Below are 72,089 nucleotides of genomic sequence, written 5' to 3' on the forward strand. Positions count from 1 at the left end.
GTGAGATCAGCAGGGAAGATTTCTTCCATGTTCTATATGTAGCAAAATTGTAAATGTGTTATTTAGAAAGAAACTTACAATTTCAATGGGCACAGCATGCAGAGGAGATCTTCCCTGCTGATTGGGTATTAAACAGAATGTGTCATAATAGATCCATTGCTTATCCAATGATACAAAAAATGGCTCATTTTATTGTTGCCAAGCTGACAGCTTTTGAACTAGCGTGGATGTTCTAGCTGGTGTCAATTGAGCTGCACAGCAATTCCAGAATCTCTCGCAGCACCCCTTTCAATGGATTTTTCTTTTCCAGTTTCCTCACTCCCCTCCTGAAGATGCTGGCACATGCTGGGTTACATTTCCGGCACTTCGCCCAAGGGGGCATTCTTCATGGTGAATGTCAGCCGACTGTTTTATCACAGAGCCATTCAGCACAGAGGGAGGCCATTCGGCCCATCGTGCACTGGAATCTAGGACACTGAATCAGGCCTCATTCAATCACGATCTCAACTTCACCCAGGGTGTATATTACAGTTGCGTTGTGATTGGAAGCTGAAACTCTGCTGATTTGCTTTCTTTTTTATTTGGGGGTGAAATGACTCTTTACCTGGCAACAGCTAACTCAACACAAGACTAGGACATAACCTGAGAGCTTCATGCTTCATTCAGCATAGTATTATATCTGGCTGCAGTCACATATGGGAACCACTGGAGAAGTTATCCCTTCAGGGTATTAATGTATGTTATGTGAAACCTGACTGCTTGGGCTAGAAATTGTTTGATTCAGGAACGCAACAACAGATTAATCTTACCAAACACACGTTGGAATCCATTAATTACCAGCAGGCAATCTATTAAAGAAATGGTTTATTTTATTAACTATTTTGATTGAATTTTTAAGATCACAATGACAGGGCTGGCAAATTGAATTTTATTTCTTTCTGCCTGCAACTCCCTGCCAACAATCAGACACGTTCCCACAGCAGCAGGATTTCCATTTTCTGTACCAGGCCCTTTGTATGGTTTCCCTCGAGTGAGATTTCCCATGGAGGCTGCTGTTTCCCCATGAGTACTGGTGCTCACGTAGAGCCCTGCTTGGGAAATTGAAGTGCTGAAGGTCCGGATTTTTCCAGCAATTTAGATTAACTCTGGGAGCACCGTAGGAAACAGCTTCATGGAATAAAACTGAGTGCTGAACTGCATTTGGAACAAGACTGAAATTCCCAAATGCACAGGAGGCACAATCCCACTTAGCTCCAGTACAATGGAAACCTCTGAACCAGAATGAAATGATATTCCTTACATATTGCTCAACCTTGTTAAATACACACACATGGTCAAGTGGGGACTAAACACAGCACACAGACTAGAAAATCTTAATGTCGATGAGCTCTCCTTGGACTCCTCGATTGTGAGATCCAAAGGAAAGATGTGCAGTGGACACTATGGGCAGCGAATTGTATATATATTATCGATAAAGGCGTTGAGCACATACTGTGCACAGCTGATTGGGCATTGAGTTGAATATCTCAGAATAAATCTACTCCTACTCTAATGTCACTCAAATGATTGCTTTTCTGTTGTTAAGCTGATGTTGTGCCTAATGACAACACATAGATCACGATGATCTGTAGGAGTGTCGCCACTACTGCCTTTATGTCCTATTATTCAATCACCTTGTTCCATTTTCAGTCACCTTGTCCCATTCCTCGCACCACGAGAATGTGAGCAGAGGTGGTGAAGTGTGTTCTGCAACCCTGCTAATTTTAGTAGTGTCAATTCTTTCACAAGTTCCATCAATTTTGGGCTTATTTTTAAAGGGTTTACTGTTCCAGAGCAGCATATTCAGCTGCCAGCTGGTATTGTAATGAAACACTGAAGACAATGTGCTAAACCTCTGTGTTCCCCTCTGTTCTCAGATTACTTCCGATTGGATTAACAAACATAGGCTAAACAAGCATGACCCTCAATGAATCAGCAAAACTAGCAGAACCCGAGGCAAGGAGTGAAAGTAAATGCTACAAATTGTACAGGAGAAAGCTACATGTAAATGCTGGAACCAATATTTGAACCTTTAAAAACAAAAATACAATTAAAAAGAGTAATCCCAAGAGTGTAGGAGGTCTTGTGGCACAATGAGCAATGTCCTACTTCTGAGCCAGAAGCTCTGGGTTCAAGTTCCACCCCAGGACTTGATGGCCAAGGGAATGTGTGTTTGTAACTGTAAATCCTTCCGATGCACCTATGGCAGGTGATAAGATTGGGAGAGTGTTCTGGTCAGCCATAATGCAAAAGGCAATGGCAAAACACTGGAGTACTTTGCCAAGCATAGTCATGGTCCAACACAGAAGTCCATGGTCACTAACACCCTTTCAGGACATGGTACCTGAAGAGAGAGAGAGAATCCGCGGGGAAAAGTTAAACTTTACAATGAGCAAAGTTGCAGATATAAACACAAATATATGAAATTATTTCAGTGACAAAACAATAAGAGTGAAATGAGTATCCTAAAAAGGATACATCAATGAGGATGAAGATAAAATAGTTAACAAACCCAATGATTATTTCCTCTAAACATCAAGAATAATGCAAGTGAAATACCATGGCTAATCAGCCTTAATCCAAATAAATGAGATGGATCTAACAGACAAACTGAAAGGGCTGAAAATCATATTAAACCACAGGGATGAATGGTGATTATCCCCCAGTATTAGGAGAGACAAGAGATGAGATTTGTGAAATGCTAAATGCCTTTTATGAGGGAGTCACTGAATATTGAAGAGGTTCGCTGGATTAGAAACATGGTAGCATTTTGAAAAAAGTTGATAAAACAGATGTGGACTACTGTAGATCCATCAGTCTTACAACAATGTCCAAGATCCAGACCAATATTGGCTTAAAGAGTAGAATGGATTACTAAGAGTAAACTTGATTACCTGTTTAACATTAGCCAAATAAGCAGGAGCCAATTTGATTTAGGAGGAGCAGATTCTTCCTGACCCAACTTGATTATAGTTTTGAAGAAATGACTTGCCTTAAATGGATAGTAAAGAGCCCGACAATGTCATGGACATAAAACTTTGAAAATCCATATGATGAAGAGCACGTGACTTAGACATAGTCTAAGTTCCTCCGGTCCCATGCTGGACGATGGGCAGCAAGACCCCGGTCCCATGCTGGACAATGGGCAGCAAGACCCCGGTCCCATGCTGGACGATGGGCAGCAAGACCCCGGTCCCATGCTGGACGATGGGCAGCAAGACCCCGGTCCCATGCGGACGATGGGCAGCAAGACCCCGGCCCCATGCGGACGATGGGCAGCAAGACCCCGGCCCCATGCGGACGATGGGCAGCAAGACCTGGTCCCATGCCGGACGATGGGCAGCAAGACCCCGGTCCCATGCTGGACGATGGGCAGCAAGACCCCGGTCCCATCTGGGATGATGGGCAGCAAGACCCTGGTCCCATGCCGGACAATGGGCAGCAAGACTCCGGCCCCATGCAGGATGATGGGCAGCAAGACCCCGGTCCCATCTGGGATGATGGACAGCAAGACTCCGGCCCCATGCTGGACGATGGGCAGAAAGACTCTGGTCCCATGCTGGACGATAGGCAGCAAGACCCTGGTCCCATGCTGGATGATGGGCAGCAAGACCCCGGTCCCATGCAGGTCAATGGGCAGCAAGACCCCGGTCCCATGCTGGACGATGGGCAGCAAGACCCCGGTCCCATGCTGGACGATGGGCAGCAAGACTCCGGTCCCATGCTGGACGATGGACAGCAAGACTCCGGCCCCATGTGGGACGATGGGCAGCAAGACTCCAGTCCCATGCTGGACGATGGGCAGCAAGACTCCGGCCCCATGCTGGACGATGGGCAGCAAGACTCTGGTCCCATGTGGGACGAAGGGCAGTAAGACTCCACCACCGGCCCCATGCGGACGATGGGCAGCAAGACCCCGGTCCCATGCTGGACGATGGGCAGCAAGACCCCGGTCCTATGCTGGACGATGGGCAGTAAGACTCCACCACCAGCCCCAGTCCATCACAATCTCTTTCACTCCAGCTCAGGTGCTGTCCTGCCCCACGGCAGCTCATCTGCTGTTGAAACACTCATCCATGCTGAATCACTACAATTGCCTATTCCAATGAAGTCCTCGCTGGGCTCCATCCTCCACAAATTTGAGGTTGCCCAAAACTTTGTATCATAGCTTGCAGCAAGGCTCATTCACCCATCATCTCTTTGTTTGCAAACCTACATTGGTCCTTGATTGAACAATGCCTCAATTTTAAAATTCTCATCTTTGTTTTCAGATCCCTCCAGGGCCTCAACCTTTCTTATCTCTAGCCCTCTGTCCCTCCAAGATATCCAAGCGCCTCCAGTTCTAGCCTCCTGCACATCCCTAATATCAGTGCCTTCTGCTGTTGAGGCCCTAAGCTCTAGAATTCTCTTACTGCATCTTTCTGTCCTTCTGCCCCTCTTTCCAATTTTAAGACGGTACTTAAAACCAACCTCTGTGACCAAGATTTCGCTTATCTGTCCTAATATTTTGTTATATGGCCATATAACAATTCTGTCACAATTGACAGAATTGTGTCAAATTCTGTTTGATAATCTTCCTGTGAATCATCTTGAGGCATTTTACTATGTTAAAGGCATTACATAAATACAAGTTGCTGCTGTAGATCAATTTGACAGGACAAATTATACATAGCCATCAGCAACTTTAATGAATTAATTCAACTAGTTACACACAAGGCAATAAGTCCAAAAGATGGACAATATCCAAACTATCTGAGTCTGGGTTTATTTGCTGCTGGTCCAACCTCTTTATATAATCTCAACTCCGTGTGATATCCACATGGATATGACATGACCCACCTTCAGCCAATCAGTGGCACCGTAGCCAATTTTGCCCAGGCTTCCATTTTGTTTCTACCTGGTATTTTTTAGCAGATTTTCAACAGACACTTAATTAGTTGACTTTGGTCTCCAGTAACTAAAATAAGGCCAATAAACTTGTAATTGGTGGTGACATGATACCATTACATCTGAGACCAAGTAATTCTGCACTTCTGTAATCTTAGCCAAATGACTTCGAAGATCCTTTTCCATATTGACACCTCTCCTTCTAAGACTGTCTTTTTCCAAAAAAAAATCCTACTTATCGTTAATTAGGAAGAGAAGATAAACTCATCTTTCAGCAGAACGTTGGAGGATGAATTTCTGGGGGGGTTGGCTGGCTCTACTGAGACTTTGCAGGGTTGTAATTGCCTTTTGTTTTTTATGGAACTCTTCCAGGAGTCAAGGCCCACTGCGCAGCCGGTATTTTCATAATGGTCAATTGACGTTTTCTTCAGGGAAGAATTTTTTTCCATATAATTGGAACAAAAAGTACTCCCCTTAGACTTTCCTTCCCCTTTAAGACAGATCAGCTGTCCCCATGAAGGATTTAATGGTCCTATATTTGTTCAAAGTGCAAACTGCTGCAAGTTGTCAATTCAGAATGTGCTTTTCTATAACTTCTTACATCTGACCAGATGGCCATTCAGATACTGCAGTATCTGAGGTAACGTCAACCAATTTCAGAAATGTAAAAAAGGTAGCTAAATATAACTTCCTTGTTTGCACATACAAATGTGTGTTGATGTACATCTGTATCTCTACATAGTATATATAAGTGCATAGTCATGATAAAAATGTATGAAAGTACTCATAGTTTTTCTGCTTATGTGTACACAAGTTGAAAAGCTAAGTAAAATCGCATCAATAACATCACTGGCCATGTATTCTTCTTCCTTACCACAGCTTGAAAAGCAATATTAAACCTTGGTCACTCACTCACTATGGTAATGCAGAGTGATTAGAAGCTATTACTCTAGGGAACCTCTTAGTGAGCAATGGCTTCTGAGATGCTCCATGTTTGGGCAGTATCTCCACATGGGCACACTGGGCAGTCCATCGTATTCTGGTTATGTATCGGGTGGCTGCAGTGTCCATGAAATTCTGATGTGATTTGCAGTGACCCATATTCGATATGGCATGATGAAGCCAGTTGTTGACCTTCAGGGTCCATGACCCCACTGGTTTTGCGCATCCTCTGTCACTTGTCTTTTGGTGGGAGTTCTGAGATTTTGAGAGATAGGGCTGCAACCAGAATGGGTTCCTGGACTTAAGGGGGCACCTCATGGGAGCTTCTAGGGATCTTCATTAATAGACAGAGTCAAGTTTGCTACAGCATGGTTATATTCCCTGATTCTTTTCTTCTGAGAGGTATTGGTAAGATATATTTGAAGACAATGAGCCAGAATGTTGGTGCTGGTTTCAGTGCTCTTGTGATGATACAATTGCAAGTCCACAAGATTTCTCTATGCTTTTCCTGCCCATGTAGGCGTACAATATTCAACTACTAACAAAACAAGGGTAAAGGCTGGACCCAGCTGATTTCTGGATTTGGTGATCCACCTCTTTCTTTTAACTGTGGTTTTTGTCAGGTGTTGATAGTATGGGAGACTATAATCCAGAACCACTCTGGGCAAAACTCAGATGCCCTTAAGCCTGGCTTCAGTGGCAGAGAAAGGAGAGATCAGGCATGCTGGTTGCTCAGATCAAACACTCAAGGTTTTTCTGAGGAATCAGATGAAGCTGCCACAGGTTCTAACAATATCAGGCCTCTGACTGTAAGAATAAAGGTGTAATATTGACCCTCCTTTATAGCCACACAATTGAGTACTTTTTGATTACTCATGTTATATCATGATTGGGCAAGTTTGCACAGTTAGTACATTGTCCTTTCCCCCTGGGATCTAGATTCAAATCATGTACAACCTAGTGGGATAAAAGAACCTGCATTTTCTTTGACTGTCTATAGAGGTTGTATGTGAAATAACTTTTTTTATTATTCGTTCATGGGATGTGGATGTTGCTGGCTAGACTAGCATTTATTGCCCATCCCTAGTTGCTCTTGAGAAGGTGGTGGTGAGCTGCCTTCTTGAAATGCTGCAGCCCATGTGCTTTAGGTACATGTTAGGGAGAAAGTTCCAGGATTTTGATCCAGGGACAGTGAAGGAACAACGATATATTTCCAAGTCAGGATGGTGTGGAGCTTGAAGGGGAACTTGCAGGTGGTGGTGTTCCAAGGCATCTGCTGTCCTTGTCTTTCTAGGTGGTAGAGGTCACGGGTTTGGAAGGTGCTGTCGAAGGAGCCTTGGTGAGTTGCAAAACTGAAAAATGCGAAGTGAACTCTGTTGCTCATGAGTGTGAGCTGATCATACTTAGCACAGATTGGCACAAAAAAATGGTAGCTACATTTAGAGAAGGAACAAGGCAAACTGATGCAAAAAGTTAATGGTGGACTTTGTTGCAAGACTCAAGTCCAGAGTTGGAGAAGAAGGAACTTTTAAAGGAAGACTTGCATTTATATAGGACCTTACACAATGTTCCAAAGCAGGTTACAGTCAATGAAGTAATTTTGAAGAGCAGTTACTGTTGGTAATTTAGAAATGGGGCAGCCAATTTGCACACAGCAAGCTCCCACAGACTGCAATGTGCTAATGATCACATAATCTGTTTTTTTGTCTCGCTAACTGAGGTGTAACTATTGGCCAGGACACCCAGGAGAACGCCCCTGCTCTTCTTCAAAATAGTGCCATGAGATCTTTAACATCTACCTGATGTTCTACCCAGAAAGTCCAGGCAATGAAGGATAGAACTGCAGCCCAATCTTTACACACTCTATAAGCTTTTAAGTTGAAATATATATAGTACAAACATCAGGCACTTGTGTGCCTGTAACAAGGGACCACACCCCTCACCCCCCAAACCCCTCAATTCCACTATGGAAGCCTGCAAGCAAACCTGACAGAGTTTGCTTTTTGAGTTTCCCACTCTCCTGCTCACCACTAGTTGAATACCAGAGGCAGGAGGTTGAGGCTTTTAAGTGGTCATTTTGCTCACTTAAGGGTCTCAATTAACATCCATTCCCTCCCCAGACTTAACCGGGTGGAGGCGGAAGGCCCATTGAGCACCCTCCTGCCCGATTAAATGTCCACCCCATCTCCAAACTGGTGCCAATTCCACCCGATGTCTACTCCAGAAACCCTGCTGCAACATGCCGGGATTTCAGAAAACAATTAAGAGCTAATTTTACTGATCCTAAAATAGAAAGTGCTAGAAATGCTCAGAAGGTCGGGCAGCATCTGTGGAGAGGGGGAGAGAAAAACAGCATTAACTTTTTAAATTTTCAACATCTGCAGTATTTTGTTTTTGCAGTGACCCTGCCTGAAAACTCTTTAATGAATTAACAATATCCCTCTACAGAGTAGATTGAGGAACAGGACCTTTACAATTGAACTTGGAGCTTTGCTAAAACACAAGTTTATCAGAAAAAGTTTCTTATTAAATGTTTTAATTTCCTTTCACAGACGACATTAGTCACCCCAACCAGACATGGTGAAACCTGGATGTAATCTCTCTGAGAAGACAGAGAAAGAGCATGGTGCAGATGATGGCTTTGATAACATCCCCCTGATAACCCCACTGGATGTTAATCAGCTTCAGCAGCCTATCCCTGAGAAGGTACATCGAAATATATAGCAACTGTGCTTGGATTTGATAAAGGGAGACCCCAGCATGACACGTGGGCTTCAATCACTCTCTAAAACAGCAAAGGCAGCTGGCACTGTGGCTGTTCAGTGCCGTTGAAATAGATAACCGGTAGAAAATGTTCGTGTTGAAATCAGGATTTAAAGTAACTTGACTGTACCAACTCATACTGGTGTCATACAGCAAGTTGATTTTATTGACATTAAAACAAAAGAAGAAATTAGGAACTGGCTCTGTGCCTTAAGAGGTTGGGATGTGGGTTCAAACCTCTGGTTCATCACACAATGAGTTGCTGTTAGGGTGGGAACTTTTCCCACAGGGAGCAAAGTGGAAATTGGAAAGGAAGTGTACTCAGGCATTCCTGGGAACATTCAGGTAGCTGCTCAGGAGCAGTGCTCTTGAAGCAAGCCATTTGCCCTGTCTCTTGTTTAGAGACTAGAATGTGACCAAAACAGGTCAGAAAAAGGCACTTAAAATGGCAAAGGCAGCACTCAGCATGTGTATAAAGATATATAAAGCTGACAGTGGCCTTTAAATGAGGAATCAATTACACCGTGGGACACTAACGTACAAATGCATAACGCATTGATGTGAATTCCTTTGCTATTTCAATGGAGAGGCAAACTCATTTGTCTTAAACAAGTTAATATCCCTGCTGAAGTTGTGGAAGTTATAATATCAGGTGAATGCATTAAGCCTCCCTACAGTGGAACCCACCTTGTAATTTCAGGGGTATGGATACATCAGAACAGAACGAGTTAAAGCAGAATGAAATTAGGACTTTGTATAAAGTAACATGCTTGTTTTTGCTTATACTGATATCATTCTAGTTGATGACTAAAGACATTATGGTGATTTATGTTAATTGTGGAATGTAAATAATTTAGAATACAGAAAAACATACTAATTAAAGACATCATAATGAATCTGACATATATTCCTTCCAGTAGATAATGCACATTAACAAATGTCAGATTATCAATCGACCTGTATCTTTTCTACAACACAAATGCAGCTGGTGTCCAAACAGACAGCGTCAGTCATTTCAGCTGCAGTATTTACATCCCAGCAGTGGGATTTTCTTCTAGTTCAAAGGACGGTGTGGCAAGGAGCGATGTTTGAGCTCCCAGTCTGTGTGGGCTCAGTCATTTTGTCCCCAATTTTTACTTACGCCAGTGAAAACATTTGAATTCAATAGATACGGAGTGAAGCATCGGGAGACAGTGAGTCAAGGAGCTACCTCAGGCAGAGCACTCGTGGAACGGATGGAGATGGAGATACTGTAAAAAATAGTTTTACCTGAATCTTTCTCTCTCCTCCGCTGACGGCACTGACTGATTCTACAGGACAATTCTGTGGATCTAAACGGCCGTTTGCTACTTTACTGAAGTGCCCATTCTCATATATTGCCCAGTCAGTGAGTAACAGCAGGCTATTTAACCAGGGCAGCTTCATCAAAACTAAACCCAATTCCCTACCTTGTACCCTATCCAAAATTAATGGCAATGCACGGCAGAAACCATGCCTGATTCCAGCCACCCCCCACCCCGCCAAGCCTCATCCAGTCCAGGGGCACTGAAGCCAATTGCAATGTCCTGTTGTTATCTGGGCTGAAGTAAAATCACAGACCAAAGATTAAACCTGAAGTCTTCCTGATCTATATGGCTCAGTAATACATCACTTAATCCAGTTAAGCTATCAGGGAGCTGTGAAAATTTTTAATGTGAGTTTCAGGAATGGAAATATAAATTATGTATGGTGGCAACATTTGTTTTCAAAGAATTCACGGCTTAAAATAGACCTTTCAATGCTGCCGTTCCAGTCACAAGACGTCCTAGGCAGCATCTTTAGCAGTTGCTAAACCTAGAGGTGAGAGGGAGCGGAATAAAATAGACACAGCTGAAGATGAACTGTTTCTGGTTAAAGACCTGCACTGTCCTGACGACACTCAGCTTCCTTGCACTATTACATTCACTAATTAAAGTGACACCACTTGTATAGAACTTGGTTATAAAAAGACAATCACATATGCTGATCAGAATCAGTTTTAACAGACGAATTGTCCAATTCGCCGTCTGCTGCCCACTGAGAATTTAGTCACAGTGCCTCAGTTTTCTCCTAACCAGTTTCCCGATGATATCATCAAAACTCACTATTTCAACAGAACTTTGAAAGAAAGCAATTTAACCAAAAACTAGGCAAAATGCTGCTAAAATGCTATATAATTTTTTGTAAATATTTACATTTTAAAAGGATCCTGGTACCAGTGGGTCGAACTTGGTCTGTAATAAAAATGGGCAATGCTGGAAAAACTCAGCAGGTCTGACGGCAGCTGTGGAGAGAGAAACAGAGTTAATGTTTCAAGTCCGTATGACTCTTCTTCAGAGCCCTGATTCGAAAAGAGTTCATCATTTTAGGCACCCACCAGGCCTTAGATTTGAATCTGTTAATGAGGGGCACATTGAAGAAGCTCATTTTGAAATTAATTATTCATGAGTGAGGCATAAATGCTCTCCTGACTATTAAAACATTACAATCGCCCCCCACCCCATGCCAGTAATCCATTCTCCACCCCACTCCCCCACCCTGCTTCACAGGGCATATCTGAAGGCTGCTGCCCTATTGATAATGTGGCCTAGCCAGCAATGCCAACATCCCATAAATTAATTTTTAAAAATATAGGCAGGCCAAAGTTGTCCTTTTCTCAGCTGTGAGCTGTCTGTGGAGGCACAACTGACACTGGAAACCTGCCTCAAAGATGCAACTGAACCTGAAAAGCAATTTCTATGGATCCTCAGGCATCTTAGTTTTGGGTGCATGCTACCCATGCTATATGCTACATGCTGCAGCAAGGCAATTAGAAACAAACCCAGAATGCCAATAATCTCATTACTAATGATCCCATTGCCAGTGACCCCATTGCCAATAACCCATTGCCAATAACCCATTGTCAATGACACCATTGTCAATGACACCATTGTCAATGACCCTATTACTAATGACACCATTGCCAGTGACCCCATTGCCAATAACACATTGCCAATAACCCATTGCCAATGACACCATTGCCAATGACGCCATTGCCAATGACACCATTACTAATGACTCCATTGTCAATGACACCATTGCTAATAACCCTATTACTAATGACACCATTGCCAATGACACCATGGCTAATGGCACCATTGTTAATGACCCTATTACAATGACCCCAGTGCCAATAAAACCATTGCCAATGACACCATTGCCAATAACCCTATTGCTAATGACCCTGTTGCTAATAACCCCATTGCCAATGACCCTATTGTCAGGCATTAAGCTAGGTTTGGGTTGGACACTCACACTAAAGTAAGAGTGTGTTGAGAGCAAAGGGTCATACAAGTGGTGGAAAAATCATAATCATCTATCATCATTGAGTTTGACTGATGTTATAATCAATGGATTTAGCTCCACAATCTCTATTGCAGAAGCCATAATTCAGTTTAGCACATCAATGGCCTCTTACACCCAATATATACTTTTGGCACTTGACTCTTTATGTAGTTCCAAACTGATTATAATCTGCTATTTCCATTGAAGCTTGGATCAGGTGATGCAGGACCTTTCCAGCTATATCCCGGATGAACATGGTCCTGTTGTTGTAATCTGTTTACTGTTTCTTTATGCCAGTGCATTCGAGCCAGTTGATAGCATTGTAGAGACATGCCTGTAAAGTCACTGATGCTGTGGTCCAGTGGAGAGCAGTGCTAGAAAGTAGCTTAGATTGGAGAACCGATACTTCAGTATTGTAGTCTTATGTCCAATTCTCAGTCCCTTTGAGAACAACCCCTTCCAGCGAGTGTGGGACTTTGTCTTCACTGATGACAGAAAGTGTATTACGTGGGGAAGCTTAGAGTGCTGAGCAGAACTCAGGTGTAAGAGTAGAAACTGCACAGTGCAGCCTCTCAACCTTGCATTTTGAGTTTAATCTGAAGGTCATTGGATATAAGACAGATGTTGCATGGTGAGGCTCCAGGGAAGCCAGAACTGTGGAGACAAGTGACTAGTGTCATTGGCATATGCCTTATTTATGCAGTATTTACACAGATTTAATTTCCTGTTTTGTTTCCTTGTTAAAATAATCTTACCAGTTGACTTTGCAGCGTCTATCCCGGGACAGCAGTTGTACCACAGTTGAAGGGGGATTGCAGATCCTGGGCTCAGTCCCTACTCAGTTGCCATGATGGGGGAGGCGGTGGTATAGTGGGATTGTCACTGGACCAGTGATCCAGAGACCCAGGGTAATGGTCCTGGGTTTGAATCCCACCATGACAAAGATTTGAATTCAATAAAAATCTGGAATTAAAAGTCTAATGATGACCACAAAGCCTTTGCCGATTGTCATAAAAACCCATCTGGTTCACGAATGCCCTTTAGGGAAGGAAATCTGCTATGCTTACCTGGTCTGGCCTACCCTGTGGGTCAGACCCACAGCAATGTGGCTGATTCTTAAAATGCCCTATGAAAAGGCCCAGCAAGCCACTCAGTTGTATCAAAATGCTAAAAAGCCTACAAGGAATGAAAGTGGACGGACCACCTGGCATCGACCTAGGCACCAGAAACGACAACGACAAACTCAGCCCTGTCGACCCTGCAAAGTCCTCCTTACTAACATCTGGGGCCTTGTGCCAAAATTAGGAGAGCTATCTCACAGACTAGTCAAGCCACAGCCTGACATAGTCATCCTCACGGAATTATATCTTACAGGTAATGTCCCAGACACCACCATCACCATCCCTGGGTATGTCCTGTCCCACCGGCAGGACAGACCCAGCAGAGGTGGTGGAACAGTGGTATACAGTCGGGATGAAGTTGCCCTGGGAATCCTCAACATCGACTCCAGACCCCATGAAGTCTCATAGCACCAGATCAAACATGGACAAAGAAACCTCCTGCTGATTACCATATACCCCCCTCCCTCAGCTGACGAATCAATGCTCCCCCATGTTGAACACCGCTCCACAAAATCACAGAATTGTTATGGTGCAGAAGGAGGCCACTCGGCCCATCATGTCTGCATCAGCGCTCCAAATGAGCATTATTACTCAGTGCCATTCTCATGTCTTTTCCCCATAACCCTACACATTGTTTCTATTTAAGTAATCATCTAATACCCTCTTGAATGCCTCAATTGAACCTGCCTCTACCACACTTCCAGGCAGTGCATTCCAGACCCAAACCACTCATTGTGTGAAAAAGTTTTTTCTCATATTGCATTTGCTCCTTTTGCAAATCACTTTAAATCTGTGCCTCCTTGTTCTCGATCCTTTTATGAGCTGGAACAGTTTCTCCCTATCTATTCTGTCCAGCCCCCTCATGATTTTGAACACCTCTATCAAATCTCCTCTTAGCCTTCACCTCTCCAAGGAGAACAGTTCAAACTCTCCTATCTATCCTCATAGCTGAGGATTCTCATGCTTGGAACTATTTTTGTAAACCTGTTCTGCACTCTCCAATGTGTTCACATCCTTCCTAAAGTGTGGCGCCCAGAATTGTACACAATACTCCAGCTGAGGTCTAGCTAGTGTCCTATACAAGTTCAGCATAATATCCTCGCTCTTGTACTCTATGCCCTAATAATAAAGCTTAGGATATTGTAAGCTTTATTAACTGCTCTCTCCATCTGTCCTGTCACCTACACGTACACACCCAGGTCCCTCTGCTTCTGCACACCCTTTAGAGTTGTACCCCTTATTTTATATTGTCTCTCCATGTTCATCCTACCAAAAGGTATCAATTCACACCTCTCTGCATTGAACTTCAATCGCCACCTATCTGCCTACTCCACCAACTTGTTTATGTCCTTATGAAGTTCTAAACTGTCCTCCTCACAGTTTAAAATGCTTCCAAATTTATTACCATCCGCAAACTTTGAAATTGTCCCCTGCACACCAAGATCTAAATCATTACCAATACCAACCCCTGGGGAACTCCACTACAAACCTTCCTCCAACCCGAAAAATATCCATTGGCCATTACTCGCTGTTTCCTATCACTCAGCCAATTTTGTATTCATGTTGATACTGCCCCTTTTATTCCATGAGCTATAACATTACTCAGAAGTCTGTCGTGTGGCACTGTATCAAATGCCTTTTGGAAATCCATGTACACCGCATTACCCTCATTAACTCTTTCTGCTAACTCTTCAAAAGCCTCCAGCAAGTTAACTAAACATGATTTTCCCTTAAGATATCCATGCTGGCTCTTCCTAATCAACCCACATTATTCCATGTGACTATTAATTCTATCCCGAATATTTGTTTCTAGAACTTCCCTACCACCAAAGTTAAACTGACTGGCCTGTAATTGTTGGGCTTATCCCTACAATCTTTTTTGAACAAGGGTGTAATGTTTACAATTCTCCAGTCCTTTGGCACCACCCTTGAGTCTTCGGGAAGACTGAAAGATTATGGCCAGTGCCCCTGCAATTTCCACTCTCACTTCCTTCAATATCTTTGGATGCATCTCATCCGGCCCCGGTGCCTTGTCAGCCATTAGTACCGACAGTTTATCCAATACCTCTTCTTTGGCAATTTTGAACCCGTCTAGTGACAGAGTTTCCTCCTCTGTCACCACGGCCTGAGTAGCATCTGCTTCCTTGGTAAAGACAGATGCAAAGTATTCATTTAACCCCTCAGCCATACCCCCTGCCTCCATGTGTAAACCCCCTTTTTGGTCCCTAATCGACCCCACTCCTTTTACCACCGTTTTTCTATTTATGTGCTTATAGAAGACTTTGGGATTTCTCTTTATGTTGGCTGCCAGTCTTTCCTCATAATCCTTCTTCACTTCTCTTATTTGCTCCTTCACCTCCCCTCTGAACCTTCTGTGTTCAGCTTGGTTCTCTATTTTATTTTCTACCTGACACCTCTCATAAGTGCACTTTTTCTTCCTTATCTTAATTTCTATCACTTTTTTCATCCAGGGAACTCTGGATTTGTTTGCTCTACCTTTCCCTTTTGAGGGGATATACCTTGACTGTGCCCAAAACGTTTCTAATTTGATGGTAGCCCATTGTTCAGCTACTGTTTTTCCCGCCAACCTTTGGTTCCAGTCTATCCAGCCCAGCTCCGTTCCTGCCCTATTGAAGTCGGCTCTCCCCCAGTTAATTATTCTAACTCTGGATTTTCCATTGTCCTTTCCTACCGTCATCCTAAACCTTATAAAATGATCACTGTTTGCTAACTGTTCCCCCACTGACACTTGATCTACTTGGCCCACCTCATTTCCAAGAACTAGGTCTAGCAGTGCCTCCTTTCTTGTTGGACTGGACACATACTGCTGTAGAAAATTCTCCTGAACACACTGTAGGAATGCTTGTCCCCTCTCTGCCCCTTACACTACCACTGTCCCAGTCCATATTCGGGTAACTAAAGTCCCCCATAATAACTACACTATAATGTTTGCATCTCTCTGTAATTTCTCTGCAGATTTGTTCCTCTACATCCTTCCCACTGGTTAGTGGCCTATTGATTACACCGAGCAATGTAATCGCACCCTTTCTGTTCCTTAGCTCTAGCCAAATAGATTCTGTCCTTGAACCCTCTGAGACATCCCGTTTCTCCAGCACTGCAATGCTCTCCTTAACCATTACAGTCACCCCCTCCTCCTTTTCTTCCTTTCCTATCTTTTCTGAACACCTTGTACCCAAGAATATTTAACACCCAGTCCTGCCCTTCCTTGAGCCAGGTCTCTGTTATCACCACATCATAATTCTGCATGGCAATCTGTGCCTGTAACTCACCAATTTTATTTACTATGCTCAGTGCATTCATATACATGCAGTATAACCCTGATTTAGACTTTATTAATTTTTCCCTTACTCCGACTCCGCCTATTAACTTATTATTCTCTATTCCAGTGCTTTCTGTCCCTCCCTGTATTTTGTGCACCTTGGTATTACTCTCCAATATTCTCTCCTGGTTCCGACACCCCTGCCGAATTAGTATAAAACCCCCCCAACAACACTAGCAAGGAACTCAGTCCCAGCTCTGTTCAGGTGCAACCCAACCAGCTTGTCCAGGTGCCAACTCCCCCAGAGCCAGTCCTAGTGGCCCAGGAATCTAAAACCCTCCCTCCTGCTCCATCTTTCCTGCCACATATTCATCTGCCTTGTCCTCCTATTCCTGTACTCACTGACACATGGCACTGGGAGTCATCCAGAGATTACTGCTTTTGAGGTCCTGCTTGCTAGTTTTCTTTCTGGCTCCCTAACCTTTATCTGAAGGACCCCCTCCCTACCTAAATCATTGGTACCAACATGGACCACAACCTCTGCTGTTCACCTCCTCCCCCCGCCCCACAGAAGAATGTCCTGCAGCTGCTTGGTGACATCCTTGACCCTGGCACCAGGGAGGCAACATACCATCCTGGAGTCATGTTTACGGCTGCAGAAATGCCTGTCTGTTACCCTAAATAACCAATCCCCTATCACTATTGCTCTTCCTCTTTTCTTCCTCCTCTTCTGTACAGATGAGTTGCTCGTGGTGCCACAAACTTGGCTCTGACTGAGGAACCAACACCCTCACCAGTATCCAAAATGGGAAACCGATTACTGAGCAGGACCCTAGGGGACTCCTGCTCTACCTGGCTGGTTCTCCTGGCCTGACGGTCACCCACCCATTCGCTTTCTGCCTCCATGCTCCTAACCTGCAGTGTGACCACTTCCTGAACATACTATCTACTTGGAAGAAGCACTGAGGTTGGCAAGGGCACAGCATGTACTCTGGGTGTGGGACTTCAATGTCTATCACCAAGAGTGGCTCGGTAGCACCAGTACAGACCAAGCTGGCTGAGTCTGAAAGGACACAGCTGCTAGACTGGGGCTGCGGCAGGTGGTGAGGGAGCCAACAAGGGGGGGTTGCATACTTAACCTCATCCTCACCAACCTGCCTGCTGCAGGTGCATCTGACATTATCTACAGGAGTGACCACCACACAGTCCTTCACATTGAGGATACCCTCCATCGTGTTGTGTGGCACTACCACAGTGCTAAATGGGATAGATTTCGAATAGATCTAGCAACTCAAGACTGGGAAACCATGAGGTGCTGTGGGCCATCAGCAGCAGCGGAATTGTACTCGAACACAATCTGTAACCTCATGGCCTGGCATATACCCCACTCTACCATTACCATCAAGCCAGGGGATCAGCCCTGGTTCAATGAAGAGTGCAGGAGGGCATGCCAGGAGCAGCACCAGGCATGCCTAAAAATGAGGTGTCAAGCTGGTGAAGCTATAACACAGGACTATTTGTGTGCCAAACAGCATAAGTAGCATGTGATAGACAAGGCTAAATGATTCCACAACCAAAGGATCAGATCTAAGCTCTGCAGTCCTGCCACATCCAGTCGTGAATGGTGCTGGGCAATTAAACAACTCACTGCAGGAGGAGGCTCCACAAATATCCCCATCTTCAATGATAGAGGAGCCCAGCACATCAGTGCAAAAGATAAGGCTGAAGCATTCGCAACAATCTTCAGCCAGAAGTGCCGAGTGGATGATCCATCTCGGCCTCCTCCGGAGGTCCCCAGCATCACAGATGCCAGTTTTGAATCAATTTGATTCAATCCACGTGATATCAAGAAACAGCTGAAGGCACTGGATACAGCAAAGGCTATGGGTCCTGACAATATTCCGGCAATAGTACTGAAGACTTGTGCTCCAGAACTTGCCACGCCCCTAGCCAAGCTGTTCCAGTACAGCTACAACACTGGCATCTATCCGGCCATGTAGAAAATTGCCCAGGCAGGTCCTGCACTCAAAAAGCAGGACAAATCCAACCCGACCAATTACCGCCCCATCAGTCTGCTCTCCATCATCAATAAAGTGATGGAAGGGGTCATCAACAGTGCTATCAAGTGGCACTTGCTTAGCAATAACCTGCTCACTGACACTCAGTTTGGGTTCCGCCAGGGCCACTCAGCTCCTGACCTCATTACAGCCTTGATTCAAACATGGGCAAAAGAGCTGAACTCCCGAGGTGAGGTGAGAGTGACTGCCCTTGACATCAAGGCAGCATTTGACTGAATGTGGCATCAAGGAGCCCCAGCAAAACAGGGGTCAATGGGAATCAGGGGGAAAACTCTCCGCTAGCACAAAGGAAATTGGTTTTAGTTATCATAGGTCAATCATCTCAGTTCCGGGACATCACTGCGGGAGTTCCTAGGAGTGTCCTGGCCCAACCATCTTCAGCTGCTTCATCAGTGGCCTACCTTCCATTGTAAGGTCAGAAGTGGGGATGTTCGTTGATGATTGCACAATGTTCAGCACCATTCACAACTCCTCAGATACTGAAGCAGTCCATGTCCAAATGTAGCAAAACCTGGACAATATCCAGGCTTGGGTTGACAAGTGGCAAGTAACATTCACACCACACAAGTGCCAGGCAATGACCATCTCCAACAAGAGAGAACATAACCATCGCCCCTTGATATTCAATAGCATTACCATCACTGAATCCTTCACTATCAACATTGCCCAGAAACTGAACTGGACTAGCCATCTAAATACTGTGGCTACAAGAGCAGATCAGAGGCTAGGAATCCTGTGACTCACCTCCTGACTCCCCAAAGCCTGTCCATCATCTGCAAGGCACAAGTCAGGAGTGTGATGTGATACTCCCCACTTGCCTGGATGAGTGCGGCTCCCACAACACTCAAGAAGCTTGACACCATCTAAGACAAAGCAGCCCGCTTGATTGGCATCTGATCCACAAACTTTCACTCCCTCTACCACTGAAGCACAGTAGCAGCAGTGTGTACCATCTACAAGATGCACTGCAGGAATTCACCAAGGCTCCTTAGACCGCACCTTCCATACTCACGACTGCTACCATCTAGATGGACAAGGACAGCAGACACAAGGGAACACCACCAGCTGGAAGTTGCCCTCCAATCCACTCACCATCTTAACTTTGCCATTCCTTCACTGTCGTTGGGTGAAAATCCTGGAACTCCCTTCCTAACAGCACTGTGGGTGTACCTGCACAACATGGACTGCAGTGGTTCAAGAAGGCAGCTCACCACCATCTTCTCATGGGCAATTATGCATGGGCAATAAATGCTGGTCTAGCCAGTGATGCCCACATCCCATGAATGAATGAAAAAAGTATGTGGTCCACTGTACGTTGCTTGCCAGGATTCTTGTAGTAGATGCACATGTTGCTGTTACAACAATTTGATGAATGAAGCTATTAAAATATGTTAGTCTTGCAGTTGTAAGTTGCAGCTTGAATATGTGCCTTGCTGGGGTGCAGATAATGGTATAGGAGCAGATGGCTTGTGTGAGACAAGGGATGGACTAGAACTACGTGTGGTCGAATGGAAGTGTCTGGCCTAAAAACTCTCCAAAGCACGCTGGTCACAGAAGGTAATTGCTGCTCTGCATCAAAAAAAATCTTGTCGTAAGCTTTCCTTGTCTAAGATTTGTTTTCCTTTGGAAATTACTTTAGATAATAGCTGATGATATCTGCCTTCCATACTGTCCTGTCCTCCATGAAATGGTGAAATAACTTGCAAGTTAATGAAGTTAGCAGATGAACGTGCCCTTTCAATGAAACTGGGATATGGCAGAGTTTGATTGCTTTGCAGCTGAATCATAGAATAATAGAGTAGCACAGTAGAGAAGGAGACCATTCAGCCCATCAAGTCTGTGCCGACTCTTTCAAAGTTAGTTAGAATAGCTGGAAGAGAGGGGACATTATTTAATAAGAACAGGAGCACAAAGTGCAAAACACCAAGGGGGAGAACAAAGCAGAATCTAAATTTGGTGAAGTACTTATTTCACTTTGATATTTTACCAGCAACATTTTTAACACTGTCCAGAGCCAGGCTGTTAACTTCCACCCAATTCCCCACAGGTGGTGGTGAAAACCAGGACAGAATATCAACTGCAACAGAAGAAAAAGAAAAAGCTGCACATCCCTGGAATTAAGAAACTCAACATTAACCTTTACGATGAAGTCTCAGAGAAAGTCAAGGTAACCCAGTTAAATCACTCAGCTAGGCACAAACAGAGCTTGCTCACACTTCCAATAAAGTTCATTTCTCATCATCAAACATCCAAGTGAAATGACAACAATTGCATATTGAATCTATATTGTCAGTTCCTCACTCTCAATATGATTTGATTCCTTTAGCTCACCGGATTGATTCTCATTACAATGGCATTCCTGGCCTGCCTGTTAATGCTGGTCATGTACAAGGCATTCTGGTATGATCAGTTAAGCTGCCCAGAGGGTTTTGTATTTAAGGTAAGCTGACAGTCGATGTTCCCTTTATTATTTCCAGATTTTACACAGCAGGTTATGGACAATGAAAGAAATATCATTTGGAAATGCTGCGTGGGAAAGATGTGCTCATTAGTAAAGATCGTCAGATCTTTCACACTCAAAATAGCTCAAAATAACAAAATCTCACAGGCACCCTTTTTAAAGTTTGTGTGATGCGCATTAAAACTCAGTTGCTTCATGTGTATTGAATTCTGTTAGTTGGCAACTATGCAGTTGGGGACATATTCACCGTTCATGAGAAGTAGGAAATACCCTGTTCCCCTTGCGTGGAAATAATGCATCTCCTGCTTGTTGATCCAGAAAGAAATATTAACATATTACTAGGATATGGAGAGCGCAGGGAACCTATGAAGAAAAATGTTTCTTTGACCTGTACATGTTCGATAGTGTTCTACTGAACAGTGCAACACTCTGTACAATATCATAGTCTATTGACGTACTTTACAATACCATGGTGTATTGGTACAGTGTACAACATGCTAAATGATGCCATAGTGTATCAATGCTCTGAACGGTACATTGTTCAATAGCATTGTGTACTAACATATACTGCACAATTTCATAGTGTACAGTACAACACTGCAGTGTATGGACACTGTACAATACTATAGTGTACAAAAACACAGCACAACACACTATGATGCCATTGTGTCCTATAACGCTGTTCAACACGCTGACAAGCTGTACATTGTACAATACTAGAGTGTACTGACATTACAGCACAATAAAGCAGCACACTATGACACACGTGTACAGCCACATTATTCAGCACACTACAATGTATAGTGTACAACAAACTGCAATGTTATAGTGCACAGAAACACTATATAACACATTGTGCCACTTACTGACACTGCAAAGCTCATTGTCTGGCAGTGTCTCAACATACTGTACAATAGACTGTACATTGTACAATGTCCTAATAGACTAGATGACGCTCTGATTCTTTGTGACTGGAAACATGGTTTCCATTGTGATTAACTTAAACCACATCTGGTTTTCATTTACATTGACTTATATTGTATTGGTATCTATGATTTTCTTTATGAATACACATGATAACTTGCATGCTCCAGGATTAACCTCCTCCCTTTGAATCACTACTTTTTTCTTGCTTGTGGCTATGTCAGTTGGCTATGGATCAAGACCACTAACTCCTTTTTTATAATAGTAATTGGGTGGATTGTTCATGATGATCTCAGTTTTCTTGAGCCCTGGTGATCCTTCAATGCATTCAGTATTTTCACCTAATGGATGAATCTGTACCTGCTATGACTCAACTCCCTTAGTTCCTGTGTGATTATCTCAATTCATTTGACATTAGTTCATTTCAGTATTAGTCGATAATTCCCCCATTGTCCATTGCACAATATTAGAGTGTACTTACATTACAAATAAAGCAACATGCTATGATGCTATGACACACTGAGTACAGCCACATTATTCAACACACTGTACAATGTATAGTGTACAACAAACTGCAATGTTATAATGCACTGAAACATTACACAACACATTGTGCCATTTACTGACACTGAAAAACCCATTGTCTGACAGTGTACCAGCAAACTGTACTGGTGTGTGTATAAGCAGAGTATTATGCAGGCCAGTGCCCAGCATCCTGGTAGCAGTCATGATGCCCTCATTCTGCGGCAGTTAGCTGTGCCAACTGCATTTGAATCACCATGGCAAACCAGAGGTGACTACTAGATGACAAGGGCTATCCACTGACCACATGGCTGATGGCTCTGGTGCACATGTGCACAGCATGCCTAGAATGAAGGCCATGCCAGCACACAAAATGTGATAGAGCAGACTATTGGCAAGATGAAACGGTGCTTCTGCTGCCTGGACCGCTCCGAAGGAGCCCTGCAGAAGTCAGCTGAGCGGCTGTCAAGATCCACAGTGGTCTGCTGTATGCTGTACAACCTCACCATTATGAGGGGCCAGCCCTTGCCAGCAGCTGATGAGCTGGAACATGAGGTGGAGGAGAAGGAACAGGAAGGGAGAAAGTAACCCAGACAGCACCTTGCTGCCAGTGCTGTCTGTGAAGATCTCACCTGGGTGCGATACCAGTAACCGCAACCCCAAATCCCCCTTAGCCACCAATCCCACACCTTTCCTTCTCTCTGTTACTGATGAGCAGATTCTCCACTTGGCCACGATGCAGAAATAAAAGTCAGCACAAGCTAAACATTCCAAACCAATGTTATAAATGAAATCATGCCATAGTGTATACAAAAGTGTATACAAAAACCTTTCTACATTCCCCTAGTGCCTCTCTTCCATGTGCCTTTGCCTGCCCTAATGCTCCTACACAGTGCTAGCCAAGTGGCTGCAGCATGGCTGGTGGATGGTTGCTGACTTTCAGTGGGGGGGGATACTGCAGACAGCCAAGGAGGATGACTTTGAGCAGGTCTGGGGCTAGAAAGCAAAGCTCTAGACTGGACCATCCCAGCTGATAGGTACTGACTGGGAACATGAATATTGTCTTCCTGTGAGAAGACAACAGGCTTGTACTCCATGCTGTTCCCTTGGGGTGGGAGCTCTGGTGGGGGACAGATAGTTGGAATCCTATAAATACTGTAGCCCACAGGCACGATGGCAGCAATTTGACCTCACATGGTGGAAGTCTGAGCTCCCACTGCAGCAGCCAGTCATTGAACGGCTTCTGCTTGTGTTGCAAAGGAAGCTATGACATTGACCATCATGGTTATACCCACAAGTGTGCAAAAGGAGTTGGCCACCACTTCCATACTGGGTAGGATAGGCTCCAAGCTCCATGTAAAGTCCTGTGCCAAGTTGGTGCTGGCCTCGTCCATGCTCCTTGACATTGACTGCAGGATTTCTGACAGGCTTCACACTACACCAAACATTGCAGTGTGCATCTCCGTCAGTGTACTGCTGTGGGCTGCCCCATTAAACTGCTCTTCTCATTCCTCTACAGCAAGTCTTGAGTGTGATTTTTGCTTGCTGGTGAGCTGGCAACTGTGCTATTCTTTCCCTCTACCCTCAGTGCAGCCCACTTGTGCCCTTGTTTCACAGTTCCTGCCTCGCCACTATCCTCTAAATTACACACAGTGTCACCGGTCTGCGCTGGTGGCTGTGAATATGTCTCTCCACCATCACCCTCTTCTTGCTTTTGCTCCAGTGCCTGGCCAGGCTCCACATCTTGGGTATCTGAAAGGAGAAAGGCACAAGGGGGTGGTTGTGTGGGGAGGGCAGGGTAAAGTAAGAGGTTCATGTTTACACCATCTGCAGCTTCTAACTCAGAAGAGAGTTATGGGGAGGTGGGATGTGAGATGGAGAATTAATTAAGACAGTTCCAATATCTTCAATGCTTTCAGCCCTGCTTCCAGGCACAACTTCAGCAACGCCTGTCCCAATAATGGCCAGCACTGTCTGCTCCATAGGAATTGGGGCATGAAGCATGGCTGTTCCCCCTTCCCCACAGCCCCCTCCACCCCACCCCACTCTCCCCCACTCTCCAGGTTAGCTCCTGCTGCCTTCAGCTGTGCATCACCTTGTCCTGCAAGGGAGAGGGATTGTGCCAGTGAGAGATGTACAATCTGTTTAGCTAATGTGGCTGCCATGGTCAAATAGCTGACAGCGTGTGCAAGCTGAGAGATGTGAGGGTTTCTAAGTGGGTGTGGGTGTGGTGGAGCATCTGAAAATGTCAGTCCTGATTGTTAGAGATTATTAATAGGCTAGTGATGGGGGTATGGTGAATGGAGCAGTGACTGAGGCTCTGGTACAGCTGGTCTGAAATGGCGTTTGAAGATACATTCACTGACCTTGAGCGATCATGTGAGGTCATTGAACTTCTTGCGCACTGCACCCAGTCCTCACTGTTTAACTCCTGGCATTAACTTCCACGGCTATCTGTTCCCAGTAATTTCTGAGTGTTTGTCTGGTCAGCCTTCTGACCCCCTGCAGATACAGAACCATAGAGCCCACGCTCTACCACATTGTACCATTCTTGAATGTTTCCCAGGTCAGATTCGCTTCCTGCAGGACTCCCAGGATCTGCTCCAGCCACAACACATCTTCCCTTTAAGAGATGCAGGCTAGCTATAAGCAGTACCAGCCACTCATGGTACTGGCCTCCACTGATACATCCAGCCAATCAGGAGTGTGGTTCGCACTGGCTGGAGGATGTACTAATTGAAGTGAGCAGGCACTTTGAAGTTGCCAGACTACCTGCATTGCAGCTACTGACAGCAGATTAATCACACATCACAATAGAGTCCAGAGTCATGGAGTCATAGAGTCATAGAGGTCTACAGCACAGAAAAAGGCCTTTCGGCCCATCAAGTCTGTGCCGGTCAAACAAGTACCTAACTATTCTAATCCCATTTTCCAGCACTAGGCCCATAGCCTTGTATGCCATGGCATTGCAAGTGCACATCCAAATACTTCTTAAATGTTATGAGGGTATCTGCCTCTACCACCCTTTCAGGCAGTGAGTCCCAGATTCCAACCACCCTCTGGGTGAAAAAATTCTTCCTCGCATCCCCTCTAAACCTCCTGTCCCTTACCTTAAATCTATGCCCCCTGGTTATTGATGCCTCCACCAAGGGGAAAAGTTCCTTCCTGTCTACCCTATCTATGCCCCTCATAATTTTAAACACCTCAATCATGTTCCCCCTCAATCTCCTCTGCTCCAGGGAAAATAACCCCAGTCTATCCAATCTCTCCTCATAACTAAAACTCTCCAGCCCAGGCAACATCCTGGTAAATCTCCTCTGCACTCTCTTTAGTGCAAACACATCCTTCCTATAATGCGGATTCCAGAACTGCAGGCAATACTCTAGCTGTGGCCTAACCAGCGTTTTATACAGTTCCAGCATAACCTCCCTGCTCTTATATTCTATGCCTCGGCTAATAAAGGCATATGCCTTCTTAACCTCATAACATTTAGGAAGTATTTGGATGTTCACTTGCGATGCCATGGCAGACAAGGCTATGGGCCTAGTGCTGGAAAATGGGATTAGAATAGTTAGGTACTTGTTTGACCGGTGCAGACTCGATGGGCAGAAAGGCCTTTTTCTGTGCTGTAGACCTCTATGACTCTATTGCAATGTGCGATTAATCCGTTGTTAGTCACTGCGATCTACCTGTCCCACTACCTTAAGGGACCGGTGGACATGTACACCAAGGTCCCTCTGATCCTTGTTACTTCCCAGGGTCCTACCATTCATCGTATATTCCTGTGCCTTGTTTGTCCTGCCCAAGTGCATCACCTCACACTTATCTGGATTAAATTCCATTTGCCACTGATCAGCCCGTCTGACCTGCCTGTCTATATCCTCCTGTAATCTAAGGCTATCCTCTTCACTATTTACCACCCCACCAATTTTCGTGTCATCCTCAAACTTACTGATTAACCCTCCTACATTCAAGTCTAAATTATTTATATATACCACAAACAGCAGGGCCAACACCGATCTCTGTGGAACCCCACTGGACACAGGCATCCAGTCACAAAAACACCCCTCAACCATCACCCTCTGCTTCCTGCCACTCAGCCAATTCTGGATCCAATTTGCCAAATTGCCCTGGATCCCATGGGCTCTTACCTTCATTATCAGTCTCCCATGCGGGACCTTATCAAAAGCCTTGCTGAAGTCCAAGTAGACTAAGTCAAATGCATTGCCCTCATCAACACACCTGATCACCTCTTTGAAAAATTCAATCAAATTGGTCAGACATGACCTCCCCTTAACAAAACCATGCTGACTGTCCTTCATTAATCCCTGCCTCTCCAAGTGTAGATTAATTCTGTCCCTCAGAATTACTTCCAATAGTTTCCCCACCACTGAAGTTAGACTGGCTGGCCTGTAGTTCCCTGGTTTATCCCTTCCTCCCTTCTTGAATAAAGGTACCACATTGGCTGTCCTCCAGTCCTCTGGCACCTCTCCTGTGGCCAGAGAAGTATTGAAAATTATTGCCAGCGCCCCTGCTATCTCCTCCCTTGCCTCACTCAACAGCCTGGGATACATTTCATTCGGGCCTGGAGATTTATCTACTTTTAAGCCTCCTAGAGCACTTAGAACCTCCTCCCTTTCTACGCTAATTTCTTTAATTATATCACAGTCCTTCTGCCTGATTTCCATACCTACATTGTCCCTCTCACTTGTGAACACCGACACAAAGTATTCATTTAGAACCCTACCTACGTTTTCCAGCTCCACACACAAATTACCACAATGGTCCTTAATGGGCCCTACTCTTTCCCTAGTTATCCTCTTACTCTTAATATACTTGTAAAATAACTTTGGATTTTCCTTTATTTTACCTGCCAATGTTTTTTCATGCCCCCTTTTTGCTCTCCTAATTTCCTTTTTAAGTTCCCCCCTACACATTCTATATTCCTCTAGGGCTTCTGCTGTTTTGAGCCCTCGGTATCTGCCATAAGCCTCACTTTTTCTCTTTATCCAATCCTGTAATCGCCAGGTCCAGATGATTTGTGTCCCAGACTGCTAAGGGAGGCAAGGGAGGGGATCGCAGGGGCTCTGACCCAAATTTTTAATTCCCCTCTGGCCATGGGGGAGGTGCCAGAGGACTGGAGAACAGTTAATGTGGTTCTGCTACTTAAGAAGGGTTGAAGAGATAAGCCAGGGAACTACAGGCCAGTGAGTCTCCCGTCAGTGGTAGGGAAATTATTGGTGAAAGTTCTGAAGGAGAGTATCTGTCTCCACTTGGAGAGGCAAGGTTTGATCAGGGATAGTCAGCATGGCTTTGTCAGAGAGAGGTCTTGCCTAACAAATTTGATTGAACTTTTTGAGGAGGTGACCAGGTATGTAGATGAGGGAAGTGCAGTTGATGTAGTTTATATGGATTTCAGCAAAGCCTTTGACAAGGTCCCATATGGGAGACTTATAAAGAAGGCAAATGCACATGGGATACGGGGTAATTTGATAAGGTGGATTCAAAATTGGCTTACTTGTAGGAGACAGAGGGTGATGACAGAAGGCTGCTTTGGTGGCTGGAAGCCAGTGTCCAGTGGCGTACCACAGGGTTCTGTGCTGGGTCCCCTATTATTTGTCATTTATATAAATGACATAGATGACTACGTGGGGGGTAGGATTAGTAAGTTTGAGGATGACACAAAGATTGGCTGGGTGGTTAACAGTGAGGTTGAGTGTCTTGGCTACAGGAATATGTAGACGGGATGGTCAAATGGGCAGATAAGTAGCAGATGGAATTTAACCCTGAAAAGTGTGAGGTGATACACTTTGGAAGGAGTAATTTGACAAGGAAGTATTCAATGAATGGCATGGCACTAGGAAGTTCTGAGGAACAAAGGGGCCTTGGCGTGTGTCCAGAGATCTCTGAAGGCAGAGGGGCATGTTAGTGGGGTGGTGAAAAGGGCATACAGGACACTTGCCTTTATCAATCGAGGCATAGATTACAAAAGTAGGGAAGTCATGTTGGAGTTGTATAGAACCTTGGTGAGGCCACAGCTGGAGGACTGTGTGCAGTCCTGGTCGCCACATTATAGGAAGGATGTGATTGCACTGGAGGGGATGCAGAGGAGATTCACCAGGATGTTGCCTGGGATGAAGCATTTAAGTTATGAAGAGAGGTTGAATAGACTTGGGTTGTTTTCGTTGGAGCAGAGAAGAGTGAGGGGCGACCTGATCGAGGTGTACAAGATTATGAGGGGCATGGACAGGGTGGATAGGGAGCAGCTGTTCCCCTTAGTTGAAGAGTCAGTTACAAGGGGCCATAAGTTCAAGATGAGGGGCAGGAGGTTTAGGGGGGATGTGAGGAAAACCTTTTTTACCCAGAGGGTGGTGATGGTCTGGAATGCGCTGCCTGGGAGGGTGGTGGAGGTGGGTTGCCTCACATCCTTTAAAAAGCACCTGGATGAGCACTTGGCACATCATAACATTCAAGGCTATGGGCCAAGTGCTGGTAAATGGGATTTGGTAGGTAGGTCAAGCGTTTCTCACGTGTCGGTGCAGACTCGATGGGCCGAAGGGCCTCTTCTGCACTGTGGTTCTGTGATTCTGTATATACCTCGACATCCAGGCTTCCCTGGATTTGTTGGGTCCCACCCTTTGTCTTTACTGGAATACATTGGCCTTGTACTCTCCCTATTTCCTTCTTGAATGGGTCCCACTGCTCAGATTTACCTATAAGTAGCTGCTCCCAGTCCACTCTGGCCAAATATCTGATCTTATTAAAATCGGCCTTCCCCCAATTTAGAACTCTGATTTCTGGCCCATCCTTGTCCTTTTCCATAACAATGTTGAATCTAACAGAGTTACGATCACTATCTGTTCCCCCACTGATACCTCTACCACTTGCCCAGCTTCATTTCCTAAAATTAAGTCCAGGGCTGCCCCCTGTCTTGTAGGACCTTCTACGTACTGGCTTAAAAAGCTCTCCTGGATGCATTTTAAGAATTCCGCTCCCTCTAAACCTATCACACTATGACTAACCCAGTTAATGTTGGGGATGTTGAAATCCCCCACTATTATTACCCTATTATTTTTACACTTCTCTGAAATTTGCCTACATATCTGCTTTTCTATTTCTCTCTGCCTGTTTGGGGGCCTACAGTACACTTCCAGAAATGTGATTGCTCCTTTTTTGTTTTCCGGTTCTATCCATATTGCTTCATTTAAGGAGCCTTCTAAGATGTCATCCCTCCTTACTGCTGTAATTGATTCCTTGATCAATATTGCGATACCCCCTCCTCTTTTACCTCCTTGCCTGTCTCGCCTGAAGATCCTGTATCCTGGAATATTGAGCTGCCAATCCTGCCCCTCTCTCAACCATGTCTCTGTGACAGCAATGACATAATATTTCCATGTGTTAATTTGTGTCCTCAACTCATCTGCCTTATTTGTCAGACTCCTTGCATTAAAATAAATACATCCAACCTTGCCAAACTCCCTTGTGCCTTAACTGGCCTATAATTTCTATGCCTTCCAGACTCACTTGCTCTTTCTTCTAATTTTGGCTGTTCATCTCCCCCTGCTGAACCTCCTCTCAGAATCCCACCCCCCTGCCAAGTTAGTTTAAACCCTCCCCGACAGCACTAGCAAACCTCCTCACAAGGATGTTGGTCCCATTCTGGTTCAGGTGCAACCCTTGTACAGGTCCCACCGCCCTCAGAAACGGTCCCAATGTCCCAGAAATCTAAAGCCCTCCCTCCTGTGCCATCTCTCCAGCCACGCATTCATCTGGACTAACCTATTTCTATACTCACTAGCGCGTGGCACCGGAAGTAATCCAGAGATTGCTACTTTTGAGGTCCTGTTTTTTAATCTGTTTCCTAGCTCCCTAAATTCTGCTTGCAGGATCCCATCCCTCTTTCTACCAATGTCATTGATACCAATATGTACCACGATCTCTGACTGTTTACCCTCCCCCTTTAGAATGTCCTGCAGCCGTTCAGTGACATCTTTGACCCTGGCACCAGGGAAGCAACATACCATCCTGGAGTCACATCTACGGCTGCAGAAATGCCTGTCTGTTCCCCTTACTATCGAGTCTCCTACCACTATTGCTCTTCCCCTCTTTTTCCTCCCCACTCTGTGCAGCTGAGCCACTCACAGTGCCATGAGCGTGGCTGCACTCCCCAGAGGAACCATCACTCTCACCATTTTCCAACACAGAAAAACGGCTCCTGAGCGAGATGCACTCTGGGGATTTCCTGACTACCTGCTAGACACCTTTCTTCTGACTAATGGTCACCCATTCCCTCTCTGTCTGCACTTCCGTAAGATGTGGGGTGACTGCATCTAAAAACGTGCTATCCACGAAACTCTCAGCCTCGCGGATGCACCTCAGTGCCTCCAACTGCCGCTCAAGCTCCGAAACTCGGAACTCAAGTAGCTGCAGCTGGTGGCACTTCCGGCTCACGTGGTCGGTCAGAGTGCAAGGAGCGTCTAGGACTTCCCACATGTTGCAGGCGGTACATAACACAGGACTGAGCTGTCCTGCCATGCCTCCAGTTGAAAAAAAAGTTAAATTATTTATGTATTTAAATAAAAACTAGAACCCTTACATTTCCTTAGCTTAATCTATTTTAAACTGGAGAAAAACACTTACCCACTACTCACCAATCAGCCCTCACCTTTGTGCTGATGTCACTTTTTGAAATGATTGCTTCATCATGATGCTAACTGCAGGACACTGTTCCCAGACTGCTGCACCATGTTGCTGACTGCAGGACACTCTTCCCAGACTGCTTCACAGCGATGCTGACTGCAGGACACTCTTCCCAGACTGCTTTACCGCGATGCTGACTGCAGGACACTCTTCCCAGACTGCTTCACCATGATGCTGACCGCGGGACACTCTTCCCAGACTGCTTCACCGCGATGCTGACTGCAGGACACTCTTCCCAGACTGCTTCACCATGATGCTGACTGCAGGACACTCTTCCCTCCACTCATTTTCAGTTGCTATTGGATTTAACCCCCCCAGTAATTCAGCTTAAGAAACAAGCTGCCTCATAATGAATATTGAATATGAATATGAATATTCCTTTGTATTGTTTGGTTCCTTGCAATACAACCATAACCGACATTGACAATTTACTGTGTTTATTAGTTAAACTACATCAATTATTTTTAAAATGCCACCAAAACAAATACCATTCATCATATTAATTGGTAAATTATGGGCACGGCTTTGCTGTAAAAAGTCTTGAGGATGATTTATAATTGCAATGCCTGTTATACCATAGCATTCGAACATCTTCAGCAGAATTTGAGGCCCACATTACTGCTAGTAACTATAGAAACAGTTTCTTATCTACAACCCTTCAGAAAGACAACTGCTTCTCCCAATTAATGGATTCACTCTTCAGCTGCGACCATCTGCTGTCTTTTTACTGTTGGTGCTGGTACAGGGCCAATGGCAATTCACTGGAGCTTGTGACATGGGCAGCTCACATCACAGTGGGGCAGGAGAAGACAGAGCCACACCACTATCAGGAAAGAGCAAACAGACTCGAGCTCTTTTCCCCAGGAAGGAAGTGACCTGTGAGAGGTCTTGAATGTTTTGAAGGGGTCCGTTAGAGTTGACTTAGAGAAGATGTTTCCACTTGTTTCCACAGAGCAAGGGACCATAAATATATAACGACTGCTAATAATTCCAGTAAGAACTTCAGGAAAAGCTTCTTCAACCATAGAGTGGTGAGGATGTGGAACTTGCTACCACATGGAGTGGTTGAGGCAAATAGCATAGATGCATGTAAGGGGACTACATATGCAAATGAAGGTGTAGGAATAAGGATATGTTGATAGATTGAGATGAACTGAAGTGCTAAGAGGCACTTGTGGAGCATAAACAATGGTGTGAATCTGTCAGAACCAAATGGCCTGTTTCTGGGCTGTAAAATCTGTGCAATCCTAAAGAACTCCATGTTCTAATTCATGGAATTCTTGCTTACTTCAGATTGACAATTTCAACTGAATGAGAAGAGTTGTTGGGTTAGTCAATAAAAATTGTGGTCAACATCAGGTACCAACAATACTATTTTATATACTGCGTAAAAAAATCCTTAAAATACCATCAGGTTGTCTATGGATGATTCACAACTGCCTCCAGCTGCACAACATGAAAACCGAAGCCATTATTTTTGGTCCATGCTACCAACTTTGCTCTCCTACCTCTGACATCAATCTCTCTCCCTGACTGCTTGCTCTAACTGTGCAAGATCTAGGCATTTGACTCTGGTCTGAGCCTCGAACACCTGGCTTCCTCTCCGCTAATGCTGAAGAAAGTATAAATTCAGAGAGCAATGTCTTGTGTCCCAAGTGTGCCACAATGCCCCCTCCAGACCACCATGCCCAGGATTGACCTTCAGGCCACTGCCGTGCAGCCTGAACATTATCCCTTCAAATGGGTGTGTGGCCTGCAGAGGCACTGACAGCTTGTCCAGATGATGTTAATGAGGCCCTATTCAGGCCCAGTGGCCTCAGGCCTTCTGGTTGGATTGTCCACCACCAAAAATGGCCCCATCTACCAGCTTTATATCTTCTGTTAAAATGGGTGTGGTAAGGTAATAGTTATGTTACTGCACTGTCACCCAGAAGGTCAACCCAATCTGGAGAAAGTGAGTTCTAATCCCAGCATGGCAGCTTGAGAATGTAGTTGAAATAAATTCTGGAAATATAAAGCTGACAACAGTAAAGGTGACTATGAAAACCATGTCATTAAATACCCAACTTGTTCACCAGTGTCCTTTAGGGAAGCTGGCAGCATGGGTATGTGTGTGTGATGCTGAGGTGGAATATCTGGATGTTACAAGTGAGCCCTGAGTGCCAGGGAATGAGTGGTGGGGGGTGTGGTACATTGAGCAATGTGAGAGGTTGGTGCTTGGATGGGTAGAAGATGTCACTGAAGATGCGTCCATGACGTTGACCATCCGCATGAGACTTCTTGTGGCATTGCCACAAGGTTTTCAGTGCCAGACTCTGAGAATTGATCTTCCTGGCCAGATACACCCATTGACTTCTGAGAATGTTCCTTGAGGGTCACATGTCCCTGCAGTGAACATGGCCTCCTTCCTCCTGTCCACCTCTACCCCTAAAGTCTCCAGTGCGGCTTTATAACTGGTGACTTTTAGACGGAGATGGGTAGATATAGCACAAGCTTTTCTCAAGGCGATACTGTCATTCTGATTAAAACATAAATTGCTCATGTCCTTGAAGCTCCTTCACATCGTAACTGTCACTTTAAGCTGGTTATCTCGTGCAGAAAGGTTAATTGAGAATAAGTGCTGAGAATAAGAGATACAGCAAAAAGCTACTAAAATTTATCTCCAAAAATACATTTTTACAATTGGCTTTTAGAGCTTAATTTGCTGTGTATCTGGATGCAGCTGAACAATGAATAATTCCTGTTTTTCTGTAGTAACTGCAAAGTACCAAAGGCACAGAGCGAGGCTTTAACAATGTGCTGGGTAAATTATGGTCATTTCATTGTGGGTGGCACATTTCCGCTGGGAAAGGAGACGATGTGTTGTGCTGTGCGGTCAGAACTTGGACTGGGCTAATATTTCAGCCTATATTTAAAAAAAATCCATATGTGTGTGTGTGTGTATGGGGAGCTTATCACTGTTGTTCGAGTTTGGACGAATGATGGCATGCGTGATATTGCTGTTCTAGTAATGATGTGTATATATATATATATATATATATATATATGTGACTAGAGTAAAATATAAGTAAATCAGGGAATCAAGGCATATGGAGGTAAGGTGAAAAAGCAGAGTTGAGGTTTAAGATCTTTCTGCATGGTGGAGCAGGCTCACTAGGCCGTATGTCTAACTCCCCCTATTTCCTTTGTTCACACAGTGAGTCTCTGCTGCCAATGGCAAGTCACAATTGATGAAAATGCAACTCAGGGAACTGGGTGCAGGGATTAGCTCATCCAGCTCCCAATGCTCCTGATCTTTCAGCAACTCAGTCCTTCTTCTTGTAAATTTTAGGGTGCTTTTACAGCTTTTCAAAAAGCATTCAGGTTCATTGACTTGAAAGACAGAGGGTAGAAAAGCAAGGCAGCTATGATAAACGTTTATAAATCACTGGTTAAGCACCCCACGGAGTAGTGTGAGGCGATGATGGTGCGGTGGTAACGTCACTGGCCTAGTAATCCAAAGGCCCAGGCTAATGCTCTGGGGATATGGGTTCAAATCTCACATGACAACATTCAATTAATAAGTCAACCTGGAATTGAAAGCTAGACTCAGCAATGGTGACCATGAAACTATCATTAATTGTTGTAAAAACTCATCTAGGGAAGAGGAAATCTGCCATCCTTACCTGATCTGGCCTATATGTGACCCCTGATACATAGAAATGGGGTTGATTCTTAGCTGCCCTCTGAGTGGTCTAGCCTAGCAATCCACTCAGTTCAAAGGCAATTAGGGATGGGCAAGAAATGATGCCCATATCCCATGAAAGAATAAAGAATTGTGCCCAGTTCTGGGCACCATATCTTAGGAAGATTGTCAAGGGTTTGGAATGGGTACAGAGGGGAAATTTATCAGAATGGTACCAGAGATACCATTACTTCAATAATGTCAGGAGGGAGAGGGGAGAAACTGGGATTGTTCGGCATAGAGTAGGGAAAGTTAAATGGAGATTTGATACAAGTGTTAAAAATTATGAAGTGTTTTGATGGAGTAGAGAGGGGAAGAAACTGGCAAAATGGTTGATAAGGAGAGGCCATAGAATTTAAGATAATTGGTAAGCGATTCAGAGGGGAAATGCGAGTTTTTTTTTATGCAATGAGTGTTACAATCTGGAGTGAACGGTCTGAAAGGGTAATGGGAGCAGATTCAATCATAACTTTTAAAAGGGAATTGGAAATCTTCCTGAAAAAGAGACATGCACAGGTCTATGGGGAAAGCACAGCTAGTGGGACTAATTGGATAGCTCCTTCACTGACAAAACTGGCCAAATGGCCTCCTTCTGTGCTGTATGATTCCATGATTTGACTCTACAGCCACTGGCCGAAGACAGGGAAATGGCAGTTTGGACAACTGTTCCTGCCTGTTGGGAACTGCAGTAGTTTAGTTTAGGAGGGAGCTGGGCACACGACTGGGTAGAGCACTGTTCCGACAGTTAGAAACTTTAATGCTTAAGAGTATGGGGTTGAGAGAATCCCGGCTTCTCTAAATCTTTCAGTTGAGGTTGGGTGGATTCACAAAGTGCCCAGCTCTTCCCAAGCCTGTCGTACAGCAGGTTTGCCACCTCACTGGATTTGCATTCATTGGTGTGTCAAGCCAAGGCAGTCCACCCAAGAGAGTCTCATCGCACTTTACTCCAGAATTAGGTCATTAATTCCATTAATTAATTCCAAATTAAGCTGCCAAATTGGCCTCAATGCAGTGCTGAAATCAGTTTGTACTGATGCTAACCTTGCAGTGTAAATGTGCCCTAGATTTCAGTGTGCACGTCTTGTACCAGCATGTCATTAAATTCATTTGCATATTTTCCTGAAATCAATTTGTGATTTCATCATTTGCTTACTTTATGCCTGGGGACAGAGAACAGAGCTATATCATATTCCTGTTATCAGACAGAAGTGATGCAATGGCCCTTTATAATAAAGTGACAGACATATCATGATCCAACTATTCATCGAAGACTGAGCTCTATCTAATATTGTTAGTTTTATGTAGTAATTCATTACAAATTTCCTCAATGTCCATTGCACAGTAGTTATGCTGGAAAGTTACCCCATTCACCAGTATGCAAGTAACATGTGTTCTGTTATAATTCCATTCTAAAAATGAAGGGAACAACATAGGCCTCAACCAGAGGAAACACCCTTCCTGCATCTACCCTGTTGAGCCCTGTAAGAATTTGGTATGTTTCAATAAGGTAACATACCTCAGGAAACCTCATTGTAGAAGCAACACAGCCTCAGAGGAAAATGGGAGCATTTGGAGAGCAGCAAGAGGAAGCTGCGGAGTTTCTTTACTTGTTCCCTCTGCATTTTATCCCCTCACAGCATCTCCCACCTGATGTGCCTCTTGCCAGAAGCATAAGCAGTTAGGAACATAGGAAATGGGAGCAGGAGTAGGCCACTCAGCCGCTCGAGCCTGTTCTGCCATTCAATTAGATCTTGGCTGATCTTCTACCTCAATGCCATTTCCCCACACTATCCCCATATCCCTTGATGTCTTTTTAATGTGTAGAAATCCATTGATCTCCGTCTTGAACATGCTCAATGATTGAGCCTCCAGAGCCCTCTGAGGTGGAGAATCCCAAAGATTCACCACCCTCTGAGTGAAGAAATTCCTCCGCATCTCAATCCTAAATGGCCTGCCACTTATTCTGAGACTGTGTCCCCTGGTTCTAGATTCCCCCAACCAGGGGAAACATCCTTCCTGCATCTACCCTGTCGAGCCTTGTAAGAATTTGGTATGTTTCAATAAGATCACCTCTCATTCTTCTGAATTCTAGAGAATACAGGCCCAATCTCCTCAATCACTCCTCAAAGGACAATCTCGCCATCCCAGGAATCAGTCTGGTGACCCTTCATTATACTCCCAATGGCAAGTATATCATTCCTTAGGTAAGGAGACCAAACTGTACACAATGCTCTAGGTGCGGTCTCACCAAGCAATTACAGCAAAACATCTTTACTCCTGTACTCAAATCCTCTTGCATTAAAGGCCAACAAACCATTTGCCTTCCTAATTGCTTGCTGCATCTGTGTGCTAGCTTTCAGTGACTCATGAACCTAGGTCCTTTTGGACATCAACACTTCCCAATCTCTCACCATTTAAAAAATACTCTACATTTCTGCTTTTCCTGCCAAGGTGGATAACTTCACGTTTTTCCACATTATATTCCATCTGTCCTATTCTTGCCCTCGGGTTATGGGTCAGCTCTTGTCCATGGGTCACTTTGACAGGTCAACTTCTCACCAAAGGGCTGGTAAGCACCCATGGAGAAGATGGACAACAGGAGGGGCAGATGGTTGGGCGTGCCAAACAACTAGTCATCCAGGAACATCAGCCTTGCCCTCTGGAGGGAGGTGGCCCTGTTACTCACTGCCATTGTCTCCTTCCATGCTGCCTTAGTCACCTCTCCTTCGTGTATTGCTGTGTCTCCTACTCCTCCTCCTCTTCTATAAGAGCGATGTGCCCTTGGGGAATGTAATACTTTTTCCAGGGTTTATTCTGAGAATATGGAGTGTGGTTGGAGGGGGGAGAGTTGAGGGAGGTGTCTTGGAGATGGGGGTCTAATGGTGGTTGCAGTGTGGTAGTCAAGTAAAGGTCTTAGTAAGCAAACAATTGTGGAATTATCCGTGAAGCCAGAAATTGGCAAAGAAAGTTTGGGGACCCATCAAAGCTCTCAAATTCTTCACTTCTGCCTGCATAATGTCACCAGGAGACCTGCAGCATCTGTTCTATGTGGCTCTAACATCCCAAAGGGCAGCTTTTCTGCAGAGGGATGAGAGTCCCTCTTATTCAAGTGAATCCTGAGGGTTTTGGCCAGACAGGTTGTCAAATCTTCCAAAAAGATTGAGGAAACTTGCACCCAATATTTTATTGGCACACAAGTGACATGATGTGTCAGCTTCCTTTATCCTTTCTAATGCAATATCTGTGTAATAGTGGCACAAGCGCTGACGATTCAGAGGAAACTCTGGGTCTATGTGGCGTATTACAGCCCGCAATCTAATGGGCTGTTCCAGACGAACAGGCTTTTGAGAATCACAACCGAAATCCAGTTGCAATCCAAGCAATTCAGATACAGGTTTTCATCTAAAGAGGAGAGGAGATTGGTTTCATTTGGCTATTCCTGATGAAGACCATTCCTATCATGAACACACACCATGAACATTTTTTCCTTGTTCACTCTGAGATTTTTAAACAGTATTGATATAAGCGGAGTGAGACCCAGGTGTTGTGCCTTTTAAGCTTCAGGTCCACCTGGGTCGAAATTCATTCCATAGGACTGAACAGAAATGAGCCAAAATTGAACTTTTCTTCACTTTAGGCTCCAATCAAATCCTATTTTCTTTTTTCCAATTGGAACATTTTTTAAAAATTGGCTCAGGTTTGCCCTCAGTCAAAATGGAAGTTGTCAATTCTTCCTTTCTATTGAGGGATTGTGTGTTGTTAAACACTGCAAACGACTTCTCAGAAGCGTACATCAAATCTAAATTGTGTTCAGTTACTTCCCCAGCATCAGCAGTAACATGAATGTCGTTTCAAAAGATGCATTTGGAGTCACAATAAAACCTCTAATAAAAGTTCTGCTTTGTATAAAATGCACAATTTGATTGCACAAGCAGCCACAACTGGGAGGGCAGCTTATAAAAGAGCAAAATTATCATTGTATTCCTGTGTCTAGAAAAAAGAGTCACACTTAAAGTGTTATTATACAATGTGAGAGATCCTGACTGCAGTGATATCACCAGTGTGATATGTCATGTTGTGAGGCTATTTGAAAATTCATGATTCACCATAGCAACAACAGTGCAACAGGATGTATTGTCAGGCTGTGCAAGGCTCTCCACCACTCCTGTGCGAGTTCGCTCCCTCTGGAATGTAAATTGAAAAGTAAATTACAGAGGGAAGGATAAAAAAAGCAGTTGGGCTCAGTGAAAGATCTGAGATTTCTCACACAACTGCGGTGCAACTTGTCCCCAATACGTACCAATTAGACCCAGTGAGGCTTCCCACATTGTCGTTATATAGAGAGTAGTGCACGGGTACCAGAACCTGAAAAATTTGATGCGTCGATATCATAGGCGAAATTGCCTGTCTTTTACAGTTATGCCATTGGCTTTATCACCTAAGTCACACTTGGGTTGATTATGTACTTGTCGATGTATTAGATAACACTTCTACTGAAGGATGATGAAAAGTGGGGAACACTTTTACGTCTTCAGCTAGCTGAAGCTTCTTGAAGCCCCCTGTCCCTGCATGATATATGAATGTAACTCTGAAGAGGTTCATTGCGGAATCGAAGTATGGTTGTGGGGGTGGACGGGGGAGTGGTGAGGATCCCTCTGGTGAGCTGTGCAATTGTCATGCTTTGTTTTGTTCTCTTCTGCAGCATAAGCACTGTACTCCTGCAGCTCTGGAGATGTATTACTCGGAACAGGAAGCAGGTCCCCGCGGAAGTCTCTACACGGTTATTAGCCACTTAAGCCAGGCTAAGAGAACCATTCCTGATCTGTCATCGCCATGGCTACCGGTGCTTCCTGCCTTGAAAGGACCAGCTAAATCAAAAGATGAACCTACCAGGTCCCATCAATAGAAGATTAAAGAAGGAAAACAAATTTGTCTCTTATTGTTTATCAAAGTTCTGAAGTACTCAAGCATTACATAATTCTCTTTACAAAGAATAATTCTTTCTCTTAGGGATGTGTATGTGTGTGCGTGCGTATCTGAGTGAGCGTATGTGTGTGTGTCTATGTCTATGTGTGTGTGTGTGTGTGTGAGCGTGCCTTTGCCTGTGTGTGTGTGTGTGAACCACAGTCAGTTCACTTGACATAATTAAACTTGGTTGGTTTGGTTGAGCCAGCGTTGGGGTGAAAACAGACTAATTGAGTCAGCTCTTAAAAAAAAATCCAGCATGGCTCCAATAGGGAAAATAGCAGAAGCAGGAATTTTACTATCAAAACACTTTCATAGATGTTAGGCTTCAGGCACCAGTTTTGAAACAAGGCTTTCAAGAAATCAATCATGGATTCACACAGCACAGAAGAAGGCCATTCAGCTTTTTGAAATGCGCACAACTGTTTCCAGGCTCTGTTGTGATTATTTATATAATTTCACATAATCCAAATGCACAAATATTATCGTCTTTTCCCACCTAAACCTCATTATTCATTATTAAGCATCAAAACTCAGTAACAAAGGGTTATCAGCAGCGCGAAAAGCACCTGAAATGAAAGTCGCTGGTGATGAGCTGAGGATTTATAACTGAGGAAGGATGAGTAGGTGATTTCAAATTTGAGCCCAGCTTTGTGGGTTTTAATTGCATTAGGTTTAGTGAGACCTACTCACTCTCCACACATCTCTGCTTATTAGCTGAAAATAATATCAACATTTGGCACCTTTTTAACTTGTGGGCCGCAGACAAACCAAGGGAAGGCGAAAATAACTTGCATGGATAATAAATGGATGTAACCCCGAGATTGCAGATGAAGATAACAATGCTTTTCTCCTCCCTTTTACTGAAATGATCAATGCTATTGGCTTTTATTCTTTGAGTTTTCCCAATGAATGGGCTAATCTATGCCTGGCAATCGTTATCTGATTGTGACTATGCCACCACATCAGTAACACTGATGTTATTCTTTTGAACATTGCTATGGCCCTAAGGGAAAATGTCAGAGAGTTACCAATTGTGGCAGCGCCATGTTAAACAGCCTGACAAGCACATGTACCCAACAGTTTATTTTTAACGGTTATACAGCTGCACAGTGATAATGAAACGTCACCTTGTTAATGTCTGATATGAATATATGCGATCTGCAAACAGAATCACAGAACTGTTACCGTGCAGAAGGAGGCCATTCAGCCCATCATGTCTGCATCGGCTCTGTGAATGAACAATTCACCTAGTGCCATTCCCCTGCCCTCTCTCTGTAATCCTTTATAGATAACAGTCAAATTCCCCTTTGAATGCTTTGATTGCACCTGCCTCCACTACACTCTCAGGCAACACATTCCAGGCCTTAACCACTTGCTGCATGAAAAAGGTTTTCCTCACATCGCTTTTACTTCTTCTGCCAATTACTTTAAATCTGTGCCCTCTCTGATCCTTTCACGATTGTATCTCCCACCTGCTCTGTCCAGACCCCTCATGATTTTGAATACCTTCATCAAATCTCCTCTCAGCCTTCTTTTCTCCCAGGAAAACAGTCTCAACTTCTCCAATCTATCTTCATAACTGACGTTCCTCAACCCTGGAACCATTCCCAATAATCTTTTCCGCCATCTCTCCAATTTAGCTTCTCCGATTTTAATTAGCTTTAAGTGATGTTCCTTAGTTCTCAGCTGGATACCGGACTTGGCATTATCTCCACAGTATGTCCAGATGCACCTTTTTAGATCATTTTTCTTTTCTAATATTGCTGCCCTTTCAGTTGCCTGACGTTACATGTCAAGACGAAGGGTAGAAGGTTCTAGAGTGTAGCCAGCCCTATGTATGTGGCCTCTTTTGGTCTTTTATTATCTTGCCCACTTTGTGTGAGCAGGAGTTGGAGGGATGCATCAGTATTTACTCCTCGCTGTAAGGTGGCACATCTTGTTCATTCTGCCTTATTTGGAGAGCATTTCCCCAAAGAAGCTACATGGGGCTGCCTTCATTCTTCTCCTAAGGCCCTCGTAGCTAAAGAGGTGTTGTCACCACACTGTGGAGTTTCTAGACTATGTCGCAGAAATGGACTGTCTAAATCCACAGCTCAAATATTGTGGCAGTGGCTACTTTGAAATGTGTGCTTCAGTTATACGTTAGATGCACATTGGGGCAAGATTTGCTTTCAGAGCAAGCTATAATATTTATACTGGCAGACAGTAGTAACAAAAGGTTGCTCTATTTACAGACCTGGTGAAGTGATTTGCAATATGCTTCACCAGGTAATGCTTCCTTTAAAAATGAGTGGCTGGAAGTTGAGTCACAGGCATCGAAAGTGGACTGCAATTCACATTAATGCACACAGCCCAGTAGGTCAGAGAATGAATAATTGCAGTCGTATTAGATTCATAAAGACTAAAGGTAAAAGAGCATTTTTTCAGTGTAACTAAATTTGTACAAGTTATGGAGGAACTCTCTGGGGAAGCAACCGTGTAGAGCAGATTAACTAACAAATGACGAGATAAAGGAAATTATTCTGTTCTCCAGCTGGTTTAGGAACAGGGTCTCCAAGAGTTAAGGATGGTGAGTAAATTAAGAGGCAGCTTTGTCTGTTGCCAAAACCTGTAAAAATTCAGAGCAGACTGAAAAAGTCTAGAGCAGGCAGTCATTTCAGCCCCGCCACTCTTTACAGCTTTCAGATTTCCCAGTAATTGGGTCCTTATAAAGTTTGGGTGAAAGTCACTCTGTCGTTTGGAGCAGCTCCAAGTATTGATACTTTAAATTCAACCCGAGATCTCGCCAGAGTGCACAGCATTGAGAATTCCAGGCACTCCAAGCCTGTCAGCAATTTAGATGCTGCCTGTCCATGGGCACTCTAGGATTAACAAGCAGACTTTCTGACCCAAGAGAAAATCGAAGAGGCAGAAGTGAAGCTGAGATAGGGCCGAGGGTCCACTCATTGGGCACTGGCCCACCAAAATGGCCGTGCTTTGGCGAATCTGAGCATATTCAATAAAATCTGCTTCAACCTTTCCCACTGTTGTTTTGCAGGCAGGTTTAAAGAGTAATTTTCACCTGACCAGTTCAGACACTTAAGTGCTGTATAAACTTGCAAAAGGGAACTTGCATCAGAAGGAACTGCCGTTGCTTCATCATGGTATAAATGTCAATTTATCCTGCTGTGGAACTAATCCATTCATTTATGTACATGGCATTCAATCGCGAGTAGGAGTACTGGAGCTGACAGATTTTTAATTAAGTTTCTGCAGGTTGCCTTTGTTTGTCTAAAAATCTAATGAGACGCTGCTTCTAATAAGTATAATAAATGTTGTAATACTGTTGTGACACTTCTGTCAGCATTCGTCTTAGTATGGCTAATGTTCACTGTATGACACTCTGTTAATTTAGCAACACTTTGTATGTATTTATAGATCTTGTGACTTTCACATCGCTGCCAGCACTTTGAGGTGTTTTAAGTGCCAAAATGGAAGTAGTGATTACTTGCTTTGAAACTGATAAATAAATGGACAGTTTTCTCTTCCGTTATGGGTCTCTCAGCTTCTTAGTGTGCATTAATAGTTCATCTAGAGTTTGTTATCCTCCAACTAAAACCATTGGCCTAAACACGACAGTGCCAAGGACAGACAATGGCAGATTTCCATCCATAACCCATAGCTGCATTGCTAAGGAAGCTACACAAGTACATGAGGGAAAAAGGAATAGAGGGTTATGCCAGTAGGGTTAGGTGAAGAGTGGTTGAGGAGGCTCGTGTGGAGCATAAACTCTGGTAAAGACAGCTTGGGCTGAAACGCCTGTTTCTGTCCTTGTAAAACATCAACCTTTGTAGATTTAATAGCTTCAACTGTAATGACACCAAGCGTAATTCTCCGATACTGCTCCTCATATGTTTGCAAGACACTTTTTTATCATTTACAGTATGTTGGAAGCATTGTTCTGATTTCTTCAAAGTGCTTTGGTGAGAATATATTTGTGATTTCTTTTCCAGTTTGAGACATTATAATCTGAGAAAGATTTGGCAAGAAACGTGGCACCGGTTCCAATGGGGAAGGGAAGGGGCTTTGTGGGGGCAGTGGTTGGGTTACGCTTCTGATCTTTTGAAATTCATGTCAAAGTGGCAGTTTCCCAAATTACAAATGTCCCCATTGGTGTCATCACAAAATAAAAGTATCTCTTCTGTATTTTTGTCCCTACTTCTCACTTCTCACTACTGCACCTCTTCCAAAGTTATTGAATAATGGCTTATAGATTAAGTTTGCCACCTGTTGTGTTATGTCATACAAGGCCCCAGATGCATTGTGTGTTCTGCATTGACTCCTCTGTCAGGAGTGTGCTACAGCTGGCCTTGTTGCTTCTCTGTTAAGAAGGGGAAAGCTCTGCCAGCTTATCCCCACTGGAACATTTACAACTATTCTACTTGGAAAGGGGATTAAGAAGAGTCTCTTTGTGGTTGAGCTGGTGATGAACCAGGGTGATGAACCTGTTGGGAGATTGTGACTGAGTCAGTGCTCTGTGACAAACTGAGTAATTAAATACCCATGCCAGTTAGGTATACACTAACCCAGAGCACTGTCGGTGATAGAGCAATAAGCCCGGCTCATTAATGAAAGCTGCAGGAGCTAATGCCAGCCATCCATGAATGCCATGGAGTGTCTTAATGCCCTGGAAACTGCTGCAAGTGACTTGGGAGAAATATCTCAGGAACCAAACAAAAAATACAGTTTTGCTCAATTTCTTTGCACATTTTCAGTTATTACTTATAAAACGACTGGAGGCAGGAGAAAAAGGCTTTTCTACTGGGTGGGGCATTTGGAGGCAGGAGGTTGTGTGATGAGATCCCTGAGTGTCCGAAGAGTTGTTAGCTCTAGCAGGAGCAGACCTGGCTTTGGAGACTAGGATTCTTTCAGTTGGTTCCAGATGACTGTAGAAACAAGATGGGGGAAGAGCATTATGTGGGATCTCAGAGAAACACTTTAAGTGTTTCTATGTCAACATCCCCTGGTATAACTTCAAGGCCATTATTTTTTGGGACAACAGTTACATTAGCTCAGTTCGTAGGACTGTTGCCTCTTAACCAGAAATTTGTGAGCTCAACCACCCCTGTTGCAGCACTTAAACAATCTAATAGGGGGTAGTAAGGCAGTGCCCCATTCCCCTTTCCTTTCTGATGGGGAAGGATTTCTTTTGGTAGTTTTCTTTCTTGCAATCTACACTCAAAACATGAAAACTGACTAAAATAAAGCAGACAACAACCGAAATTGGAAAACCGAATTTGCTTCTTTGAATTATGAAGGATAATCATTCACCACAATTTATGGCTATCTCCCAGCATAATCCCTATTGCATTAAAGCAGACATAACAACGTTAGCACAACACTACATCAACAAATTCTCTGATGAATTCAACTTCATGAAATGCTCCAGTAAATCAGATCCTCACAGGGTAAAGTTAACTGTTATAGATTTATTAGGTAAGAGGGAACCCTTCTGAGTGACTTTGAATTTCTTGGAAACTCTGGAGTGATATTGCTTTATAGTCTGAGGTAAATAGCCAGTTAAACTGGCTAAGTTTAGGAGATTGTGTACACCAAAAAAAAAACAGCAGACTCTACAAACTAGAAGAAATATATATCATGGGGGAGAAATTGGTCTTTGTCAATGGCACAAAATGCATTCATACCACATATCAGAGTGCTGTTTGTCGGAATTTGCTATGTGCAATTTGGCTGCTGTGTTTCCTAGATTACAACAGAGACAAGAAAGTACTTAATTTGTTCTAAAGCCTTTTGGGGTGTGCTGATGTCATGAAGGATGCTATGTAAACGCAAGGCTTTCTTTCTTCGTGAGTTGGCAGTTCCTTTTACACCACACTCTACTTTCTTTTCCACAATGGCTGCTGATACACTATGAGCCCATTTTGTACTCATGATAAAAACCAGTGTCACTCCAATGTCTTTTTCACCAACTAAGCCCAGTAATTCAGTTTATCTCTTCAAATTTCAAAGACTAATCTTCATACATAACTGATGGCAAGTGCTATCACTTTGGAGAACTCATTGATGGGCTTTTGATGCCAGTGATGCTATGGAGGAGTCACATGCTGCACTTTTTTATACTGGAAATTAGATACTTTTTGCATCTTAATGATTTTTTCTCCCTCTCCAAAAACACAGAGGAAACTTCTTTCCTGTATATAATCAGTAGCTAAAACCAGTTTTGAAACCTGCAAATCTAACTTCAAAAGACTTCCTGTGTGCAGACTCACTGGAAAAACATGCAATTTATTTAATTGAGTTTTTGCTTTTATATTTATATCATTACTATATTTCTGAAGTGCATGGAATTCAGTAACATCAAACAGAAGTTGCTCATTAACCTATCTTGACATCTGAGTATTTTTGAAAAGCGATGAAACGATTGTTGGGGTTTGGTTCATGGCACTGACATAACCGTAAAGTTCAAAACTACAATTTGCAACTTCAAGCACTGAAAGCTCTGGTTTCTCATGTGTTTGAGCCAGGAGCTTCCTGTCATCATTATCGACCGACAAGCTGTTTATCATCTCGGCAAAGTGCTAACAGGAAACAAATGGCACATCTTACAGGGTTTGGCTGTCTCGTGGGATCCCAGCTGATCCCAGTCAGCTCAGACAATAGGTTATTGAGAACAGGGACCCAGCTCCAACACCTTCATCCTGTGCTGCCTTCCACTTCTCAGGCTGAGTTCTAACACTGTTCTCCTCTGTCCAGTCCCCTCTTCAAGCGGTTCCTCACCCCTCCTTAAAGTGGACCTTATTTTTGCGCGCGGGACAGAGTTTCTGTTCTCCATTCTGAGAGAAAAACAGTGAAAGGAATGAGCTGAATACAAACACCTGACCCAGGTCTGCCCACTCCCTCTGTACCCTGTTTCTGGTGGCATTGGCAAAATTGTTGGGCACAAAAAGGAGCTGAGCCCTCGACTTCACTTTAGTTGAACCGTTACAACAATGTAACTTTATTTATAAATTCAGTTGCAAGACGTGGGCATTGCAGGCAAGGCCAGGTATTCATTGCCCATCCCCAATTCCCCTCGAGAACTTGGTGCTGAGTCTTGAATGCAACTGAGTGGCTTGCTGGACCATTTCATGGGACAGGATTGGAGTCAACCACATTGCTGTGGTTCTGAAGTCACATATAAGCTAGACCACGCAACGATGGCAAATTTCCTTCCCCGAAAGACATTAGTGAACCAGATGGATTTTATGACATTAGTGAGACTAGCTCCATCTTCCAGGTTTTATTTATTTAATTGAATTTCAGTAAATCTCCCAGCTCCTGTGGTGGGATTTGAATTAATGACTCTGGAGCATTAGGGCTGGCCTCTAGATTACCAGTCCAGTAATTTAATCACCCCACCACCACGCCCTCCATTACATTTTAAAAGTTCAGTTCATGTTTCAGTCTTATAAAATTTCAGGAATTGTCTGCTTAAACTGACTGTGGCTATGTTGAACTGTAAGGTGGTTAAGTAAGCAGGATGACTAAGTTTTAAAGAAAGGTTGTGGTGCCTAAATGTATTTTCCCTGGAGAAATATGAGAGGAGACATGATATGTGTTTTCACAATATGAAGGGTACAGATGAGGTGGAAGTAAATAAAATTACTTCTCTTAGGCAATGAGCATAGGATGGGGGGATACAAGTCCTCTAACAGTCTCAATACTTACAGTCTCAAGTAATAGGGTAGGGATTAGGGGAAAAAAAAATCCCACCAAATAATGAACACATGGAACAGATTCCCAAGAAAACGCAGTGAATTTAGGATCAACTGGCACCTTTAAAAGGAACCAGATCGCGGTCCAGCAACATCTGGAATTTAAAATCCTCATCCTTGTTTCCAAATCCTCCCGAGCTTCACTCCTCCCTTTCATGGTAATCTCCTCCAGCCCTACAGCCCGCCCGAGAGCTCTGTGCTCCGACAACTCTGACCTCTTTCACATCCCGATGTTACTCACTCCACCATTTGCGGCTGTGCTCTGGAATTCCCTCCCTAAATCTCACTGCCTCTCTGTCTCTCTTTCCTCCTTGAAGACATTCCTTAGAACCTACTTCTTTGACCAAGCTTTTGATTGTCTCCCCTTGTGTGGCTCGGTGTCAAATTGTATTCGGTAATGCTGCTGAGAAGCTTCTTGGGGCATTTTATTACATTAAACTTGCTTTATGATTATAAGGATTTATCAGTCTCGGTCTTGAATATATCCAATGGCTGAGGATCCATACCCCTCTGGCGTAGACAATTCTAAACATCCACAACCCTCCAAGTGAAGGAATTTCTCCTCACGTCTGATCCCGATACTGAGACTGTGATACCTAGTTCTAGACTCTCCAGCCAGGGGAAACAGTCTGTACCTGTTTAGAGCACTGATATTTGAGTTTAATATTCCAAAAGTGGTTCTGTGCCAGGGCTTCACTTCGGTATGAAGTTTCTACTCTTGTGTTTTGGGGGTTGGGTTGAATCCAAAAATCGGTAGAATTTATAGCTTAGAGCTGCAGCATCTGTCGTCACAATCGTGTGCTCTGAGTAACAGCCCCAATAAACCTGCAGCAGGTCAGAGCTTTGCTTCATCCTGAGACTGGACAGGATGCACGTCACTGACGTCTTCCAATAATCACTGTGACAAAAACAACCTTTACCGTACCCCACCGCCTTCACTAAGGCCAGAATCTTCCCGTGGGCGGGGGGGTGGGCGGGCCCCGCACACCGACGCGTAAAATAACACGCGGTGACATCGGGCGAGTGTCCCGGCATCACCGCGCGCCATCGCGATATTTAGGTGGGCGGGTGCGCGATGTTCTCGGATGCGCTCCCGCCATTAATTAATCAGGTAGCTCAGGCCCTTGAGGCATCAACTGACTGCAATTTTTTGGGGCCCGTGCGATCTTCAGGACTTCGCACGGGGGCAACGAGCAGGTGGGTAGGAGACATTTGCATAAACCTCATCCATGGGCGGGATAAGAGGGGTGAGTGGGGCCACGAATGTGATCTTTCAGTTATTCAAGTGTGAAAGTTACTTATGCTTACCTGTGTGAGCAGGAATACTTCAAAACATCAGCTGCTTGGACAGGGGTAACAGCCTTCAGGTCAGCACTCTACAGTCTAAACCAGTTTTGGGGCCTGCATGTTTCAGGAAGCCTTCCCTTAGCCTGGGAATGGGAGTTGAACTCTTCACTGGAGGCACCTCCTCTGAGGAGGAAGGGAGGGCCAGAAGGGGGCGGAGGCCAGGAATCCACATTCAGCCTCCAGGGGAGCCACCTTTAGGAGGACAGGCGCAGGCACAAGGGGCGCAGGGCCAAGAGGTGAACCAAGGTGGAAGGGGCTGCAGAAGACGCCACTATCCTGCTGCCAGGGTTTACAGGCGGCGAAGCAGCTACCTCAATATGCCTGAGGTGCAGTGCTGAAGGAGGCTCCGACTCTCAAGGGAGACAGTCAACTATATCTGTCAGATAATTGGGCCTGAGATCTCTGCTAACTGTGTGGGTGGACACCCCATGCCAGTGGCTCTGAAGGTCACAGCTGCCCTCAACTTCTATGCCTCTGGCTTCTTCCAGGGGTTGGTGGGTGATCTTTGAGGTGTCTCCCAATCAGCTGTCCACACTTGTGTCAAGCAGGTTTCAATCGCTCTATTCAGCCAGGCATTGACTTTCATCCACTACCTTTAGGACCAGGCAAGCCAGAGACAGTGAGCCAGAGGCTTCGCGGCCATTGCTGGCTTCCCCCGTGTCCAGGGTGCTATAGACTGTAGACATGTGGCCATCAAGGCGCCAGCGGGTGAGCCCGGTGCCTTCGTCAACAGGAAGGGCTTCCACTCCATGAACGTGCAGATAGTGTGTGATCACAGGATGCTGATTCTACAAGTCTGTGCAAGGTACCCAGGCAGCTCCCATGATGCCTACATCCTCAGACACTCCCAGGTGCCGGGGCTCTTCAGTGCTCCAGCCCGGCTGGATGGATGGCTGCTGGGTGACAAGGGCTATCCCCTCAGAAGGTGGCTCATGACGCCTCTCCGCCATCCAAGAACAGAAGCTGAGCAGCGGTACAATAGGAACCTCCATAAGGGCTGTGGTAGAGAGAACCATCGGTCTTCTCAAGATGTGCTTCCGATGCCTGGACCGCTCAGGGGGCGCACTCCAGTACCCCCAGATCGTGTTTTGGTGATAGTGATTGCAGGCCGCACTCTCCACAATCTTGCACTGGAAAGGGGGGATGCAGTGGATGATGAAGATGTCGACACAGTGGCTGCAGCTGCACACGATGAGTCCAGCAGTGAGTCCGAGGATGAGCGCACACAGGGAAATGCTGAGGGGTTAGATGCTGACCCGGGCATACTGCAGGGAGGCAGGGACACCCAGGAGACTTTAATCCAATGACCCTTCAGCTAGCACAGCACAGATGGACCATCAACACACGCCAGGGCTGCAGGTTCCACACTCAATAGCTGAGTGCTAAATCTTCCTGGATAGTAACATTAACTAAGGCCCTTGTCAATAAAGCTCAATGTCAAACAACTCACTCATAACATCATGGGTTCCTGTTCACCTGCAGAAGGAATCACCCTGAGGCATGGCAACATGTCAACATTTATTGAGGGAACAAATGTAACTTCAAAAAAACAAGGTGTTGCACATCACACCAAGTCTCAAATGAACAAATAGTGGGGCAACATAAAAGCACCAGTGAGAAACCTGTGGTGTGTCTAATGGGCCTTAAATTTATGCTTCAGGGTGCTACGTCTAGGTGCTGTCTCCTCGCTGGCACTGGCATCTGAGCCAGCCTGCTGACTCCGCTGTCCTGTTGGCCTCGATGACCTTGGCGGACGTCCTCTGGCCCGTGGAGCCTGGGCTGGCCCCGCCTGGGAGGGAGCGGCCAGTGCCACAGCTGGCATCTCCCCAGTCACCGCAGCCTCATCGGATGCCACGGTCACTGGCAGAAGGGCGGAGGAGCTGCTGCCCTCACCGGAGCGCCCTGAGAGGAGCCCAAAGAGATGACAGGCAGCTGCTGCGCTGACGTAAGGTCACTTTGGACCTCCCCGCTCACCGTAGATGGATGGGCACCGAGCTGGGATACTTGGTGCCCAAACCATCTCCCACACTGGCACTGACCAGCTGAGGTCAATGCAGATGTGAGGGCTTGCTGGTCAGAGCGCATTCCCTGGAGGCCCTGATTGGTTTCCTGGAGGAGCCTCTCCACGAGAGTCGCCACTCTCTCCATGGAGGAAGCATGGTGCTCGGGCATGAGGCTCATTGCATCAGTGATGCTCCGTGTGGACTCCTTCAGCACGGGCACCATGCCACGCATTCCCTCATGTATCTCTGCCAGATCCTCCCGCATACCCTGCTGCACTTCCAGCGTTCGCTGCCTCACGGACGACTCCAGTGGCACATCATCAGCCACCGACCGAGCGTGTGCCTGGTCCCCAGCAGTCCTCCGACTGGCGGCACCCTGGGCACTCTCTGTCCCCGCCCGCACCTCAAGTGAGTGTGAAGTGCCCTCTCGTCCGTGCCCCGGGACACTAGCCGAAGATCTAATTCCCACCGAGGTGCTAGTATCTGCTCTGGTGCCTGCCTGGCAGAGGTGGTGTGATGCTGTTGAGTAGATTTTCTCTGGACCCTCAGGGGTGAGAGGTGGGCCCTCGGCCTCCTCCTCCCAGCCCTGCTCCGGTGATGCTGAAAGGAAGAAAATGGACATTTGATTAGTTACAGTGCAGACGAAGTCAATGTGCATCCCTGTCCCCCAATCATTGTCTGCTCATCCTTCCATAATCAATGGTCAACCCACGTTGCAAACTTCAATCACTGAGCATTCTGCAGTGCCATGGCTGCCAGAACACACATGGTGACCTGAGTGCTCACCAAACATACCTCCCCGTGGCACCCCAGCCTCACCGCCACCGGTGGACCTGGGGGCATGGAGCCTCTCCAGATCCATGTCCTGCTGCTCGGAAGGCGTTAGGATCGTTACCCGGGCCTGGCCTCCACCAGTCCGGATCCGTTCTGCGGAATTGTGCACAGTCTTCTCCTGAAAAGGAGAGAGGAGCATTGATTAGTCCAGCCTGTACCTGAATTCCCATCGCATCTCTGCCAACCCAGCCAGAGTGGGACATTACAGGGCTCCAGTTCTTCATCATCCCGCAGCTGCCGCACACTCACCCAAAAAAGCCGGGGCTGACCCCCCCAGCATTGTCCAAATGCTGCCTCCATCACATGTGGCACCACAAGGCGTTACTTTGCTAAGCAAGGGGGCACAAGCACGTGGAACGCAAAGGCCAGCAGATGGATTGGTGCCCCGCCAACTGGAAGCTCCCCTCCCAGCCTGTTAGCACCCTGACTTTGACATGCTTCCCAGTTCCAGCTCTCCGCCTGGGTGCTGATACTTGACTTCCATCCCCATTCTATACTCTGGGTGTCAGTGTCACACATGCTGCAGATGCAGAACCCATCCTAGCTCAACCCTCTCAGAGTGAACTGGACACGGGCAATATCTGCTGGCCCACCCAGCGAGGGGTACATGCCGTGAGGGATTCAATGCGGTAGCTGCACTCAGAGTTGCTGGGGAGGTGCTGGAGGGAAAGGGTGACGGCTGCATTAAGTGACCTCAGCCAACATGGTGCTCACCCTCCCCGAGCGCAGGATATTTTGAATATTTTGCGGCACTGGACCCATGTGCACCGCACCACATCATGGGAGCTCACGCTGTCAGCCATCTCCTCCCACGCACGTTTGGTCAGGTGGGGAGGTCTCCGCCTCCCATCCCTCGGAAGAAGGACCTCTCACTGTGCTGCCACCCCCTCCAGGAGGGCAGCTAGGCATTCGTCAGAGAACTGAGGGGCACACTGCCCCACTACCCTACCCTCCGGCCTGGCCTGCCCCGATGGCCTACCCTCCGGACTTGCGGGATGCACAGTACCCCTCTGATGTGCTCTTCCCCCTCCCCCGGCCATTGTGAGCAGCCTTGCAAAGGCTGCCAGGCCTTCATTTAAACAGGTCGCCATTGGACCCGGTGGTCTGTGGGCATGCCCACTGCCGCCCGCCCACTCCCGCTATCCTCGGGAGTCGTGAACTTCGCGTAAAATGGCAGCGCGGACCCGATCGCGGGCGGTGAGCACCCACTCCCGCACGGCCTTCCCGACATGGTGAAAATTCTCCCTGAAGAGTTTCATGTTCCACAAACCCAGTGCTCCATCATCAATGGACTGTCCATGTGGCTGTACCCACTGTGAGTGCAGGGTGGGACAGCAAGGCTAATTATAATGGGGCACCTAACCCCAACCTAACCCAATCACTGCACTTAAGCATGGATTACAACACTAATTCCAGGAAAAGGATGATTTTTTTTTTTGCCTGATAACATAACATCACTTTAAAATGGTTCACTTATTTTAACCGATCAAGATCTGGATGGACGTTTAGCATTCAGAACAAGACAAGTTTTAATTTGCAAGGAATATTCTAGTCTTCTGGAATTAATTTGCCATCTTTAATGCCAAGCAATTTAATATTCTCAAGAATATTTTTCCATGAACATCTGTTACTCCTAATTAAGTGAATGTTTAATAAAATATTTGAAAATTAATTATTGTCCTTGAAACTGTCACAGAAATGAAACTAGCTAAATTTAAAATTTATATCTCAGGCTGCCACAAGGGTTTTAGCTTATTTAAAAAATATAAACAGTCATTAAATACTTACATTTATATCACACAAATTTTACAGCATAGAAGTAGAAGGAGGAATTCAGCTCATTGGACCTCTGTTGACTTTCCAAAATAGCTTCCACTTAAATCCTTTTCCCTCCTTTTTCCCCCTTTTTATTTTACATTTCTGCCTTTCAAATATTTCCTTTTTTATGGGTCCTGCTTCTGCTTTCAACAAGGGAGTCTACATCCTCCTCTGGCTTCATCTCCTCAGACCCAATTTCAACAACTTTGTGCTGATCTGTTTATACAGAATTAATGGCCCTTTGACCCAATTGGTCTATACCGGTGTGTGTGCTCCACATGAGTCTCCTACCATTCTGCTTTACTTCATACTATCATCATATCCTTCTACTCCTTTCTCTCTCATATGCTTAACTGCTCCCAATTCAATGTACCTATGTTATCTGCCTCAACCACTCCATGTGCTAGCGAGTTCCACATTCTAACCACTCTGGGTAAAAGTGTTTCCCCTGAACTCCTAGTTGGATTTACTTATTTTTCAGCCTGTTTCAGGTGTGTGGGCTACTTTCACTCTTACTGAAATTGCAACAGGCTTTTTCGATGAGAAGCAGGTGGTTGAGAAGGGCACTGGTTCTCTCATGCATTTCCATCTCACTCTATCAGGAAAAGCACATTCCTGGGCAAGATGGGGAACGCATCCTTTTTCAAATGTAATAGAATAATTTATTACGTAAGAACATTCCAGGACACTGTAGCATATTGTTAACAATTAAAGTTTCTTTTGTCACAAATGCAAAATGAACAATAACATGCTGGCTGGCTAAATACCGTAAAGTGGCACGTGTTACATGACCTGGTTTTCCATGGTGCACCTTTTACCATACGCGTAATCTGAGTCTAAATTAACTAGTATCAAATCGAGCAGAGACAATTGGGTGAGTAAGTTAAAGTAAAAATTTGTATTTATATAGAACCTTTCACGAGTTCAGGGTGTCTCAAAACACTTTACAGCCTATAAGTAACTTTGAGATGTAGTTACAGTTGCAATGCAGGAAATCCAACAGCCATTTTTAACACAGCAAAGTCTCAAAGGCTGCAATGTGATAATATCCAGCGATTTTAGTTGAGGGCTAACTATTGACTAGGGCGCTGGGGAGAATGCCTGCTCTATTTTAGAGTTAAAAACTCACATTGGTTCAAACAAAGCAGGACTCAGTGGCCAGCACTGGTCTGACCAAGGTTTGGATGGGCTGGTTTAATTGTTGCTTGCCCAAAGGGGAGCAGCTGAATGGGTTCTATTACTAATGATACAAAGAGAAATGATCCAACAGGCCACAGCAATGTTCTGCTGAGAGATGTGCAGTTTGTGTGAAACACCCAAGGGTAATGTGAAGGCTGAAAATAAATCACATCAGCCCTTTAACTGTGGATTGATGTCAGAAAAAAACAACCATGAAAGCTGCCAGATTGTTGAAAAGCCCAATTCAGAACAAAACTAATGTCCTTCAGGGAAGGTAATCTGCCATCCTTCCCCAGTATGTGTAATCACGACATGGTGACTCTTAATTCCCTCGGGAATGGTGTGGCTCAGGGGTTATGAACACAACTGGCCCACCACCACCACCCATCCAGGGCAATCAGGGAAGGGCAATAAATGCTGTCACACCTTGAGGACAAATTAAACAAATGTAATGGGGGGAACGTAACAAACCAATTGATACTTGCCATAATGGAAACAGGCCAACATAAAGAGCACAGAATTGTGGTATTTCCACTGGCTAGTGAGATTGACAATGAGCTAGTAGGTAAGCAGAGGTTATTACGTGGATGGGCTACAAAGCATTGAAGCTTGATTGCATTTCCTTCGCTGTCTACCCTTTAGAAGAATTTTTGCTTTCAAAACGTACCCTGCTGTGTGGGGAACCACTCATTACAGACTCTCAGGAAAACAGCTGAAGTGTTTTCATTTGCAAACCTCTCATCTCCAATCCTGTGAGCCAATCTATTAAATGCTTTCAGAGTGCACATCGCTATCACTTTATATTCTGTTATTAAATTACACTTTATTACTGATCTTTTCTCTCCATATGCTACTCCCTGGGATCCTAGGCTCAGGAACATTTAATCAGAATGCCCGCTCCTTTCCCAACCTGTAGCCTTTCATGTCTGCTCAAACTGTATTGATCTGAACGGCTGCATTGCTGGGAAACGTGCTCTGGTGCCATCAATCAGAAGGAGCCCAAGGCTGCTGCATGGCTTTTAGTCAATAAAGTGACCATGGTGAGAAAGGCAGTCAGCAGGAAAGAGGCAACAGGGAGGCACACGGATCAAGCTTACCCTTTCCTGGGCGGCATCATTGCAGTCGTGACATTTGTTCTGACAGGGCAACATATCTCTGACTCATCCTCCTGATCCTCGCATGGTTCTGACTGCCCAAGTTAATCACTGATGCTTGAAAAGGTGCCCCGAAAAATCGAGGACGTGCAAATCCTCCTCATGGGTGTTGGAAGCTGTTAATTCTCCAACTAGTGTTGGAACAAAGAATGCTGCTGATCACCCAGTTGCAGAGAGATCACCCATCCCTTACTCACCAATCAATCACTCCCAAACAAATAAAGTGCTTAAAAATTCACAAGAGATTGTATAAGGAAGGGACAGTGAACATCACTTGTTAGTCGGCCATGGGGAGATTTAAAGTAGAATGTTTAAGGATGAACCTCGGCTCTGATGATAACCTTGAGGCATGTTTGGAATGGGGGTGGTTTTGCAATATTAAGCCTGGAATTGTTTGTGGCATTTTAACACAGCTACTTAATTATAAAATTATCCTCATGTTCGGTGTTGAATGCATCACAGCGGGTATGGTGCAGACCCGTGTGACTCAATTTTGACTGGTGCATTGAAAGGGTCAATCCAAAGATGGAATTTGGAGGAGTTGGGAGTTCCACCTGTGCCTCAATTTAATGATGGACTGCTGGGGTCAGTGAGGAGGAGAGAGATATTTCTCCCTAGCAACAGGGGGCAGAAACCTGATGCTGCACCAAGGACGATGTGGATGAAGGTGAACACGGGGGTCATTAGGAGAACTGTGTCCTGGATTCAATGGTGGAAGTGTTTAAATGACCTAACCAGGTCAGGAAAGGTCAGTTGTACATTCACCTACATCCTGTTGTGCACATCACCCACCCCACCCAACAATCCCCTTCCCCCTGCTCTGTTTTGTCAAGCTTACTCCATCACATCACTCCTTGCGCACACACTTACCTTACAGGCACACTCATCTCTACACATCATCCTACTCCCACTGTCCACCCACTACTGCCACTCACCATGATCCTTACGTAATCTGATGCCTCTCCCCGATAATCAGTGCAGTCACAGATTGGTCTGTTTTTCCCTCATTGCAGAAGAGAAGACAGAGCGAGAAAGAGCACGAGGGGTGGTTCTTCACAGGTTTCCCAATTGACACCTGTAGATGAGGAGGTCCTGGAGACCAGAGACATTTCAGCATCTCTGACCTTGGGATTTGCAGAAATTGGGGTCGCCCAGCTACTTGGTGACAGAATTAAATATCAACAACTCACATGTCATAAAACATTCAATTATTTCAACTTGATTTCAACATGAAGTGAATGACCATCTTCATAATACTATGTTGCAACATTATGAACTTGCCAGTATTCATCTGTTTCGGGACACATGCAGCAACGGTTGATGGACTTCCCAGATGATGACTCTTCCTCCTCAGGCGAGCTCATGCCTTCTGCGGGTGCGTTGGCCCCATGCAGACCATGCATCAGCTCAGAGACTCACGCTTTAGTGGTTACAGTTAGGGAGTTAGTTGTATTTTCACCTGGGGATTCACGGCTCACTCGTACGCAGACAATGGTGGCAGGGGCAATCGTGGAGAGTCTACGTTGGAGGTGCTTAGCTGGATATAGATGCTGTACCCTGCTGGCGATTGGGGGAGCTGGGCATCAATGAAAAAGGTAGTCATTGAGGGGCAGCAGAGATTTTCTGACATACCGACAGGCCTTCTGTGCACATGGTCAACCATTGCAGAGAGAATGGAAGAGTCAAGTTTAAACATGAGTGAGCTGACATCAAGGGCATTGCGAGGATGTCTTCTCCCATGGACTGAGTGACCCACTTTGTGGAATGTCAATCACGGTAACCAAATGAGTCCATGCAGTCTCTGGATGCCAACATGTTTGGTGCCTTAAATCACCCCCAAAATGCTTTAAGATGTCAGCAGCTGCTCAGTGGATAGCGCTCTTGACTCTGTGAGTTCCAGTTCCACTCCAGGGACATGATCGCATAATCCAGGCTGACACTCCAGTGCAGCGCTGGGGGAGTGTGGCACGGGTGGAGGTGCCATTTTTTTCTGGCTGTGAATTAAAACAGGCCTCACCTGTCCTCTCAGATGGGCATCGCCGCTGTTTTAGTGGTTGATTTTTTTCTTGGATGACAGAAGGCTATGGCTGCAAAGGAGAATTGCAAAGGTGAAGAAATATTCTGGTGTTTTGCTTGATTTCGTTTTGGGGCCGGCGATTTCTTACGATCGAAGATGGGGAGCATGTTTTATTCAGACCTTTCCCTCAGACGATTAAATACATGGGGTAGAGACTGCGTAGGGTGTGCTGTGCGTGGTCTGTGAAGTGGTCCAAGTGGCATTTTGTCATTCATCTTTTCTTAACTAGTTATCCACTTCTTAACTGAAGCAGCTACTAGGCCTGTCAACCAATAGAACAGAAAACTTGAAATGACCGCACTTAGCAGCACAACTTGTTGAGCAGATCTAAACGTACTGAAAATTTAGCGCAATCTGATTTCTTCATCACTGAGGGGTTGCCCCTAGCAACAACTTTATGGTTGCATGTTGTTTGTTTATGTATTTTGTTGACTTTTTGGCATTTCTTCAATCATTTTAGGCCTCTAGCAAGAACCCCGATTTCAAATGTATTTAAAGATATGCTTGAAAAGGCCAAATCATTTGAAGCATAGCACAGATGTACAGTGAGTTTGACTGTATATCATCCAGAAAAGCTATCTTGCTTTCAAATGTGCTCTTCAAAGTGATCCATCATTTATCAAAAGCACCACCTGGAATGTGTACTGCTCTGAAATTTACTATATATTATGGGGAAGTGCATGGGGAGGGTTCCCAAGAGATAGTTTTCTTCCAATCTTTTGCCCATTTCTTTAATAATTGCTCACTGGATGTGTGCATTGCTGGCAAGGCCAGCATTTGTTGCCCATCCCTAATATGCCATCTTTCCTCATGAGAGTCTGGCTGAAACCTGTTCTCACCTAACTCAATGAGTGTTTTCCTAGTCTTCAGCTGTATTCCACAACGTTTCATTAAAATTTAGCTTGAATTCTATTAAATCCATCACCCTTGTCCTCACTGACTTACATTGGCTCCCAGTCAAGGAGTACCTCAATTTTTAAATTCTCATCCTTTCCAGCCCCACAACTCTTCACGATATCAACACCCATCTCATTCTGGCCTCTGGGGAATCCCTGATTTTTATTGCTCCACCACTGGTGCCCGTGCCTTCAGCTGCTGAGGCTCCTACCTAACCCTCTCCCTCTGTCTATCCCTCTTCAAGACACTCCTTAAAACCTACTTCCTGTATCAGGTTTTTGGCCAACTTCCCTTATGTGGTCCAGTGCCGAATTGTGCTTTAGAACACCCTGTGAAGTGCCTTGGGGTAGTTCATTACGTTAAAAGGTGCTATATAAATATAAGTTGTTGTTGTAAACATGTTTCCTTCTCAACAGGATTCACACACAATTTTTTTTTAAAGTATCATGGTTATATTTTTTTTATTCATTCATGGGCTTCGCTGGCTGGGCCAGCATTTATTGCCCATTCCTAGTCGCCCTTGAGAAGGTGGTGGTGAGCTGCCTTCTTGAACCGCTGCAGTCCATGTGGTGTAGGTACACTCACAGTGCTGTTAGGAAGGGAGTTCCAGGATTTTGACCCAGTGACAGTGAAGGAACGACGATATATTTCCAAGTCAGGATGGTGAGTGACTTCGAGGGGAACTTCCAGGTGGTGGTGTTCCCATCCATCTGCTGCCCTTGTCCTTCTAAATGATAGTGGCCATGAGTTTGGAAGGTGCTGTCTCAGGAGCTTTGGTGAATTCCTGCAGAGCATTTTGTAGATAGTACAGATTGCTGCTACTGTGGTGCCAATCAAGCGGGGTGCTTTGCCCTGGATGGTGTCAAGCTTCTTGAATGTTGTGGGAGCTGCACTCAGCCAGGCAAGTGGGGAATATCCCATCACACTCATGACTTGTGCCTTGTAGGTGGTGGACAGGCTTTGGGGAGTCAGGAGGTGAGTTACTCGTTGCACGATTCCTAGCCTGTGACATGCTTTTGTAGCCACAGTATTTATATGGCTAGTCCAGTTCAGCTTCTGGTCAATGGTAACCCCCAGGATGTTGATAATGGGGGATTCAGCAATGATAATGCCATTGAACATCAGGGGGCGCTGTTTGGATTGTCTCTTGTTGGAGGTGGTCATTGCCTGGCAATTGTGTAACACGAATGTTACTTGTCACTTGTCAACCCAAGCCTGGACATTGTCCAGGCCTTGCTGCATTTAGATATGGATTGCTTCAGCATCTGAGCAGTCACAAATGGTGCTGAACATTGTGCAATCATCAGCGAACATCCCCACTTTGACCTTATGATGGAAGAAAGGTCATTGATAAAGCAGCTGAAGATGATTGGGCCAAGGACACTACCCTAAGGAACTCCTGCAGTGATGTCCTGGAGATGAGATGACTGACCTCCAACAACCACAACCATCTTCCTTTGTGCTAGGTATGACTCCAACCAGTGGAGAGTTTCCCCCTGATTCCCATTGACTCCAGTTTTGCTAGGGCTCCTTGATGCCACATTCAGCCAAATGCTGCCTTGATGTCAAGGGTAGTCACTCTCACCTCATCTCGGGAGTTCAGCTCTTTTGCCCATGCTTGAACCAAGGCTGTAATGAGGTCAGGAGCTGAGTGGCCCTGGCAGAACACAAACTAGGTGATCAGTAAGTTTGCGGATGACACAAAAATTGGTGGGGTGGTAAATAGTGAGGAGGATAGCCTTAGATTACAGGAGGATATAGACAGGCAGGTCAGATGGGCTGATCAGTGGCAAATGGAATTTAATCCAGATAAGTGTGAGGTGATGCACTTGGGCAGGACAAACAAGGCACAGGAATACACGATGAACGGTAGGACCCTGGAAAGTAATGAGCATTAGAGGGACCTTGGCGTACATGTCCACCGATCCCTTAAGGTAGCGGGACAGGTAGATAAGGTGGTTAAGAAAGCATTTGGGATACTTGCCTTTATTAGCCAAGGCATAGAATATAAGAGCAGGGAGGTTATGCTGGAACTGTATAAAACGCTGGTTAGGCCACAGCTAGAGCATTGTGTGCAGTTCTGGAATCCACATAATAGGAGGGATACAATTGCACTTGAGAGAGTGCAGAGGAGATTTACCAGGATGTTGCCTGGGCTGGAGAGTTTTAGTTATGAGGAGAGATTGGATAGACTGGGGTTATTTTCCCTGGAGCAGAGGAGATTGAGGGGGTGCATGATTGAGGTGTATAAAATTATGAGGGACATAGATAGGGTAGACAGGAAGGAACTTTTCCCCTTGGTGGAGGGATCAATAACCAGGGGGCATAGATTTAAGGTAAGGGGCAGGAGGTTCAGAGGGGATGTGAGGAAGAATTTTTTCACCCAGAGGGAGGTGGGAATCTGGAACTCACTGCCTGAAAGGGTGGTCGAGGCAGATACCCTCATAACATTTAAGAAGTATTTGGATGTGCACTTGCGATGCCATGGCATACAAGGCTATGGGCCTAGTGCTGGAAAATGGGATTAGACTAGTTAGGTACTTGTTTGACCGGCACAGACTTGACAGGCTGAAGGGCCTTTTACTGTGCTGTAGACCTCTCTGTGACTCTATGACATACCTTGGGATAGTGTTGTCAGTGTCTGGGACGTTTCTGAAAGAAATGATTCCGTGAGGATGAATATGTCAGGCTGTTGCTTGACTAGTCTGTGAGGCAGCTCTCCCAATTTTTGCAGGGTCGACAGGGCTGTAATTGCTGCTGTCGTCTCCGGTGCCTAGGTCAATGCCGGGTTGTCCATCCGGTTTTATTCCTTTTTTGAGACTTTCTATGAGTGGCTTGCTAGGCCATTTCAGAGGGCATTTAAGAGTCAACCCTATTGCTGTGGGTCTGGAGTAACATGTAGGCCAGACCAGCTAAGGATGGCAGATTTCCTTCCCTAAAGGGCATTAGTGAACCAGGTGGGTTTTTGGCAATCGACAATGGTTAAATCCAGACTTTTTTACTGAATTCAAACTCCACCATCTGTCATGGTTGGGATTTGAACCCGGGTCCCCAGACCATTACCCTGGGTCTCTAGGTTATTAGTCTAGTGACTAGGCCATAGCCTCCCCTAATGTATTACAATGTGTGTAAAGATCTCAAATCCTTGGCTGCATTACAGAAACATATTTTATAAAAAGTGATTTGTCTTTCTAAGTTGTTAGTTCTTGGCAAGTATGTTTATTGAACAATTTTGTCCCCTCCTGTTTTGGAGGAGGCTGGAATTCTGAGTGATCTGCAATTGGCTATTTTACCACCGCGTGCATTACCGCTGGGCTCAATCCTGTCCTGCCCTCAATACCTCCTACACTGAGCACGGCTGATCACAATCAAGAATGGAGCATTTCATTTTTTTTGCCCCTCCCCCCTCCCCTCCCCCCTCCCCCCTCCGCCCTCCGCCGCCCCTCCAGCCAAGGTCCAACGAGCCGGGACTATTACCTAATCAGGAAGGCGTGAATGCAGCACTGAGATGGGATTGAATCCAGCACCTGCCTGGTGCATATAACACGCTTACCGACCAAACAGAGCATGAACCTTTTTTCTGAAAAAAGATAATCAAGGTGCTAAATCAGATTTCTCATTCACTTTTTAAACAGACTTGAAGCTCTCAAAGCCTCAATTTACTTCTTCAGAAAACCCATGGAAATAAATTCTCTCGACACCCGAGTGCTTTCACACCACTTCTTGAATGCTGAATTAACAATCGACACGAAACATGACTGAGGACTGCTTTGAATTTTATTTTTAGATTGGAAAAACTTGAGAGCTCCTCCGAATGCAAATTAGAAATCAATCTTACAAATAGTTCAAGCTGCAAGTCGTCCCCCCTTTATTGCCAGCGCAAGTTTATTCCAAACACGTTCAGCCTGTTTCTAATTTACGCTTTCATTCGAATACCAATGCGTTCGACTTGCAATTAGCAGATGTCACTGCTTAACGCATGCTGCCACTTCGTATCCTCAATGGATCCAAGTTACCACTGGATCCTTCCAAAACATTTGCCAGGATGGGAGTGACTGAAATGGAGACATGTGATTCGCTTCAGCATCCTTAAGAAGACGCAAAACCTCATGGGCGCGAAGTAATATCTATCGTACACTGAGGATCGGCCTCCCATCAATAAAACTGATAGTTATTGGCTGCCCTGTCAGCTCAGCTGAGTAAGCCAGGGAGTCAAGCAGCCATAGGATCCCAGCTTTTATCCACCCTGACTCAGCCGGCCTTCAGGTTTTATCATTTCCATCTGCTCCTAACTGTCCACATACCTGGTTCTCTCACCGTAGCAAATCCCTTCCTTAAATCCAAAAGTCCTGGTGAAAGGTTCAAGACCACCAAGTTTCAAAAGACCATGGACAGAAAGTGAGATGATTTAAGTGGAGGCTCATTGACGCCAAGCCCTTGTGTTAAAGCCCCACAATATTGAGATTAAGAAAATTGAGGGAGGCAAAGAGTTTCATAGCTTTGAAACACTGGATATTGTCTGATGGAAGAGTTTGTCCTGGCCACTTGAATTTGCTGGGAAATGTGTAATAACTCACCTAATTATTTTGCCAGTTCTCAATTGTTTCTGGCCAGCTATTTAAAATGAAGGTTACATTTGACCTCTGGAGAAAGACAGCGTATTAGGATTGAAACAGCAAGTGTTAATGTCACAATGGTGCTGAGATTAAGTGGCCTATACCTGTTCTCTGGGTATGTAGAAGGTCAAAGGGGAAAGGGCATGACTTAAGCCACAAGGAGTTAAAATTGTGGAACTGCAGAGAACGAGCATGAATGGTATCCATGGAAACACCACTTCATTGGTGTTACTCCATCTCCCTAATACTGACTATCGTGATTTCAAATTTTACAGTTGCTACAATAAATTAACTTTATTGAAATTAAACAAAAGAGAAACGTTGAGTGGCGGTTGGAAGGTCAATGACCTGAAATGTTAACTCATTTTTTCTCTCCATAGATGCTGTTGGGCCTGCTGAGTTTCTGTTTCCAGCATTTTCTATTTTTATTTCATGGGCAGAATTTCGCCCTTGGCGTGCCGGCTTGGTGGGGGCTTGGCGGGGGCTTGGCGGGGGCAGTCGGGAAGCCGACTGCTGCCCGCGATCAGCACCGAGCGGGCCGGGTGCAAGTTTCACGCACGTGCGCGGGTGTGAGCACTTCATAATCTCCCTGAGGCACAGAGCTGTTTAAAAAATAAATAAATAAAATAAAAATGTCATAAAACATGTTCCCTCTGTCACATGAGCAGGGACATGTTTTTGACTCAAGTGCAGCATTTTTATTTGATTTTTATTTGCTTCAGGAGACCTCATCCCGTCGGTGGGTGAGGTTTCCTAAAAAGTGCAAAGGCCGTAAATTGAATTACCTTTTTAATGGCCTTAACAGACCCTTTAATTGTTGGTGGGCGCCCGCCGAACGGGACTACGCGATGACATTGGGACCCTTGCCCAACGTCATCGTGCGTCATTTTACACTCAGCCAGGTCAGGCGCGCGCCCACCCGCCGAGCTTAATATCCTGTCCCATATTTCCAACAATCGCGGTATTTTGCTTTTGTGCTGAGTCCCAGGGCCTTTTTGAAACATAGGGGCTGAATTTTTTTGCTGAGTGGGCCCAACCCGCTCGAGCGTAAAATGACGTGCGACATTTTGGTCGGCGGGCACACGCGAGAGTTGGCAGTGCCCGGCCAGCAACTAACAGGCCGATTAAGGCCAATAAATTATTCATTGAATTCAATTTTTTGCTGCCCATCCCACATTATGGTTGAATCGGCCAGGTGGCCTGTGGATTTTTTGTGAAGCCTCTGGCAGGTTGAGCTTCCCGGCAGGAATTAAAACATTTTTCTAAATGCTGAAATGTCATTTATAACGTGACCCTGCTCATGTGGACAGATTCGCATGTTTCTAACATTTGTAAGTTTTTTATAGCTTCTTAAAAAGCTTTCATTGCGCGCACCCGTGCATATGCACGAACATCGGCGCTCGCCACCCTCCCGCCCCCAGCCCCAAAGCGCTGAACGCTGCAGCTCACCACCCTCCCACCCCCAGCCCCAAAGCGCTGAGCGCGCCATTCACGCTGGCCGCCCGTTAACTGGCCAGCCTGAAACCGATGTCAGGGCCCGATTGCAGGCGGCAGTCAGCTTCACAACTACTCCCAGGCCCGCCCGCCCGGTAAAAACCCGGCCCACAAAATTAATTCAGTGTCCTTTTCCCTCAGGAAAGAAACGAATCACCTCGCTTCCCTTTCTTCATTTTTATCTCACTATCACTCCTTCTGCTTTGGGTGCTTTCTGTGCTGTGCCCCTGTGCCATGCTGACCCACATAGGTTCCCGGTCCACCAAGTGCCTCAACTTTAAAATTCTCACCCTGACAATCAAATCCCACCATAGCCTCTGCCCTCCCCATCTCAATAACTGAGCACCTGAGCCACACAGGGCGGCAGGAGTGGAAAGGCCGTGTTTATAAATCGTGTGTCTGATTATTTTTTGAAACAATGCTCACCAAAGAATCCATCACATTCAAGATTTCTATGTAAAACATTCATGGAGCTCAGGAAACTTGCATTGTCATGCAAGACAGAGGAGACAGGTAGGAGATCTGGTAGTTGCATTAGTGCTCATCTAAGCTTGGTCAAGTGTGAAGTTTATATTTCAGAATTGCTTCATTGCACTCAGCTAAAGTTGACCCCAATAGGAAGGGGCATTTCTGTTAATGTTAGGGTTTAAGGCCCTGAAAATCAACTGCTTTTGATCCCAGCAGTTATGGTTGGATTATGCCCACCAGTGCCCTTCAACGCTCAACTGTCACAGTATTCGGGGTCAGTGGGGAAGTTCTTATTGCAATGGTGTGTGTCCAACAGGTCTGTCTGCGATGGGGTGGGGTGGGTGGGGCGGTGACACCTGCAGTATTATGGAACATCTTGGGTGCCCACCAGCTCCACACTGCTGGTATCTCCATTACTAACCTTCCATCTGGGATAAAAAGCAAAATACCACAGACGCTGGAAATCTGAAATAAAAACAGAAAATACTGGAAAAACTCAGTAAAGCACCTTTTTTACTCTTTAACATTACCTTTGTCTTGTGCCCATGACATCTTTGTCAATTTCTCCTTAGCTGTCACCTATCCCTGACCTTCTATCTCATTCCACCTGCTCCACCCCCTCTTAAACAGTATAAAATCCAACATATTTCTATTTCTCTTTAGCTCTGAAGAGTCATACGGACTGGAAACGTTCACTCTATTTCCCTCTCCACAGATGCTGCCAGACCTGCTGAGTTTTTCCAGCAATCTCTGCTTCCATCTGGGATGTTGCCCATTCCCCCTGGAGCGACCTCTTACCTTTGGAAGCAATTGCAAAAAAATTCTGTTGAGGAAGAAGGGTCCTTCTTTTTCAGGGAATCCACACTATTTTATTCTTTCATGGGATGTGGGCATTGCTGGCAAGGCCAGCATTTGTTACCCATCCCTAATTGCCCTTGAATTCAGTGGCTTGCTAGGCCATTGCAGAGGGCAGTTAAAAGTCAACCACATTGCTTTGAGTCTGGAGTCACATGTAGGCCAGACCAGATAAGGATGGCAATTTTCCTTCCCTAAAGGGCATTAATGAACGAAGTGGAATTTTACAACAATTGATAGTTTTATGATCACGGATTTGAAACCGTGCCCCAGGACATTAGCCTGGGCCTCTGGATTGCCACCCCAGTGACATTACCACTATGCCATAATCTTCCCCCACCCTCCAATTTACTGACCTGGATCAGAGTGCCCACTTTGCACCCTTCGGCAGTCCAGGAAGGCACTGGGCATATCAACATCTGGACATAGAAGAGATCCCATAGGTCAGGGAGTGTAGAGGGTCCAGCCCAACCACCACCACCCCTAGTTCCCCTACCTCAGCGACATTAGTAAAGACATGAGGGGAAGAGGGTGGTGTGACCCCTTACAAGGCTGAGTAAGAAATTCCAATTTTAAAAATAGGACTTGCATTTATGTAGCACTTTTAATGACAACCAGACATCTCAAAGCATTTTACAGCCAGTGAAGTGTAGTCACTGTTGTAAGTTAGGAAACATAGCACCTAATATGCACACAGCAAGCTCCCACAAACAGCAATGTGATAATGTCCAGGTAATATGTTCTATTATAATATTGATTGAGGGATGAATATTGGCCAGGATACCAACGAGAACTCCCTGGCTCTTCTTTGAAATAGTTCCATGGAATCTTTTACAATCCATCTGAACAGCCAGATGGCCCCTTGGATTAACATCTCATCCAGAAGACAGCAGCTCTGACAGTGCAGCACTCCCTCGCTACTGCAGTGGAGTGTTAGCTTTGATTTTGGGCTCAAGATCTGAGGGAGAATTTTTCCTATGGTGGGCGGGCTGGGAGGGAACAGGCGGGGGCTGGCGTGGAGCCGATCGCCGCCCACGATCGGCTGCGTGCCGCCATTTTACGCGGGCGGGCCAATTAAGGCCTGCGCAGCATAACGTACGGCCGGTAGCGCTCAGCGCTACCTGTGCAGGCGGGGGGAAGAGGGAGAGTCAGGACCTTCAGTCTCTCGCATATGCGCATGAAAGAGCGCAGCTATCTCCCTGAGGCACAGAGCTGCCTAATAAAACATTTTAATAAATGAAATTTATTAAACATGTCCCCTCACGTGACAGTGTCACATGAGTTGAGACATGTTTGTGAAGTTGGGAAAATGTGTTTAATTGTTTTATGAGAAGCCTCATCCCGCCCATGGATGAGGTTTCCTGAAAAGCGTGAAGGCCGCTTGGGCGTTAAGCCTGACGCCAACCTTAAGGTTGGACGGGCAGCGTTCATAAATACTTTAATTACTTTCCTAACGGCCCATTGACATTTTGGTGGGCGCGCAGCCAACTCCAGCGTGCGCCCGCCGAACAAAACATTGAGATGATGTCAGGGCGCATGCCTGACATCATCGCGCATCATTTTACATATCAGCGTGTCAGGACCACCCTCGCACTCTGACTGGAAGATTCAGCCCCCAGAGTGGGATTTGAACCTTGAACCTTGTGACAGGACTACAACTGAGCCATGATTAGGTTTTGACCCAAAAGCCCCAGGTGATTTTCAGCTGAATTACAGCTGGAGTGTGCTGGAATGGTTGAGGCTATGAGTTTTAACATTGTCTTTGACACTGAGCCACATGAGATATCAGAGCTGGCGTAAAAAAGCTTGGTCAAAAAGGCAGATTTTAAGGGAGGAGGGAGAGGTAGAGAGGGGAAGAGGACAAAGCAGCCTGCTTGATTTGCACCCTTCCACCACCTTCAGCATTCAATCTTTCCACCATGACGCACATGGCCACAGTGTGTGCAACCTACAAGATACACTGCAGCAACTCACCAAGGCTTCTTCGACAGCACCTTCCAAACCCTTGACCTGTACCACCTAGAAGGACAAGGGCAGCAGATGAATGGAATGCCACCACCTGCAGGTTCCCCTCCAACCCACACACCATCCTGACTTGGAAATACGTCGCCATTCCTTCACTTGTTGTTGGGTCAAAATCCAGAAATTCCCTCGTTACCAGCACTGTGGGTGTACCTACACCACATGGACTGCAGCAGTTTGAGAAGGCAGCTCATGATGTGAGTCCACAACCCACAAATTGCAGTTATAAGAAAATATAATGAGGCACGTCTCCACATGGGTATGAATAAATAATACTGTGAGGATACTGAAGCAAGCAATCCATTGTCTGGACAGGTTAGCTGAATGCTATCCTATACCTCTGCAAATGCCTCCAAAATGATAGCCATCTGCTGAGTGTTGCACAACTGCACTGTCTGAAGAGAGATCACGAAGTAGCAAATGGAGGAAGAGGATCAAACTGTCCTTGAGAAGGATGATTGAAGGGTCACCTGCTACACTAGAGTTACAAACAAGACAATTTTAATTAAATGTCGAGCAACTTCAATGCAAGAACTGCTGTGTACATGTCCCCAGTGATCTGACTCTGCCAGTTCCTTACTCTCTATATGGGTAAAGTTCATCAGAGGGAAGGTGCAGAATGTTCTAGAGGGGGAAGGGAATGAGCCAGAAGTTGTGCTGCACTTTGGTACCAACGACATAGAGAGATCAGATATTGAGGTGCTAAAGTTAGATTTCCAGGAGGTAAGAAGGAAGTTACAAGGTAGGACCTCAAGGGTGGTAATCTCTGGATTATTCGCAGTGCCACATGCTAGCCAGAGTAGAGATAGGAAGATAGGGGGGAATCAATGTGAGGCTTGAAGCATAATGCAGGAGGGAGGGCTTCAGATTCATGGGGCATTGGGACCAGTACTGGCACCTATTCAAAAGGGATGGGTTACACCACAACTGGAGATGGGCCAATGTCCTCACAGGGAGGTTAACTAGTGTGGTTGGGAGGGTTTAATCTAAATTGGAAGTTGGGATGAGGACCTGCATATAGAAGTAGAAAAGAGGCATAAAATGAGAATGCTGGACAATACCAGGGAAAGAAGTAGCACCATAATGGATAGGAGCCCACTAAGAAAGAGGAATGCAAAGACAGGACTGCAATGCATGTACATAAATGCACAAAATGTGGTGAATAAGGTTGGCAAACCACAAGCACAAATATCAGTGTGGGAATACTCGTTTCCACTAGCTCAGAACTGAAGCGTCTTTACTAATCTTGTAATAATGTGCACATGCAGATAGGACCACAGGAATTGCCAAATAAAAATAGCCTAGTTCACCTTCCACTACCCTTGTATATATGAGAATGATGGAGTTGTTGACTATTCATAGCAATCAAACTCTATTAATCAACCTACAGCACGAGGCGAGGAAAATTGCAGTTCTGGAGAGCTTTCAGAACCCAGGGTCCAAAGTCACCTGCTTTTCCCAAACATGTCATGTCTCAAATTACCCCTACACCATATCTCAAAATGTTATAAGAGTTCCGAAGAAGAGTCATATGGACTCGAAACGTTAATTCTGTTTTCCTCACCATGGGTGCTGCTGAGTTTTTCCAGCATTTTCTGTTTTTATTTCAGATCTCCAGCATCTGCAGTATTTTGCTTTTATTTATCTCAAAGTATTATTTTCTGAAACAAAACAATCTAATGTGCATTCGAATGAATCAATGATATCTGCTCCCACCGTTACCCTGTAAGCCTGCTCCCCCTATAGATTGGCCGCTTGTTCACTGAGATAATGATCCGCAGGTTAGTTTTGAGTTTAACTCCCTTCTAGTGCAGGCTGCGTCCTCTGCTTTTAATTTTCTGGATAAGGTGAACCAGCTTGATGCCTTTGAAACCCTAAAAATGGCAATCATTGCCTCTAGACTTCCCCCTATCCAATAAGGACATTCCCAATTTCCCTCATCAGATGCCTTGAGGTACAGAGTATTGTACAGCCAGAACCAAACGTCTGACCCAATGCCACTCAGTGGTCATGGGGAGGAATGAAATTGGCTGAGCCCTGTGCTGGCTTTGAGCCAGAGCCAGGGGGTGTAGGGGGTGTCCCTGGGGGAAAGGGGGTTCCTGGAGGATGGGCTGGCACTCCTGCAGCTCCTGGGCCCGAAACTGTAAAGATTAAACGCTGCCTGAGCTATTTTCTGAATCCATCATCACTTCAAGATTGCAAGCAGGGTCTGATGTTCGACATGGTGTTCCCACTGTGCTAATCTCTGTCACCTCTCCCAGCCAACCAGCATTTTTAGTGACAGTGATGTCACCCATTCCTAGGAGGATGGAAGACTAATTTAAATGGCTGCTTCCAGTCCTGATGGTATTGTTGTGCCTTGCACGCCATTTTAACTGGCTACACCGGCACAAACTCTAACGCCCACCCACAAGGCCCCGGCTAAGTCCTTTCAAAACAGTTTGAAATAGAGCTTTGACCTCCCCTACCCCTGGCTTCACCACTCCCCCCCCAAATCATGGACTGGCCGACCTGACCATGGTCATGGTCCCTGATGGCAGCCTGATCCTCAAGCCACAACCTTTGACCCCCCCACCCCATCCCGTCTGCCAATGACGTCTATCTCACTGGCTTTAGGCAGTAGATAGTGTCGGCGGGGGGTGGGAATGAGGGCCGAGGGGTGCAATGGCTGGATAGTTCTCCGCCCTATTCAGCTAGCGCAACCCTGATTCCCAGCCTGTGTTAAAATTGGTCTTTTTTCTTCTTGATTGGGTGAAGTGTGGCAATTGCATTGCATTGAGGAGAACACTGTGCAGAAATACAACACTGTGTGCACTTTGATCCTCCAGTCAATTATTTCAGAGTGTGTATATTGTAGCCAGGCATATTCACAACATAAATCAACCAAAAAGCAAAGAAAAAATCATTTTTTGCCACTGTAATAGCAATCCATGAGAAATCCAGCAAAATTGTCCTGTTCCATTTCATGAATAATTGAAGGCGACTGATTGATGTTTTCAGAAAACAGTTTTTTGGTTCTTTTCACTCAGACCCTTTAGTCGACAGCATAAAATACTCGTGTAAAATTTTGGTTCTTTTTAGTTCCTGTTTCAGGGTCATTCTCTGTTTTATCAAGGGTTTTACCAAGAAAAACGTTAGCCAGCTTCCATGGTGAACTGTCAGGTAAATGTAGCAATGAGCGGCTGAATCTTCTGTGGGGGTGTTGGCCAGTGGTGGGCAATTGTAAGAATGGAGAAATACCTTGTTGAGGGGAACAGGAGGTAATCCCCAGCCCAGCCAGAATGCTGCCAGGTTTCAGCTTGTGGCCAGGACACTAAGCACTGGCCTCTCCCATAGTAGGAAAAATCCCAGCGGTGGTGGGAGGAGGCCCTTAATTACCCAACGCCTTCCCACCACAGGCAAAATACCCACAGGTCGACAGGGCGGGTAGGCTATGGGCACAACACCGCTGCCACGGTGCCCAATTTTACACCTCATCCTGCCTGCCAATCCAACCTGGGGGGGTGTGTAAAATTCCAGCTGCGCCTTTGTTATCTCTAGACTTGACTATTCTTTCTGGATGACCTTTCATCTTCCACCCTGCATAAATTTGAGCTGATCCAAAAACCTGCTGTCCGTATCCTAACTCTCACCAAGTCCCACTCACCCATCACCCTGAGCTTGTAGATCTACATTGGCTCCCGGCCTGGCAACACCTCAGCTGTCAAATCCCTCCATTGCCTCAAGCCTCCTTCTCGCTGATAATAAAAACAGAAAGTGCTGGAAAAACTCAGCCGATCTGGCAGCATCTGTGGAGGGAGGAACAGAGTTAATGTTTCGA

The 72,089-nt window shown here is 45.3% G+C and overlaps 1 protein-coding gene across 1 annotated transcript; it reads left to right on the forward strand.

Moving 5' to 3' along the window:
* Positions 1 to 8,422: 8,422 nt before the first annotated feature.
* Positions 8,423 to 39,986, forward strand: caly (calcyon neuron-specific vesicular protein). The gene is made up of 4 exons (XM_078530762.1): positions 8,423 to 8,574; positions 20,500 to 20,619; positions 20,779 to 20,892; positions 39,486 to 39,986. Exons 1-4 carry the CDS (start codon positions 8,446 to 8,448, stop codon positions 39,687 to 39,689), a joined length of 567 nt encoding a protein of 188 aa, XP_078386888.1. The 5' UTR covers positions 8,423 to 8,445; the 3' UTR covers positions 39,690 to 39,986.
* Positions 39,987 to 72,089: the final 32,103 nt, after the last annotated feature.

This window comes from Cetorhinus maximus, chromosome 27 (assembly GCF_964194155.1).
Source record: "Cetorhinus maximus chromosome 27, sCetMax3.hap1.1, whole genome shotgun sequence".
Classification (NCBI taxonomy): Eukaryota; Metazoa; Chordata; class Chondrichthyes; order Lamniformes; family Cetorhinidae; genus Cetorhinus; species Cetorhinus maximus.

What these genes read in the sequence shown, in the direction of transcription:
- caly (XM_078530762.1), top strand. Translation starts at nt 8,446, where the DNA reads ATGGTGAAACCTGGATGTAATCTCTCTGAGAAGACAGAGAAAGAGCAT. An exon ending in AGCAGCCTATCCCTGAGAAG is followed by an intron (nt 8,575 to 20,499) that starts GTACATCGAAAT and finishes AATTCCCCACAG; the next exon opens with GTGGTGGTGAAAACCAGGAC. An exon ending in CAGAGGGTTTTGTATTTAAG is followed by an intron (nt 20,893 to 39,485) that starts GTAAGCTGACAG and finishes TCTCTTCTGCAG; the next exon opens with CATAAGCACTGTACTCCTGC.